The 53,675-nt window shown below is 50.9% G+C and overlaps 2 protein-coding genes and 2 non-coding genes across 4 annotated transcripts; 1 reads left to right on the top strand and 3 right to left on the bottom strand.

Annotated features, from left to right (window-relative positions):
- Positions 1-666: 666 nt before the first annotated feature.
- LOC141978787 (dynein axonemal heavy chain 2-like) lies at positions 667-15,830 on the bottom strand. The gene is made up of 6 exons (XM_074941106.1): positions 15,789-15,830; positions 14,314-14,390; positions 7,422-7,578; positions 6,709-6,948; positions 4,474-4,662; positions 667-815 (listed from the first exon to the last, which is right to left on the bottom strand). The coding sequence occupies exons 1-6, from the start codon at positions 15,828-15,830 to the stop codon at positions 780-782; spliced, it is 741 nt and encodes a 246-aa protein (XP_074797207.1). The 3' UTR covers positions 667-779.
- Positions 12,917-12,987, bottom strand: TRNAG-GCC (transfer RNA glycine (anticodon GCC)). Its single transcript has one exon. It is a non-coding gene; the product is annotated as a tRNA-Gly (tRNA).
- Positions 15,831-16,775: 945 nt separating the features above from the next.
- NUBP1 (NUBP iron-sulfur cluster assembly factor 1, cytosolic) lies at positions 16,776-36,132 on the top strand. Its single transcript, XM_074941180.1, has 10 exons — positions 16,776-16,880; positions 22,348-22,481; positions 25,574-25,642; positions 26,757-26,789; positions 27,588-27,678; positions 29,658-29,812; positions 32,515-32,625; positions 34,214-34,316; positions 35,198-35,281; positions 35,894-36,132. Exons 2-10 carry the CDS (start codon positions 22,371-22,373, stop codon positions 35,956-35,958), a joined length of 822 nt encoding a protein of 273 aa, XP_074797281.1. The 5' UTR covers positions 16,776-16,880; positions 22,348-22,370; the 3' UTR covers positions 35,959-36,132.
- A 12,157-nt stretch (positions 36,133-48,289) lies between these two features.
- On the bottom strand, positions 48,290-48,371 carry TRNAL-AAG (transfer RNA leucine (anticodon AAG)). Its single transcript has one exon. It is a non-coding gene; the product is annotated as a tRNA-Leu (tRNA).
- Positions 48,372-53,675: the final 5,304 nt, after the last annotated feature.

The raw sequence follows: 53,675 nt of genomic DNA, 5'->3' as shown, positions 1-53,675 counted from the left end.
TGGGTGCAGCTGATCTCCGAGGTTAGGGAGGAGCATTCCCTCCTGAGCTGAGACCTGGAACTGGGAAGGCGAGTACAGCCATAGGCGCCGGATTCCTCCAGGCCCAGGGGGTGCGCAGCCCCCCCACTCTGCCTCAGGCCCCGCCCCGACTCCTTCCCCCACGTCCCCACGCCCGCCCTGTTTCTTCCCGCCCAATTCCGCCTCCTACAGCCCTTTCTCGGAGACTCTTCACACTAAAGGAGTTGGGTGGGAAGAAACAGGGTGGGCCCCCTACTGACCCACCCACACTGCTCCCTGGCACCTCACGGGGATCAGTGCTGTCTGTGGGGAGAGCGCCCCCTACCGACCCACCCATCCTGCTCTCTGGCACCTCAAGGGGCCCCCTACAGACCCATCCACCCTGCTCGGCAGGACTCTGATTTTCCTTGGGGTCTCACATTCAATATTAAACAGGCCGGGCCCGACTTAGCTTGTGAACTCTGTCCATTTCAGAAGGGTAAGAGGGCGGACTTCCCTGAATCTGAAGGGTCTTGGCCCTCATCGTTACTGGTACAAGAGACCCGTCTGTTCAATGAAGGGCATTGCAGGATTCGAGCATCCATGGACACAGGTCCTCCCTTACCGAGCAGTGTCCGCATCGAAGAAAGACATGAATGGGTTGAGCTGCTGGTAGCGGTTAATGAAGGAGTCCTTTCTGACCTCCCAGATCTCACGGTACACATCCCAGGTCTTCAGGTATGCCTGGAGGTGCATGGCGTTTGCTTGCATGCCACCACTGATCAGTGCCTGGATTTTCTTGATATCTTCATCACACTCTGAGTGCGGAGGGAGGATAAACAGAACAGTGACCAGTTGTTTCGATTCCCAAACAGCCAGTCCTAGTCAATCAGAACCCCTTGCTTCTCTTCCATGCTGGTTTTGCAAAGCCTCACCAGTCCCCTGGGAAATATTGTCCCTATGTTAGAAGGGGAGGAAACTGAGGCACGGAAAGGGGAAATGACTTCTAGGGGGTTGGGTGTACACAGGCAGGAACTCGTTCCATGACAGATGCAGGCTATATTCAGGCAATGTCTGTCTAGACTCAACATGTGACTCGCAGTAGCTGCTAAGCCAGCTACCAAGTGCCACAGTGTTAGCTAAGGGGGAATGACAGCTGAATACCAGGCTGGGGAATCGTCTCCTCCAGGGATAGGGTGGGAGAAAGGATCCAGCCAAGTTACCACAGCCGGTTTGTTGTGGTCTGAACACAGAGGGTATCACTACACTGGGTTTTCAATCCCACAGCGGTGAGACTCAGAGCCCGGGTCTACCCAGGAAGTGCCTGAACATGGGGCTGCAGGGAACAAGACGTGTGGGTGCACAACTCGGCAAGGCAGCTGCAGACTCCTTTAGACTGAGCTGCAGGGCCCCCACAGGGAGCGTGTGAGTGCAGGAGAGGTCTCCTTACCCACGAGAACCGAGATGGGATCGCCGAGTGTCAAGGTTCCTCCCCACTCTGAACTCTAGGGTACAGATGTGGGGACCTGCATGAAAAACCTCCTAAGCTTATCTTTACCAGCTTAGGTCAAAACTTCCCCAAGGTACAAAATATTCCACCCTTTTGTCCTTGGATTGGCCGCTACCACCACCAAACAAATACTGGTTACTGGGGAAGAGCTGTTTGGACACGTCTTTCCCCCCAAAATACTTCCCAAAACCTTGCACCCCACTTCCTGGACAAGGTTTGGTAAAAAGCCTCACCAATTTGCCTAGGTGACTACAGACCCAGACCCTTGGATCTTAAGAGCAATGAACAATCCTCCCAACACTTGCACCCCCCCTTTTCAGGGAAATGTTGGATAAAAAGCCTCACCAATTTGCATAGGTGACCACAGACCCAAACCCTTGGATCTGAGAACAATGAAAAAGCATTCAGTTTTCTTACAAAAAGACTTTTAATAGAAATAGAAGTAAATAGAAATAATAAAAAAAAATCCCCCCTGTAAAGTCAGGATGGTAGATACCTTACAGGGTAATTAGATTCAAAACATAGAGAACCCCTCTAGGCAAAAACCTTAAGTTACAAAAAAGATACACAGACAGAAATAGTTATTCTATTCAGCACAATTCTTTTCTCAGCCATTTAAAGAAATCATAATCTAACACGTACCTAGCTAGATTACTTACTAAAAGTTCTAAGGCTTCATTCCTGGTCTATCCCCGGCAAAGACAAAATATAGACAGACCCACATACCCTTTGTTTCTCTCCCTCCTCCCAGCTTTTGAAAGTATCTTGTCTCCTCATTGGTCATTTTGGTCAGGTGCCAGCGAGGTTACCTTTAACTTCTTAACCCTTTACAGGTGAGAGGAGATTTCCTCTGGCCAGGAGGGATTTTAAAGGGGTTTACCCTTCCCTTTATATTTATGACACGGAGGAATCTGCGTTTGGTCAGGATCTCCGGCAGGTGGTGGAAGACAGAGATGCTGGTGATGAGGTGGCTGCTGATGTTATTGACCATATTCACGAGCTGGGCCAGACTTGGGGAAAACTCCACTGGAAACACAAAACAGCGGGTCCAGTAGAGAGAGGAACCCAACCCAGAAGAGAGGCAACAACTGCTCAGCGAACCCAAACCGATCCACGGGGTGAGCACTGGAAAATCTATTCCATTCCCACATATGCAAAAGCCCTTGCAGTGGCAGGCTGCAAGATCCTGGACCTGAAAATCCCACCATTCTGATTTCCATCTTGCTACCCCCTTCCTCTCCTCACTCCCACACACAGCAGCTAGAGGTTACAGGCCAACTCCCCCAGTCCAACAGCTCTGCTTGGGGCAAGACCAGGGCAAAGGTGGCTTAAAGCCACTTTTATGGGTCTCTTGTTCCTGGGGATGATCTGCACTGGCTCATGTCAGGATTCCCTCCCCACTCTGAACTCTGGGGTACAGATGTGGGGACCCTCATAAAAGACCCCCTAAGCTTATTTTTACCACCTTAGGTTAAAAACTTTCCCAAGGCAGAAATTTCACCTTGTCCTTGAACAGTATGCTGCCACCACCAAGTGATTTAGACAAAGAACAGGGAAAGGACCACTTGGAGTTCCTATTTCCCCAAAATATCCCCCCAAGCCCTTATACCCCCTATCCTGGGGAGGCTTGAGAATAAACAAGATCAGCACAAACCAGCCTTGGATTTTTAAGACCCAAAAAACCCAGTCAGAGTCTTAAAAAACAGAACTTTATAAGAAGAACAAAAAAAAAAAGATAAGAGAGAACAACTTTGTAAGATCAGAATGGAAGATAATCTTACAGGCAGTCAGATTCAAAACATAGAGAATCCCTCTAGGCACAACCTTAAGTTACAAAAAGGCACAAAAACAGGAATACACATTTCCTCCAGCACAGTGAATTTCACAAGCCAAAACAAAGAAAACCTAATGCATTTTCTAGCTAGATTACTTACTAACTTTACAGGAGTTGGTGGGCTTGCATCCTTGATCTGTTCCCGGCAAAGGTATCACACAGACAGACAAAAGCCTTTCCCCCTCCTCCAGATTTGAAAGTATCTTGTCCCCTCATTGGTCATTTTGGGTCAGGTGCCAGCCAGGTTACCTGAGCTTCTCAACTCTTTACAGGTAAAAGGACTTTGCCTCTGGCCAGGAGGGATTTTATAGCACTGTGTACAGAAAGGTGGTTACCCTTCCCTTTATATTTATGACAACTCGTATTTCCAACACAAGACTCAACAAAGCCACAGTAGTGGTCAAAGGCACCACGGGCCCGTGCTGCCAGCCAGGAAGAGCTAGGACAGGCCACAGGGATGATCGGGCCATGCTCCCTTGTCCCCTGGCCACCCCCCTTGCAGCACAAGCCCTTCTGCAGCTGCTTGGTGCTGCTCTGGCACTAAGGTCAGCTTGCCCGGCTCTGAGGGTCTGTCTACACTGCAGTGGAGAGGTCTGACTGCAGCACGTGTAGACAGACCCGAGCTAGCTTTGATTGCTCCAGCTAGCTCGGGTAACAAGAGCAGGGAAGCTATGACAGCGCAGGCAGCTGTCACCTGTGGATTTACCCAGGGTCCTGGGGGGGTGGGATTAGCCCACGCAGCTGCCCGTTGAGGGAGAAAGAAAAGCAAGAAGGTAATAGGCAGCCGTGATTTTAAGGTCAAATATCTTGTCCTGGACAAGGTTTGAAGTGAATGTGTTATCCTGGCACGACTGAGCAGCTGGGAATCCCAGCCTCCCAGCATTCATTTCTGACCCTGATGGCATGCGTAATATTGGCTCTGAACTCTCTCCCCGGCCCTGGGTCAAGCTGTGCTTTGGCGGGGACACAAATTCAGGACTGAACACAGCAAGCCCCAGACCTAGAACCATTTTCAATTCCTGCCTTAACCCCTCCCCGACATGCTGCTAATTCCTGGCTGGGACCTTGGGGCAGGGCTCAGCTGGGTGTCTGAGGGCTGCAGTGGATTGGAAGCTGTAGTGGAAGGGCTCACCTGTGCAGATGGCGCCGGGTAGTTGTCCTGCAGGATCACCTTGACCCTGAACAGGGGGTTAGGCGTAGTCTTGCCATCTCCATTGATGGCCTTGGAAAGTTCCAGTAGGGACCATTTGACACTGAGCCTGAAGGCCTCTTCCATCATTCTGTTCATCTTGATGGTGTAGGCCATCCAGTACTGCTGCACCTGAGAGGAGAGACAAGCCAGCTGAGAAAGGCAGCGTAGACAAGGAGGAGCCACCAGAGCGAGGGGCAGCCAGGGTAAAAGACAGTGAATGCTGCAGAACTGTGCTCCTGGCTCTGGCCACTGGCCCTTCTGGCTGCAAAGGTGACCTTTGCTACGTGACCCAAGTAGCTCCTCGGTCTGTCCACCTTGGAAAGGTGGGAACTGCTCCCATTCATCTCAGTGGGGGTTAGCACCAAAGGCTAGTGCTAAATTAAATGACACCAGATTTAACTGTTTCACTGCCACTCATTTGGGTAGAAGCAACCAGGGAATGTCCTACTCTGTTGTCGGAAGTAGTGCCAGATGCTGGGGCACTGGGGCAGGGTAAAATAGAGCAGCGGGATGCTGGCACAAGTTGCTGGGCAACTCAACCTCCTCCTCCCTAATCTAATGTCACCTCATGCCATGCCCAGAGGGGCCGTGTCAAGGTTCCTTCCCCACTCTAAACTCTAGGGTACAGATGTGGGGACCTGCATGAAAGACCCCCTAAGCTTACTTTTACCAGCTTAGGTTAAAACTTCCCCAAGGTACAAACTATTTTACCCTTTGCCCTTGGACTTCCACTGCCACCACTAAACGTTTATCTGGGTTTATTTATTAGGAAAGCATTGTTTGGAAACGTCTTTCCCTCCAAAATCCTTCCAACCCTTGCACCCCACTTCCTGGGGAAGGTTTGGTAAAAATCCTCACCAATTTGCATAGGTGACCACAGACCCAAACCTTAGATCTTAAGAACAATGAAAAAGCATTCAGTTTCTGAAAAGAAGGATTTTAATAGAAGTAAAAAGTAAAAAAGAATCACCTCTGTAAAATCAGGATGGTAAATACCTTACAGGGTAATTAGATTCAAAACATAGAGAATCCCTCTCGGCAAAACCTTAAGTTACAAAAAGACACACAGACAGGAATATCCATTCTATTCAGCACAGCTTAATTTCTCAGCCATTTAAAGAAATCATAATCTAACGCATATCTAGCTAGATTACTTACTAAATTCTAAGACTCCATTCCTGTTCTGCCCCGGCAAAAGCATCACACAGACAGACTCTTTGTTTTTTCCTCCCCCCAGCTTTTGAAAGTATCTTGTCTCCTCATTGGTCATTTTGGTCAGGTGCCAGCGAGGTTATCCTAGCTTCTTAACCCTTTACAGGTGAGAGGATTTTTCGTCTAGCCAGGAGGGATTTTAAAGGGGTTTACCCTTCCCTTTATATTTATGACAGGCCGTATGCCCACAACTTGCTGCAGAAAGAAACTGAGGGCCACAGAATTTAAGCCCTAAGGGCCTGCTGTATATCACAGATCATTACATTTCACCTAGTGCCCTTATACAGAGTTAGACTAAAGTACCTCAGTCTTCGTAAGACTAAACTGTTGGGCCCTACAGGGAGAAAACGGGCAAGACCGACGAGCCAGCCAAGTCCAAAGCCCCTGCGACGACCGGGAACTGACTAGGTGAGGCATGCCCAGATGATCTCAGCAGGCAATCCATGCCCCATCCTGCCGAGGATGCTAAAAATGCCAAGGTCCTTGCCAATCTGACCTGGGGGGGAAATTCCTTCCTGACCCCAAATCTGGTGATTGGTGGGGCACTGAGCAGGTGAGTTAAACCCACCAGCCAGGCAGCTAGAGAGAGGATTCTCTGGACCACCAGAAAGCATTGGCCCTGTGTTCCATCTCTGGCTGCGGCCGAGCTCTGACGCTTCAAAGGCAGAAAAAGAACCCAGAATACCTCTATGACCTGGGCCCTGACCCTTCAGTGCTGCTGGGGAGGCGGTGGTGCGGGAGGGAGGCAAGTGATTGGAGTCAGGTAGATAGGTGGGTGGGCAGGGACAGCTGTTGGAGAAGAGGGAGAAGTTGCAGGTGGCAGAAGAAGGTCTCTGAGAACACAGGTCCTTACACACAGGTCTCCTGACAGAATCAAAACCAAGCACTGCATGCTGGGACCTGTGACAGGAGGCAGACAGAGCACGGCCTGCTGGGAGCTGCCTGGCCTGGGCCTGGCCTTACCTCGGCGCTATCGTGTTTGAAGACTTCATAGGTTTGCCGCATGATGCTGGTGACCTCCTCGTGGATATCCATCAGCTTCTGCTGCACCCAGGCACGGTGCTCCTTCTGGTCCTCCTCAAACTCCAAGTCATTGTAGACCCGCTTGCTGGTGATCCGCACCAGCAGTGCCTCGCTGATCTGCTGGGCACTGCGAGCGATGGCCAGGGTGGCTGCCTTGTATTCGTTCACAATGGTCTGCACCTGAGGGCCAGTGGCCGCAAGGCAGGCTCAGGGCAGGGAGCACTCTGATCAGGCACCTTAGGGCCCCACGGTTTGACCGAGGTGAAACTGACCAGCTACGGCTCCACCTGGGCGAGGCAGGCATGAGGCTGAGGGGTGGGAGGCTCTCCCTTTGCTCCCCACCTGGATCCTGGGGGCAGAGAGGGTTCCCTGTCTCTACTTCTTCCTCACTCCCTAACTGGGGGGTGTTGTCTGCCAGGCTGGGTTCTCTGCTCCCTACCTCCAGAGATGCGTATTAAGCAGAGAACACCCATGTTCGGAGTTTCTCCCGCTACACCTAAGCCTAGGCAGACTGAGCAGAGTACAGATCAATGGGATGCCAGCAGCTGGAGACCCCTTAACCATCTGCTAATTGAGATCTCTGTGGAGGAAGGATGGAGCCTTGGGGCTGGCTAGTCGGGCGTGAGGGCCACGGAGGTCAGAGGAAAGCTCACCTTGCTGGCGTGCAGTCGGCACTCACTGATGAAGGCAGCACTGGCCCCTTTCAGTGACCAGTGCAGCTTCTTCAAACCAGGCTGGATCTTCCTGTCCAGGTATTGGATCCGCTCCTTGAACAAGGCCCTCTCCTCTGGGGACAGCATAGCAATGATCCTAAGGGGGCAAGGAGGGCGAGACGAGTAAGGCTTCCAGCCCCATCAGCAATTCAGATCTATGCAGTGCATTCCTCCCACCAACCCACAGAACGGGCCTGTCTCCAGACAGGTCAACGGTGAGTCCCCAAAAAGGATACGAGGCTGGGAAAACAGGTCGACAAAGCAAGGCGCAGAGGCGTGGCTCGGTCTGTAAAAGGGATGGCTGTGGCACATGCTGGTGCGATCAGTCTGGCTCCATGGATCGGGCCCTTGATAGGTACGTGCAGCAGGGTCTCCTCCCCACCCCCTGGCTATTGCAACTCTGGACTACACACACACACACACAGACACAAACACCTACCTCTGCTGATGCCCCTCAGTCCCCACTCACAGCCCCTTGCTGTCCCAGCCCTGCACTCCCCAAACATGGCCATTAGCTGACTGCTTGGAGAACAAGTGAAATCTGAAGATAAAATTCACGCTGGACATTCAGCTCTTTCAGACCAGCGCGATAAAGAAACCAATGCGCGCACACATGGAGCCGCTCATTCATCCAATAAAAAAACGGCGTTAGGGCAACCAAAAGCAATTGACGGGTGAGCGGCAGGGCTGAGTCAGAGCTGTGCTGGAGGTGCCCTCTTTCAGAGGAGATGCAAAATGAGAGTTGTGACCCTGGAGTTCTCCCTACTCAAGCTCCCCGCCCACCCCCTCTCGCCCTGCTTGTTCCCCTCTTCCTCACTGGACTCTCAAGGGGTAACAGAAGAAACTGAGGAAGGTGGAGGCTGCATGACCCCTATATAACTACAGCCCCAATTGGGATGCCCCAAGAAAGTGTTCTTGAGGCCCCAGCCGTCTCTACTCGCTAGGGAGTTCCAACGCTGTGCAGAGCCCAGCACAGAAGCGGGAATATGTAGAGGGCCCTGGATAGAAAAGTGATGTCCTGGCCAAACGCCATCCTGGGTGACTCCTCCTGTAATTTCAGCCGGCCAAGGGCTTCTCCTTTGCGTCCTGTTTTAAACTGCTGTGCAGCAATACTGTTGAACAGCGGGTGTGTCCCACGCCAGGGGCAGCTGCATGTCAATGCTGGGTTAGCTACCCCTGTGCAACACTGGTGTGCGGCTGGCAAACTCCTGCAATGCTCCACCCCAAGGGAACTGCCTCTCCATGGTGTGTTAAGCGATCATTGCAAGTCTATAGCTTGTAAAGTGCTTTGAGATCCTTCAAGATGAGAAATAGGAGCAGGAGGTATTCCTACAATCAGTTCCTGCGTACCCACAAGAGCGATGTGCTGGGGCTGGCGCAGCCCGTGATTGTATGACTAACCCCTAATGCAGGGCAGAGAAACATGAGCCATGAGGTGTTTGCCAGACAGAAGAGAGGTGAGCCCCAGAATGCCAAGCCCTGGGCTGGGCAGGTAGGAAAGGCAGAGGTGATTTTCAGACCTAGATTTGGCAGTTGCAAGCCTGCACATACTGGAAGTTTTGTGATTGATGCTGGAAATGCTGTTTTGTTGTTACCCAACGTAGAATTAAACCTGTCAAAGGAACTCACTGACAGAGAATGTTATTGAGGCAAAGAGTCAAAAACAGATGAGGTAGTTAGATGAACAAAAACAACATCTGCCACGACAATTGCTTGGGCAGAAATTCCAAGTCTTCAAGATACCGGGAGGAAGGGGGTCCCTGGCTGAGCGTCAGGATGGCTTCAAACATACATGTGTCTGCACGCACACACGCACTCCCCCAAGCAACACAGGATAGTGCTGGCCTGAAAGGGGGTGGCATGTTACTCCTGGAAGCAGTAGGTGTTGGCCCCTGTCGGAGGCAGGGATATCCGACGAGATGAACCATTTGTCTGGGTCGGTGCTGTGTGAAGGCAGGGATAGCACACTACACGGACCAGTGATCTGACCCGATGCACCAGGAAGGCAGGGCTACTGGGCGAGATGGGTACATTGGTCTAACTAGTGCCCAGGAGTCGGCTGGGTTGTCAGTCCTGCCCTCTCTCTCTGACAGGCAGACTTTGGGGTGAAGGAGCTTTCTTATGTCTCTCCAAGAGCCACCTCTGCAGCTGACTATGGGGCAGTGCTAACAGGCCCCCAAGGAGAGCTCTGTCCCATTCGACAGAGATAGAAAGGGCCCCTGACATGGCGGCATGAGACAGGGAGAGATGGACGCTGGAACGGGGTCTTGCCATGGATGTGGGATACTCACCTTTAGGGGTCTGTCGATGCGCCGGCGCAGAGCCCGCAGCCAGTGCGCCAGGCCCGCATAATGGCACATGTGTGCCGGCAGGAATGGCAGCTTCTTGCTCAGCTCTCTGTTGACCAGGGCGAGCTCTCTGTTGAACAGCATGTAGACATCCACGGCTTTCTTGTCAAAGGTGCGCTTGATGGCCTAGGGGAGGAAAGAGGCCAGCTGAGCCCATGCAATGCAGCAGCTGCACCAGCAACCCACTGCCCATCCAGGGGCTGGTCTCCCCACTTCATCTGCGGGATGCACTCGTTGGCATAACCTGGGGGCTGTCAACACCCCCGTACTGCCCAGCTAACCAGTCTGGGAGCAGCCCTCCCACAGCTCACAACAACCCACGCAGGGCAGCATGGCATGATGTGACGACGTTGCATGCGTTGCGGGGAAGGAGCATCTGCCAGTTCTCCACACATCGCCGCCAGAATGGGCACTGTAACGAAATCTACCTGGAGCGGCAGGGACGATCAGACACTCTGAAAACTCCAGCTGATGCAGAAGGCTGCGTTCCCACCACCCAGGGCTGTCTACCTCCTTGGTGGGGCTCCCCACTGTCACATAGGGCTGTGTACCGCCCGCGCAGCTCCCCACAGCACATTGGGCTGAACGCTATTGTGCTTTCGGTGTGGGGAGTGTTTGATGCCAGGCACTGAGCTGTTAACGATCACTACAGAGCACCTGCTACTTGTCTCAGGCACGGTACAAAACGCTGAGCGCCAAACTGCTCTGTCACGGAAACAGATGGATTTGTCCTGGTGCACCTGAGAGCAGCCGTTGGCTCGAAGTAAATGGACACCAATAATTGTGAGGCTGAGATGCAGCCTCCTCTCACAACGATGCCAGGGTGCCAATGCTGCAGTGAGAGTATCATCCCGCAGGGCAATGCCAGGCCATGTCCTAGTCCTGTCACTGCGAAGGGGGAATCACGTGCCACTTCCACGTACCTCCAGGAGGTCTTTGCAGTGCTGAACAAAGGCATCCACTTGGGCAAAGATGCTAGTCTGGTCCAGGACCCAGCCTTTCCCGGAGAGCCTGTTAGAAGTGCGGAAGGAGAAAATGTTTGTCGTGCCCAACGGCCGCCTCAGAGGCAGGCACCGAGATGGGGAGTAGACTCTCCTAGGTGGGCATGTTAGCTCCGTTGCTTCGCAGAGTCAGCCGCATGTTTATCGTCCAGGCCTTGCAGAAAAGGCAGAGCACCTCTCTGGGGACAGAAGGCAGTGCCCTGCTGGCACAAGGGGTAAGAACGTCCTTGCTCACAGAGTTTCCTTGCTCACAGACCTCAGATTCTGGGGTCTGGGACATGAATCCCAGGGCAGGATTTCGCAAATGCACGTTATTTGAATTGAGAATCCGCCCCCAAAGGGCACATCAAGCCTGCAGACCCTCTCTCTGCTCCCCCTCCCAAGAGAGCCCCAGGAAAGACTGGAAGAGCTCACAGCCTTTGAGATACCCCAGAATCTCTTCCCACGGACAGGGAGACAGGGCTGTAGGAAGACACGGGGGGATTATCCTATCCAGGAGCTCTGGGGAGATCACAGACCCTGAGAGCAAAGCTCAAGTACATAATCCTCACTCAGCTGTATTTGCCTGGCTTGCGCGTTAATGTCTTTGTCTTACAAAATATTGATCCAGCTCTACAAATCTGAATCTGAAGCAGACAAGTAACATTTAGACTTAATTTTCAAGGACCAGGCACCCACTTAAACCTGACATCCCTAATCATAATGATAGATTATGGTTTTTACAGCTCAGGAGAATCAGGGAAGGGAGGCTGGAGCCAGGCAGAAGGGACTGGCTGGTTTAGGGGACTGGGACACAGGGCCTTTGCCATCCGGCTCACTAGTTCCACTCATTCCCATCTCCCAGCCACTGAGCGTGTTTCAGTTTGTCCCTAGTGGGCTGTATGTCTCTGGCCCACCTTTTGACAGTCTGGGCAAAGGTACCAAGGTGAGCTATATCGCATCCCTGCTCTAACCAAGTAGACCCCACTCTCCGCCCAGAGCTAGGAATAGAACCGGGAGTCCTGGCTCCAGCCCCCCCTTGCTCTGACCCACTAGCCCCCCACCTTTCGGAAGAGGGCTGTGATTCTCTCTCTGGTATTGTAGTATGGGGAGTTGACCCATATGATGCGGACCAGGCTGATGAGGTGGGGAAGCTTGTCAGGGATGTCTTTGGGCTGCAGTGTGGACAGCTCCTGGAACGGCTCTTTCAGGATGGAAAGGAATCGGAGGTTCGATTGCGCTTGCTCAGACCCATCCTGCAAAGCAATCACCAGGGGGAGAGAAGAAACTCAGACCCCAAAGTGAAAATCCAAGGGCTCATCTCATCCGGGTTTCTGGCAGGCAGTCTAATCCTGAGGAACAAGGTGACTCAGAGTCTATTAGGCTCCCAGTGAAAGCAGGACGCTCAGTCTGCGGGGCTCCAAGGCCCAAGTTAGACTCTCAAGGCCTTTTCGGTTCCTGCACCAAAGTAAAACTGCATTCCCTCACCGGGGCCCGAGGGGCATCGGCAGAGCCCCGGACTGGAACAGTAGCAGTGCATGTACATGTAACCCCTTGGGGTTTAGAGAGCATGGCCCCTTTAAATCTTTTTCCTACTGGGGAGGGGGAGCAGTGAGAGGAAGGAGGGAAACTTGGGGGTGTGGCTCTGGGAGGAGGGGGGGAAGAAGGGCTGCAGCAGGGAGGCCCTGACAAAGTGAAGGAGAGAGCACCTGCCTGAAGCCAGGGAAGGACAGGGTGAGCCAGGAGGAGCACTGTGCCGGGGGGAATCGCCTGAGGAGGACAGGCCGGAGCCGGACCCAGTACCGCTGCTGCCCAGAGCGGCACGGGGCCGTGAGTACTGGGGCTCGTGACTCTGCACTGGGAATAAGGAGGAAGGCTGCTAGTGAGTTAAGTGGGGAGGCTGTCGCTCTGTGTAGCTTTGCAGAGAGCGGCGGAAGAGGGCACCGAAGGGTTTGTTGGGGAAAGTTCACGGGCGCGGAAGACGACCAGGAGCACCCAAGACTCAGCACTGGACTGAAACGTTGCTCAGGACTCCTGGTCCTGACCTCTGCGCGCAGACGTTGCTAGTATGCAATCAGTTGCATCACAGAGCCAAAAAATCCATTGTTGCATTGGCCGGGAATCGAACCCGGGCCTCCCGCGTGGCAGGCGAGAATTCTACCACTGAACCACCAACACAGATGAACTATTAGTGCAGATATGCTCTTCCCCTCCCTGTGTAGGTGGCCCCCATCTCTGTTTAGCATCCTTCTTCCTGGAAAAGCATCCTGTGGTCAAAGGAGCCGAAGCCGAAGCCCTTCTCCTGGTAACACCATCCTCGCAGCCAGGCATTCACCTCCAGGGTGCATCTGTCTCTGCCGAGGCCCCTAGCCTTGACTGGAAGGACTGAAGAGACCAGTACCTGTGCTCCCAACTCCCTCACCCTTGGATGAGTAGCCCACATGGATGAGTAGCGTGGGGTAGTAGTCAGACGGCCGGATGATCCTCAACAATCCCTTACATCTCGGATATGGGCCCCTGGCAGGCAGCATATCTCCAGGGATGCCATGTCAGGGCGACAGATGGGTGCCTCCGTCCCCCTCAGAGAGAGTCTCCAACCACCACTACCCTATGTTCCCTCCTGGGAGTGGTGGCTGTGATCCTCCCAGCCATGGCTTCTCCTCTTCAACCTTTGGGGGTGATTCCTCACTCGTTGCCAAGGCAGCATAACTATTCTCCGTCACCATGGTGGGTGGGTAGGGAGTAGGGGGAGAGCACTGCCTGCTGCCAGAAGTAACCAGCAGCCAGTGTCCTCCCTGTGACAGAGCCATGTCCTCCTCCTCTGGTGGTATGACAGCAGTCCTCTCTAGCTGGATAGTGTCCTCAGTCTTGGATGTCTCCACATGAATACTCTCAAGGAATTCCTCGTAGGTACGGATGCTCCTCAGCCTAGCCACCTCCTCCTGTAGCTCTCCCACCTGCTTTCTGAGAGATTTCACCAGCAGGCACCTTTCACACTGGATGGTCCCCCCCAGTCTAGCTTCCTGTGAGTGGGAAATGCAGGCCACAGTCTCTGCAAACCCACACCAGGATCTGGGCAGAGGCATCCATGGTTAGGGTCTCTGTCTGGATACAGCCGCAGGCAGGGCCTGTGCAAGGATGTTTCGTGGCCTAGGCGAAACTTCCACCTCGTGCCCCCTGCCCCGGGAGCCCTGCGGCAGCTCCCCGCCCCCCCTCCACCCTGAGACCTGCCCCCGGCAGCTTCCCGACCCCCCCCGGCCCGGGGAGCCATGCGGCAGCTCCCCACCCCAGCTCATCTCTACTCCACCTCCTCCCCGAGCATGCCGCTGCCACCCCACTTCTCCCGCCTCCCAGGCTTGCGGCGCCAATCAGCTGTTTGGCGCCGCAAGCCTGGGAGGGAGAGAAGCAGAGCAGAGGTGAGCTGGGGAGTGGTTCCCCTGTGCGCTGTCCCCCCCTGCTACTTGCTCCAGGCAGCCCTCTCCGTGCCCCCCTGCCCCAGCTCACCTCCGCTCCACCACGTCCCCGGAGCGCGCTTTTGGCTGCCCCCAACAACTTGGTACCCTAGGCGGCTGCCTAGTTGCCTAGTGGTTGCACTGGCCCTGGGCGCAGGTGGAGGAGACGGAAGCAGTATTGGCACTGGCGATGCAGCCCTTCCTAACCATAATGAGAATGTTATGACTCCCTCCTACAAAAACTCCCTCTCTCAAACTCCCCTGTTTGCTAGCTCCCATGGGTTGCTTAGCTTCTGGCGTTTAAGGCCTTCCCTCCTAGGTCAGCCCTACCCCCTTGCTAATCGCACAGGGGGAGGGTGATCACGAGGCTGATCAAGGGAACAACGGCTCAAACTGTCCCCAAACATACAATGCCAATTAGAAAAGGAATACTTGTGGCACCTTAGAGACTGACAAATTTGACCCTGTAACTGAAATAACCTGAAAGAAAAAGAAAAACACGAACAGCCAAACAAAGGTGTGGGGCGGGTGCAACCAAAAATTATAACTCAAAGGTGGGGGGCTCAGCTCAAAAAGTTTGAAAACAGCTCAGGGGGCAGGGAGGGGGTAGCTAGGGGCTTTGTGTGGGCACGAGGTAGCTCAGGGTGCAGGGAGGGAGTGGGTAGGGGCTGTGTGTGGGCGGGGTAGCTGGGTCTGTGTGCAGGCAGGGGCTGTGTGCCAGGAGGGCTCCTCTGCAGTCCCTGTTTCCTTGAGGGCTCTGCCAGCCACGGAGCTGGGTCCCCCGCCCCGGTAGCTCTAAAGGGGGGGGCTGGGAGCTGTGGAGCAGCTTCAACCCCCTACAGCAGCAGAAGACCAGGGAACCCCCCCTCTGGCTTCCCGCCTCCGACCTGGCCAAGGGGTGGGGAGAGAAGGAGGTGGGGGGGGGGGTGGAGCTGCCCCAAGACTGCCCTGCTCTTGCCCTGTAGATTGGGGGGGAGCAACGCCCCCTGTGCCCCCCAGCTCTGCCCATGGGCTATCAGCTTCTGCCCTGTGGGGAGTACTGGGGCTCGGGGCTCTGGAACTCAGCCTGCTGTTCCTGGCTTTAGCCCCGTGGGGGGTGCTGAGGATAGGGGCTTCAACCCCCCAGCTCCTGGCTTCAGCCCCATGGGAAGTGTTGGGGCTTGGGCTCTGGGTTTTACCGCAGGGCCCCACGGCCCCCCTGTTGAGAACTGCTGCTCTAGGAGCATTCCCTGTGTTTTATTGGAAGCCACCAGAATCAAACCACAGCTGCAGCAAGTATTCAGAGGTAGGCCTTGCATACGAAAGCGGAGTCTGAATGAGTCCTCCCCTGGCATCTTGATGAGCTGTGGAAGAGGATTTCAGGAGCTGATCTCACAGCCACCCTGCCTAGGTGCTCAGCATGATGGGACTGCTTGCCCAAATGATCACTTTTGGCTGGTGTTGGATCCCCAGTTTCCCTCTTATTGGGGCAGGAGTAATAAAGGGTTGTTATCCTTGCTGTGTGAATCGAGGGCAGCAGAACTGTACAGTAACTCCTCCCTCAACGTGGTAGTTACGTTCCTGAAACATGCGACGTTAAGCAAAATGATGTTAAGTGAATCCAATTTCCCCAAAAGAGTTAATGTAAATGGGGGGTGGGGGGAGGCTGTTAGGTTCCAGGGACATTTTTTTCGCCTGGTTGGGGTGGTGGAGGGAGGGGGTGGGCTATTTCCCCGGATGCCTTGCTGCTAAATGATGAACTAGCGCTGGGCTGAGCCCTCGGGGGTTAACACGGCGTTGTTAATGTAGCCCCCCACTCTACAAGGCAGCACCCATGGAGGGAGGAGACGCAGCATGGCAGAGACACACAACAAACCCAACTGTGGCTTGCCTCGGGCACTCTGTGCCGGCAACGTGTGCGTGAGACACACACCGTGTGTGTGACAAAGACACACTGTGTGTGTGTGTGCATGAGTGACACACACTGTGAGAGTGACAAAGACACACTCTGTGTGTGCATGAGTGAGACACACACACCCCCCCCCATGGGTGTCAGAGAGAGAGCCGAGCATTGCCTCTTTAAAAACGAAGGCCCCACTGTAAGGACTTGCCCTTTTAAGTAGACCAGCCAGTTGAGACAGCAGCCGCTGCCCCCGCCCCGGTCCAGGAGTGGGGGAGGGGACACCCTGACGTCAGCCCCCCCGCCAGCGAGCAGGAGGCTCCGGGGAGCAGCACAGGCCAGCAGGGGGCGGCTCCCCGGCCAGCAGCGGCCCAACCACGTGACAGGGGAGCGTCGCGCGACCCTCCAGCCGCACGTGCTCTCGCGGATCAGCGACGTCACAACGGTCCCCGCCCCCGCCCGGAAGCGGCGCTGAGGCGGCGGCTGAGCGATGGCGGAGGCCGAGCCCGGGGCCGCGCCGCTGCCGCACGGTGAGGGGAGCTGGGCGCCGGCCGGCCGGCCGGGGGCGGGGGGCGCGGGGGTGTCTCGGCTCCCCTGACCCGGGCCCCCGCCCGCTCTCTCGCCTTCCCTTGCAGGCTGCCCCGGCACCAGCAGCGCCCAGGCCGGCAAAACCGCCGCCTGCCAGGGCTGCCCCAACCAGCGGCTGTGCGCCGCCGGCGGCCCCGCCGCCTCGGACCCCGGTGAGCCGCGCGGGGGCGGCGCGTGGAGCGTGTCTCTGCGGGGGAGGGGTCGCTATTGGGGGGTCTGGGGAGCGCATTGAGCGTGTCTCTGGGGGGGAGGGGGTGGGGTGAATGGGGGAGGGGTCGCTATTGGGGGGTCTGGGGAGCGCATTGAGCGTGTCTCTGGGGGGGAGGGGGTGGGGTGCATGGGGGAGGGGTAGCTATTGGGGGGTCTGGGGAGCGCATTGAGCGTGTCTCTGGGGAGGAGGGGGGTGGGGTGCATGGGGGAGGGGTTGCTATTGGGGGGGTCTGGGGAGCGCATTGAGCGTGTCTCTGGGGGGGGAGGGGGTGGGGTGAATGGGGGAGGGGTCGCTATTGGGGGGTCTGGGGAGCGCATTGAGCGTGTCTCTGGGGGGGAGGGGTCGCTATTGGGGGGTCTGGGGAGCGCATTGAGCGTGTCTCTGGGGAGGAGGGGGGTGGGGTGAATGGGGGAGGGGTCGCTATTGGGGGGTCTGGGGAGCGCATTGAGCGTGTCTCTGGGGGGGAGGGGGTGGGGTGCATGGGGGAGGGGTCGCTATTGAGGGGTCTGGGGAGCGCATTGAGCGTGTCTCTGGGGAGGAGGGGGGTGGGGTGAATGGGGGAGGGGTCGCTATTGGGGGGTCTGGGGAGCGCATTGAGGTGTCTCTGGGGAGGAGGGGGGTGGGGTGAATGGGGGAGGGGTCGCTATTGGGGGGTCTGGGGAGCGCATTGAGGTGTCTCTGGGGAGGAGGGGGGTGGGGTGCATGGGGGAGGGGTCGCTATTGAGGGGTCTGGGGAGCGCATTGAGCGTGTCTCTGGGGAGGAGGGGGGTGGGGTGAATGGGGGAGGGGTCGCTATTGGGGGGTCTGGGGAGCGCATTGAGGTGTCTCTGGGGGGGAGGGGGTGGGGTGCATGGGGGAGGGGTCGCTATTGGGGGGTCTGGGGAGCGCATTGAGCGTGTCTCTGGGGAGGAGGGGGGTGGGGTGAATGGGGGAGGGGTCGCTATTGGGGGGTCTGGGGAGCGCATTGAGGTGTCTCTGGGGGGGAGGGGGTGGGGTGCATGGGGGAGGGGTCGCTATTGGGGGGTCTGGGGAGCGCATTGAGCGTGTCTCTGGGGGGGAGGGGGTGGGGTGCATGGGGGAGGGGTCGCTATTGGGGGGTCTGGGGAGCGCATTGAGCGTGTCTCTGGGGGGGAGGGGGGTGGGGTGAATGGGGGAGGGGTCGCTATTGGGGGGTCTGGGGAGCGCATTGAGGTGTCTCTGGGGGGAGGGGGTGGGGTGCATGGGGGAGGGGTCGCTATTGGGGGGTCTGGGGAGCGCATTGAGCGTGTCTCTGGGGGGGAGGGGGTGGGGTGCATGGGGGAGGGGTCGCTATTGGGGGGTCTGGGGAGCGCATTGAGCGTGTCTCTGGGGGGGAGGGGGTGGGGTGCATGGGGGAGGGGTCGCTATTGGGGGGTCTGGGGAGCGCATTGAGCGTGTCTCTGGGGGGGAGGGGGGTGGGGTGAATGGGGGAGGGGTCGCTATTGGGGGGTCTGGGGAGCGCATTGAGGTGTCTCTGGGGGGGAGGGGGTGGGGTGCATGGGGGAGGGGTCGCTATTGGGGGGTCTGGGGAGCGCATTGAGCGTGTCTCTGGGGGGGAGGGGGTGGGGTGCATGGGGGAGGGGTCGCTATTGGGGGGTCTGGGGAGCGCATTGAGCGTGTCTCTGGGGGGGAGGGGTCGCTATTGGGGGGTCTGGGGAGCGCATTGAGCGTGTCTCTGGGGGGAGGGGGGTGGGGTGAATGGGGGAGGGGTAGCTATTGGGGGGTCTGGGGAGCGCATTGAGCGTGTCTCTGGGGAGGAGGGGGGTGGGGTGCATGGGGGAGGGGTTGCTATTGGGGGGGTCTGGGGAGCGCATTGAGCGTGTCTCTGGGGGGGGAGGGGGTGGGGTGAATGGGGGAGGGGTCGCTATTGGGGGGTCTGGGGAGCGCATTGAGGTGTCTCTGGGGGGGAGGGGGGTGGGGTGCATGGGGGAGGGGTAGCTATTGGGGGGTCTGGGGAGCGCATTGAGCGTGTCTCTGGGGGGGAGGGGTCGCTATTGGGGGGTCTGGGGAGCGCATTGAGCGTGTCTCTGGGGGGGAGGGGGGTGGGGTGAATGGGGGAGGGGTAGCTATTGGGGGGTCTGGGGAGCGCATTGAGCGTGTCTCTGGGGGGAGGGGGTGGGGTGAATGGGGGAGGGGTAGCTATTGGGGGGGTCTGGGGAGCGCATTGAGCGTGTCTCTTGGGGGAGGGGGGTGGGGTGAATGGGGGAGGGGTCGCTATTGGGGGGTCTGGGGAGCGCATTGAGCGTGTCTCTGGGGGGGAGGGGGTGGGGTGAATGGGGGAGGGGTAGCTATTGGGGGGTCTGGGGAGCGCATTGAGCGTGTCTCTGGGGAGGAGGGGGGTGGGGTGCATGGGGGAGGGGTTGCTATTGGGGGGGTCTGGGGAGCGCATTGAGCGTGTCTCTGGGGGGGGAGGGGGTGGGGTGAATGGGGGAGGGGTCGCTATTGGGGGGGTCTGGGGAGCGCATTGAGCGTGTCTCTGGGGGGGGAGGGGGTGGGGTGAATGGGGGAGGGGTCGCTATTGGGGGGTCTGGGGAGCGCATTGAGGTGTCTCTGGGGGGGAGGGGGGTGGGGTGCATGGGGGAGGGGTAGCTATTGGGGGGTCTGGGGAGCGCATTGAGCGTGTCTCTGGGGGGGAGGGGGTGGGGTGCATGGGGGAGGGGTCGCTATTGGGGGGTCTGGGGAGCGCATTGAGCGTGTCTCTGGGGGGGAGGGGTCGCTATTGGGGGGTCTGGGGAGCGCATTGAGCGTGTCTCTGGGGGGGAGGGGGGTGGGGTGAATGGGGGAGGGGTAGCTATTGGGGGGTCTGGGGAGCGCATTGAGCGTGTCTCTGGGGGGAGGGGGTGGGGTGAATGGGGGAGGGGTAGCTATTGGGGGGGTCTGGGGAGCGCATTGAGCGTGTCTCTTGGGGGAGGGGGGTGGGGTGAATGGGGGAGGGGTCGCTATTGGGGGGTCTGGGGAGCGCATTGAGCGTGTCTCTGGGGGGGAGGGGGTGGGGTGAATGGGGGAGGGGTAGCTATTGGGGGGTCTGGGGAGCGCATTGAGCGTGTCTCTGGGGAGGAGGGGGGTGGGGTGCATGGGGGAGGGGTTGCTATTGGGGGGGTCTGGGGAGCGCATTGAGCGTGTCTCTGGGGGGGGAGGGGGTGGGGTGAATGGGGGAGGGGTCGCTATTGGGGGGGTCTGGGGAGCGCATTGAGCGTGTCTCGGGGGAGGGGGGTGGGGTGAATGGGGGAGGGGTCGCTATTGGGGGGGTCTGGGGAGCGCATTGAGCGTGTCTCTGGGGAGGAGGGGGGTGGGGTGCATGGGGGAGGGGTCGCTATTGGGGGGTCTGGGGAGCGCATTGAGCGTGTCTCTGGGGGGGAGGGGGGTGGGGTGAATGGGGGAGGGGTCGCTATTGGGGGGGTCTGGGGAGCGCATTGAGCGTGTCTCTGGGGGGGGAGGGGGGTGGGGTGCATGGGGGAGGGGTAGTTATTGGGGGGTCTGGGGAGTGCATTGAGCGTGTCTCTGGGGGGGAGGGGGTGGGGTGCATGGGGAGAGGAGGGGAGGGGTCGCTATTGGGGGGGGTCTGGGGAGCGCATTGAGCGTGTCTCTTGGGGGAGGAGGGGGTGGGGTGAATGGGGAGAGGAGGGGAGGGGTCGCTATTGGGGGGTCTGGGGAGCGCATTGAGCGTGTCTCTTGGGGGAGGGGGGTGGGGTGAATGGGGAGGGGTAGTTATTGGGGGGTCTGGGGAGCGCATTGAGCGTGTCTCTTGGGGGAGGGGGGTGGGGTGAATGGGGAGGGGTAGTTATTGGGGGGTCTGGGGAGCGCATTGAGTGTGTCTCTTGGGGGGGGGTGGGGTGCATGGGGAGGGGTCGCTATTGGGGGGTCTGGGGAGCGCATTGAGCGTGTCTCTGGGGGGGAGGGGGTGGGGTGCATGGGGAGAGGAGGGGAGGGGTCGCTATTGGGGGGTCTGGGGAGTGCATTGAGCGTGTCTCTTGGGGAGGAGGGGGGTGGGGTGCATGGGGAGGGGTCGCTATTGGGGGGTCTGGGGAGCGCATTGAGCGTGTCTCTGGGGGGGAGGGGGTGGGGTGCATGAGGAGGGGAGGGGTCGCTATTGGGGGGGTCTGGGGAGCGCATTGAGCGTGTCTCTGGGGGGAGGGGGTGGGGTGCATGGGGAGAGGAGAGGAGGGGTAGCTATTGGGGGGTCTGGGGAGCGCATTGAGCATGTCTCTGGGGAGGAGGGGGGTGGGGTGCATGGGGGAGGGGTCGCTATTGGGGGGGGTCTGGGGAGCGCATTGAGCGTGTCTCTGGGGAGGAGGGGGGTGGGGTGCATGGGGGAGGGGTCGCTATTGGGGGGGTCTGGGGAGCGCATTGAGGTGTCTCTGGGGAGGAGGGGGGTGGGGTGAATGGGGGAGGGGTCGCTATTGGGGGGGTCTGGGGAGCGCATTGAGCGTGTCTCTGGGGAGGAGGGGGGTGGGGTGCATGGGGGAGGGGTAGCTATTGGGGGGTCTGGGGAGCGCATTGAGCGTGTCTCTGGGGGGGAGGGGTCGCTATTGGGGGGTCTGGGGAGTGCATTGAGCGTGTCTCTGGGGAGGAGGGGGTGGGGTGAATGGGGGAGGGGTCGCTATTGGGGGGGTCTGGGGAGCGCATTGAGCGTGTCTCTGGGGAGGAGGGGGGTGGGGTGCATGGGGAGAGGAGGGGAGGGGTCGCTATTGGGGGGGGGTCTGGGGAGCGCATTGAGCGTGTCTCTTGGGGGAGGAGGGGGTGGGGTGCATGGGGAGAGGAGGGGAGGGGTAGCTATTGGGGGGGCTCTGGGGAGCGCATTGAGCGTGTCTCTTGAGGAGGAGGAAGGTGGGGTGCATGGGGGGAGGAGGGGAGGGGTAGTTATTGGGGGGGTCTGGGGAGCGCATTGAGCGTGTCTCTTGGGGGAGGAGGGGGGTGGGGTGAATGCGGAGAGGAGGGGAGGGGTAGTTATTGGGGGGGTCTGGGGAGCGCATTGAGCGTTTCTCTTGGGGGAGGAGGGGGTGGGGTGCATGGGGAGGGGAGGGGTAGCTATTGGGGGGGGTCTGGGGAGCGCATTGAGTGTCTCTCTTGGGGGTGGGGTGCATGGGGGAGGGGTAGCTATTGGGGGGTCTGGGGAGCGCATTGAGCGTGTCTCTTGGGGAGGAGGGGGGTGGGGTGAATGGGGGAGGGGTAGCTATTGGGGGGGGTCTGGGGAGCGCATTGAGCATGTGTCTTAGGGGTGGGGGTGGGGTGCATGGGGAGGCAACAGCGGGTGGTGAATGGGGAGAAGAATTGAAACTGGCCCGCAGCCCTTTCAGGTGGCGGGGGGCCTAGGCTGAGTCTGAGGGTTTCTGGTGTGCTGTCCCTTACGCTCGTGGCGCAAACTCTTGGGAACGCCTTTGCCTTTGCAGCTATAGAAGAAATAAAGGAGAAAATGAAAATTGTGAAGCACAAAATCCTAGTTTTGTCTGGGAAAGGAGGAGTCGGCAAGAGCACTTTCAGCGCCCACTTGGCTCATGGCTTAGCAGAGGACGAGACTAAACAGGTGAGAAACCCCTCTCCTGTAGGTCTTTGTATGGCTATACAGAGACTACAGCTTGGGGTAAAAATATAGACAGGAATATCTGATTGAAACTTCACTTTAACACGTTGAAGGTGGTAAGGGAAAAGACTACATCACTTTTTTTAGAATGCTAAAAATTATATACCAGACTTTTGTTACCTATCAGACAACCTAAAACTAGAGTTACAGATGGTTCTTATGGTATTGTACTTGATTTTCATTACTGTTGTCAAAGTCCAGTAGCTTGGTGGTTAGTAGATGAATAAAAGAAATGCTCTAGATTTATATTGCACTTACCTGGGCACTGTGGGGAGAAGGTAAACGTAGCTCAGGCATGTGGTTGTCTTTCCATGTGCCTGTTAGTTGTTCTCAGGGGTTCTGTGAGTTAGAAGGAGGCTTTATTTTGCTCCTATACCTTCCTTCCCACCCCAGAAAAGTGAAAGCTATTAACATGCATCTTTTAAAAAAAACAAACAAACAAAAAAAAAAAACAACCTGACATACACAGGAGAAAACTTTAAAATTTCATTGGTGGTTTCAAGTGCAGTTAAGATCACAGAAATAACTATAAAAATGGCGTGTGCCATTCTTCCCCAGTAGCTTCCATTATCAAATCTGTTAAGAGTCTTGTGCTGACTTGTAAGCTTGACTGCCAACAGACTCAATGTCAGGTTATGTGGTGTGTAGCTCTTCTTGGCTTCCTACTTCCTCAGTCACCATAAACAATATTTTCTTAAATATGAGCTTAGACATTTGTGTTGTTCATACATGAGGTAGTCTAGAATGTAGCTAACTCTTCTAATGCTGTCTGGATTCTCCAATAGTGATAACAGTAAAAAGTTGTCTTTGTCAGTATGCACAAAGAGAAATTTTCTGCAACACATAGAGCAAATAGGTTCAGTAACATCATCTTGAACATGTGTGCTATGTGCTTAGTACTGATAGAATTTTATTTTTACGAACTTTTTTTTTGTAAAATCTCTCTCAATAGGCTTGCAGTTAATGCTATGAAATCCGCTTCTGTTTTTCAGGAAAGAACTTTCCTTTAATAGCTTTTAAATCCTTTTCCATGCTTGTAAGTTTCCACATGCAGTATTACTTCATTCAGAAAGACAAATCTTTCACAAACACTTCATATTGTAATCAACTCTCATTTCCCTTTTCCTTGATGTGGCACAACTGATATCTATATGGAACAGGTTTCTACAGAATATTGTTTGACATATACAATCAGTGTTTCAGGCATGTTAAAGAAATAAAAAAAAAAACGAGAAATAAGTTACTTTATTTTGTGACACATTAGACAAATCACAATGTGTAACAACTAAGTGAAATATTATCGTATGCTGCTTGCCTGTTGGCAAGTGAAATCTGTGACTATGTGGACAGTTTGGCCTTCATTCTACTAAATAAGTTAGTTCAGTCTGCACTTTCCCAATGTAAATTAAATTACCTGTCTCTGACGTTGCCTCCGTGCAACTAAAACTAGGTTTGCTGAGGCCTGACAAGGTGAGTCTTCATAAGCAACAGTATAAATTCGGAACATTGGTAATTTTCCCCCTAAGAAAATGCACTAAAAGTTATTAGATCTTCTTTTCAACCATACAATGCAGTTGCTTAAAATTTTATTTTGGTTCATATGTTTTCACTATCAGCCATTGACGGATGCATTCTAATTACATCTGATAGCTGCTTTCAACTACCTGAAAGGGGGTTCCAAAGAGGGTGGATCTAGACTGTTCTCAGTAGTAGCAGATGACAGAATGAGGAGTAATGGTCTCAAGTTGCAGTGGGGGAGGTTTAGATTGGATATTAGGAAAAACTTTTTCACTAGGAGGGTGGTGAAACACTGGAATGCGTTACCTAGGGAGGTGGTGGAATCTCCTTCCTTAGAAGTTTTTAAGGTCAGGCTTGACAAAGCCCTAGCTGGGATGATTTAGTTGGGGATTGGTCCTGCTTTGAGCGGAGGGTTGGACTAGATGGCCTCCTGAGGTCCCTTCCAACCCTGATATTCTATGATTATATCAGTTTGAAGGTAGTCTGTGCAGTTTGTAGTATTATCCAATAATTTCTGATACTCAAGATTACATGCGTGGGGAGTGCCATCTAGGTTCTAAATCCTTTTATAAATCCACCACTCTGTTACTGAGACATTAAATACATACACAAATACAGAAACTGTTTCTGTATAATTTATATACCAGTCACTAGAGGGAGCGTGAGTTACGCCCAGGTCCCAGAGCTGTGTTACCATACATAAAGATCAACAGGAATTGTGTGACGATCATGTTACATTTGTGCCTCTTAAGCGAGAGGGGTTGAGGGTGGGGAGGAGCTGGGGGTGGAATTTGTTAGATGTAAATGATTAAAACAGACAAAGACAGGGTTTCAAACTTCTGGGAGGATACTACCAATCATTTTGTTGTTCAGTACCTCTTTTAAGGTGGCTATATAGCCCTTTTGACTAAGCAATATAGTCTTTGTAGGCAAACTAAGAATAAAATTGAAGGATTAATGCTCAGTCTAGAGAGGGGCTCATAGTGAAATTCTCGGATGGTGAAAGTTAAATGTAATTGCATATGCAACCTGTTTTGGCTCACTAGCTGGCCAACCTGTTATAGAACATTTGTTCTTAGCTCTTCTACAGCTCTACATTTGTGTGGGCTATGGAGTTTGTAACTTCCATCACTTGCTTAGAAGGCAGGTGGCATTTGGTGCAAGAACTGAGTGTGCTCAGCAGCTATAAAGCTCTGAGAGCTGGTGGGTGCTAGCTGCGTGCCCAAATGCAACTTCGTGTCCCTTTAAAGAAAGGGGCTTAAAGAATGAAAATACATGTGCTTAGAAGTCTTTCTGGTTGGTTTGTGAGGTTTTTAACTGGATTGCAGGGGGCATGTCTTTTTTGGAGGGAATATTGCAATAGACTAAAAGTGAGAATGGCTAATGTCAGAATGCTTCATTTCCCATTATTAATCTGAGCTAAACACTCTCCAAATTTCAACTCATTTTAGTGTTTGCTTCTAATTTATATCATGTAAACAACTGTGTGCGCTTATTTCCAACTTTTTTTTTCTTAGGTTGCTCTGCTGGACATAGATATTTGTGGACCATCAATCCCTAAAATAATGGGTATAGAGGGAGAACAGGTATGATTGTTTTTGTTTTATAAACAGTAAGAGCAACTTGTCTCAAGTGGCCTAATAGGTTATTTATTGGGTGCTCTGCTTGACTTAATTTGCTTTTTTGTTTTTTTTGTATATTTAGGGCTTGTTTAAGAATAACTTCTTGGGGAATATGTGTAGAAATGCTTACATAATAAAAAGCAAGCAGAGCCCCTCCAAATTCAGTACAGGTTGGCTAGCTTGTACAAGTGAGTTGCACGTTTCAAGTAAACAGTTAATGCCAGGATAACACAACATAAAATAAACTTTATTGCTTTTGAAGACTATAATACTGCAGAATCATCACTTTGTACAAAATTCTGAAGTTTTAGTGATCTGCAGCCTTATTATAGCTGTTTTTCAATTTCTGAGAAGTAGAGGTGCACACCGTGTGTTGGTACTAATCATGTACACCATTGGTGTTAGCAAGGTTCACCTTTGTTAAAGACTAGCTAACTGGCATAGGAGAAGAAAGATACTTAACATTCTGAACAGGGAATTTACTTTTAAACATTGCTTATAGGTTATGGTAGGTACTGTTTGTATTAGAAGGATATTTGAACCGCCTTTGCCATGTGACTAGCAGCCTCTAAGACATTTATATATGATCAGGCTGACACATTAATAGGAAAGTAATGCCATTGACATAAGGAAGTATTATCTTGTGTTTCTCTGGAGTTGGTTGCCAGTCCCCTTTCTGGTTTTGTACTACGTAGCAAACTTTTAGCAGGTATCCCTGTACTTACAGGCAGTGGCTAGCAGCATCTGACGCTCTCTTTCCTTCAAATATTTCTCAGAGTGGTGTCCTTCAAGGTTAACTTTTCTGCAGCAAGGGAATGAGGGCTATATTGCAAATTGTTAGGCAGCATGTTTGCTGCAACAGCCATTTGATCAACATCAACAGAATTCGATGTTTGCTGACTAATTCAGTAACTCTGCCTTTTTGCAGTTTCTTATATGGCCATTTGACTCTTTCAATACAGTTAGCATATTTCTTGGCATCTGGTTTGAAATGTATCATTACAGTGTAGCTTATATTTCACATACATTGTGTATATACTGCATATATGGGTTTTTAAAACATTGCTTTTATCCTCAGGTTCACCAGAGTGGTTCTGGATGGTCTCCGGTGGTAAGTTAGTGAGGTTTTTTCTTTTCTTTTTTAAAAAAGAAAACAGTTTAGGGGGGCCTATTCCAGAGAGAAACTAGAACTATTTTCTCCCTCCTACCCACTCTTTTTTTTTCCCATATACAGAAGTCCTGCTTCTTAAAGATGCACTACAGGTTAAACAGCATAGCTTTAAAAAAAATTCCTTCTGTTATTAACATCACAGTGGGTTATTATAACTGAACATTTTAAAACAAAGTAAAGTTTCGCCTTTTCAGCTGTTTCCCTTTGCACTTATTTTGGTTTGGACAATGAAAATAGACTAGTCAGTTTCAATTATTTTTGGTTCTCGTGCACTTGCACAATACTTCACTTCCAGTTATAACAACACTGCAGATAATTAAATCCCAAGGAATAAGAGGTGATGTTCTTAACAAAATGCATGGAAATATTTCAGATTTTGTTCAAATTTTTGTACATGCCACCACACAAATATTTTTCTGATGCTGAGAGAGAAAGGGAAGTCATTTTCGCCACATGCCTTCTCAGTAGTGATTCTGTGAAGTTATTGCAGTAATTGGCATTATCAGTTTGTAAAAGGCTCTTTAAAATGTGAATATAGTCAGATTACTGACTGTTGTGCAGAAATCATGCAGCCTTTGACTGATGGAGGAAAAGTAAGGACACTTCATTTTTTCAAACATCCATTTTCTTAAACTATGTTTTGATCCATTAAAATCTTTTAAGAACTGGTAAGGATATTATTTTGGTAAAGTAAATTTCTTTCTGGGCTGTTTTAATAGTATGCTTCCTCTTTTCTAGTATGTTGAAGAAAACTTGTGTGTCATGTCTGTGGGGTTCTTGCTCAGTGGTCCTGATGATGCTGTTATCTGGAGAGGACCCAAAAAAAATGGTCTGTATCTCAAGTATTTTCACTGTTGTTGATTATTGAAATTTAGACAGTGCTTCCTTTTTCCGTATAAAACTTCGTTTGTTGGCAAAGCCGTTATTCTTAACCATCCTAGACTGAAAGGAAACGCTATCGTATATTGAACTGAGCTTTCTAACATAATCAGAACAACTTAGTTTAGACTGTCTAGATGGAAACTAAGGAGTCTATATTTGATAAAATATCATTGCATGCATACTACTGATTAACATGTACATTTGATACTTTTTTCACACTTGGGCAGAATTTATATCTATAGTTTATTGCTCTGTGTTAACACGGGTCTGTTGAACTTTCTAAATAGGCATGAATATTGATCATGTTTTAAAAAAGATTCCTAAATTGATTGCATATCTGAAAGAAATCTCAATATTCAACATCATAATTTCCAAGCTACCTGATGTTCAGGGTTTTTTTTGTAAATGAATGTAGGTAGCAAAACTGTCTTATCTGGTTGTTAATTCAACCTTTTAAATGTATACTGTTTGTTTTACTATCCTTTTGTGCATAAAAGAAGACTGGAAGTAGACTATTTGGTTATGGAAATAAACAATAATATTCTTTTGAGCCAGTTTTGCTGATGAATTTATGTAATAAAATGGCTTATTCTTTTTTCAGACCTTAACATGTGATTTCCATGTTACTGTAGATTCTAAATTACTTAGTTTTAGCCCTTTCGGTCCCTCATCCCATTGCTTTTTGCTTAAATTTTCTGAAATAGAATGTACCTAACTTTTTATTGATAACACTCAATTCTAGTTTGACAGTGCATACGTTAAAAATATAAAGAAATTTGAGTAGAATGCTCTGGAAGTAGAACTTAAGGTGCAGATCTTTCTGAAACAGTGATTCTGTATTGGTATTGTAAGGATCCAGGATTGTTTATCCAAAACCTTCTATATTTAAAATGATCAGCTGAAAAGACGGGATCTGAGAGTAAAACTGAATTCTTTACTTTTATAGCGACAGGTTTCAGAGTAGCAGCCGTGTTAGTCTGTATCCACAAAAAGAAAAGGAGGACTTGTGGCACCTTAGAGACTCACAAATTTATTTGAGCATAAGCTTTCATGAGCTGCAGCTCACGTCATCGGATGCATTCAGTGGAAAATACAGTGGGAAGATTTATATACACAGAGAAGATGAAACAATGGGTGTTACCATACACACTGTAACGAGAGTGATCAGGTAAGGTGAGCTATTACCATCAGGAGAGCAGGGGGGAAAAGCTCTCATCACTTTTGTTACACTCTGATCACTCTGGTTACAGTGTGTATGGTAACACCCATTGTTTCATGTTCTCTGTGTATATAAATCTCCCCACTGTATTTTCCACTGAATGCTTCCGATGAAGTGAGCTGCAACTCACGAAAGCTTATGCTCAAATAAATTTGTTAGTCTCTAAGGTGCCACAAGTCCTCCTGTTCTTTTTACTTTATAGCATCGCTATCAGTAATGAAACTTCTGACAGCAAAAATTATGGCTTCAGTGACCTCTTTTATTGCTTGCCATAGATGGAGTTTTACAGATGTAACTGATTGGAACTTGCCAAATAATTCCAATACATGTGAATTAATAGAATCCACCTCACTCATCTGTGTTGGCTCTGCACTGTTCTCTTAACAGGAGTAAAAATATACATTCGCTGAAGTCAGACAGAGCAGATATTTTGAGTGAGAAGGTGCCATTTTACATACTCTCCTTGCAAAATAGACCCATGCTTTGAGTGTGGCTGCAGTCATATTTTGGGTAATCTTTTAGCACAGAATAGATTCTTAAAGTGCCTTTCAGACTTTTTGAACAACAGACCAAATTCTGACTGTCTCACTCAAGCTTTTGGCCCCTTTAAGTTTACGCTGGAGATTGAGGAAACTGCACACTTGCTATTTTCTAGCTTGTATGTTTCTAAATTTCAAATTTGTTGTTCATCTTGCATCTGTTTTTAGGAATGATCAAACAATTTCTTCGTGATGTGGATTGGGGTGAAATTGACTACCTTATTGTGGATACACCTCCAGGTACTTCAGATGAACATTTATCTGTTGTGCAGTATCTAAGTTCCTCACACATAGATGGAGCAGTTATAATCACTACTCCTCAGGTAAGAGACGTACTGCTACAAATGTTAAATCAAATCTTTGCTTTGGAACACTTATTAACTTTACAGAAATGACCTCGTCAATCAACTATAGCATGTAGGCACAAAGGAATGTCTCTCCATGGAAGGAGATGATTTAAGTCTGCCAGTTGGCTTCAGAGTCTTCTTCCTGCCATTTGGGATCCATGCCCAGCATGATCCATTCATCACAACCAAATTATTGGATGCTGATCCGTAGAGATCAGATAATTTTCTCATTTAAATGACACTGTGGAACTTGTTTACAGCTCTGTGGCATGTTGGAGACTTCCTGAAGGCAAAGGACTGTGAACTTGCAATACTGTTGACTTACAGATGGTGCTAGGAGGGAAGTAAGGAATGATAATATTAGACAGCAGGAAGATACTAGTGATGTTGGGGTGGGGGGAATCATGGTGAGCTTTTATTTATGTATTGATTGATTTATGGACAGTAGAACCTCTGGGTTAGTATACTTTTCCTTCTTAGGATGTGTATAGTGGGGGGGTTTTTGGGGCGGGAGAGGGCTTTTTGTTTCGAGTCAGGTACCAGTGCTGAGATTAGTGGCAGAAGTCTAGCTAAATCAGAAGTACGTTCTCAGTGGGCAATTTGAAGGAGGGGCAGAAGAGGCCAATTATGCAGGAAGAGGCACAGTTTTCCAGGAGTAGGATCAACAAGAAAATGTCCAAAGGCACAAGTGGCAGGAAACAAGTGGAACACTAAGTAGGGAGTAGTGAGCAGAATGCAAGGGACGTGTAGGAGGAAGTGGAAGGAAATGAGGTCAAACGTGGTTTTAGTAAAGGGAAATCATGCCACACCAATCTACTATAATTCTTTGAAGGGGTTAACAAGCATGTGGACCAAGGGGATCCAGTGGATATAGTGTTCTTAGATTTTCAGAAAACCCTTGACAAGGTCCCTCACCAAAGGCTCTTATGCAAAGTAAGCAACCACGGGATAAGAGAGAAGGTGCTCTCATGGATTGGTAACTGGTTAAAAGATAGGAAACAAAGGGTAGTAAAAATGGTCAGTTTTCAGAATGGAGAGAGGTAAATAGTGGTGTCCCACAGGGGTCTGTACTGGGACCAGTCCTATTCAACATATTCATAAATTATCTGGAAAAAGGGGTAAACAGTGAGGTGGCAAAATTTGCAGACGATACAAAATTACTCAAGATAAGTCCCAGGCATACTGTGAAGAGCTATAAAGGGATCTCTCAAAACTGGGTGACTGGGCAGCAAAATGGCAGATGAAATTGAATGTTGATAAATACAAAGTAATGCACATAGGGAAGCTTAATCTCAACTATACATCAAAAATGATGGGGTCTGAATGAGCTGTTACCACTCAAGAAAGAGATCTTGGAGTCATTGTGGATCGTTCTCTGAAAACATCCACTCAATGTGCAGCAGCTGTCAAAAAGGCAAACTGAATGCTGGGAATAATTAAGAAGGGGCTAGAAAATAGGACAGAAAATATCATGCTGCTTCTATATAAGTCCATGGGACGCCCACATCTTGAATACTGTATGCAGATGTGGTCGCCCCATCTCAAAAACGATATATGGGAATTGGAAAAAGTTCAGAAAAGGGCAACAAAAATGATTAGGGGAATGGAACAGCTTCCATATGAGGAGAGATTAATAAGACTGGGACTTTTCAGCTTGGAAAAGAGACGGCTAAGAGGAGATGATAGAGCTCTGTAAAATCATGACTGGTGTGGAGAAAGTAGATAAGGAAGTGTTGTTTACTACTACTCATAACACAAGAACTAGGGGTCACCAAATGAAATTAATAGGCAGCAGGTTTAAAACAAATAAAAGGAAGTATTCTTTCACACAACACACAGTCAACCTGTGGAACTCCTTGCCAGAGGATGTTGTGAAGGTGAAGACCATAACAGGGTTCAAAAAAGAACTAGATAAATTCATGGAGGATAGGTCTATCAATGGCTGTTAGCCAGGATGGGCAGGGATGGTGTCCCTAGCCTGTTTGCCAGAAGCTGGGAATGAGTGACAGGGGATGGATCCCTGTTCTGTTGATACCCTCTGGGGCACCTGGCACTGGCCACTGTTGGAAGACAGGATACTGGACTAGATGGACCTTTGATCTGATCCAGTAGAGCCATTCCTATGTTATGTAGGCATGTTTATGAGAAGGGTGAGGGTTAGGGAGTGGTGTTAGAATTGATTTTGGAAAGAGTGAGTAAACCCGTTCCTGCACATCTTCCTCAATACCTTCATCAGATTAGTTTTTTGGTGTCTTTCTGTGAACTAACAGTAGATGCAAAAGTAATATTCGCATAATCCATTCTATTTAAAGAATACTTTTCACTGAAGATATGACATTAATGCAGGCGATATGCATAAAGATGGTTGATCCCATGCCAGAATTGTTGGACAGATTTAAAGGTCTTGGAAGCTAAATTGGTTGAATAAAGATCTAAATAGCTTGATAATCTTTGGTCAGTCTCAAGACAGAAGATACCTTAATTGAGTAAATCAGATAATAGGTTATTTGTTTAATCTGCTGGTGGAAAACATGCTCAGAATGTGAAGAGAAGTCAGCAAGATTGTAACAGTTGCTTGAAAGATTTCTGTGCTAGGCAAGTTTGCTTTGTAGGGAAAACCCATAGATGGAAAAAGTCCAGTGTATGTGGACTGACAAAATAACACTTGCTTTTGATAGGAAATATCACTTCAGGATGTTCGAAAGGAGATCAACTTTTGTCATAAGGTGAAGCTGCCAATCATAGGTGTTGTTGAAAATATGAGTGGCTTTGTATGCCCAAAATGTAAGGTAAGACTATCTAAAACTTATTGCTAATATTTTTACTCGTCTTAATATATGCAGTCCAAATGTATGTATGTTTTGTGGTGACCATGAGGGAAGAGAGAGGATTTACTTATCATGGCACAAACTTGCTTGATCTCCTGAATAAAAAAAAAAAAATCCTGTTTCTGTTGGTGGAAACAGTATCAAGCTCTCTTATACAGGAACTGTTGTCCTTAGATAGTTATGAAAGGTGCATTCCTGAGGCCAAGGATTAGTTTTGTAGGTTCTTTTAGGAGCCAGAACATTGGATAAAAATAGCAATTTTGAAATGGAGGCTTCAGCTACACAGCAGGATGCTACATTGTTAGACATCTATATTTGAATAATAGACCTACTTTAAGACCTGTAAAAAGAAAAGGAGTACTTGTGGCAGTGTTTAACAACTCTGTCTTAAATGCTCCTATTAAGAGGAGCCACCGGCTGGCATCTCTGAATAGCTGATGTGGGATGTTGCAGCTCCTGTGATGTAGGAAACTTCTGAAGTGCTGTGTGTTCAAGCACTACTGCAGCCTCCCTTCTTGTTTACTTTCGCTTCTAAAAGCGTATGCAAACATTGAGATGTTTCTACATTACTAACAATTTCCTTTCGATGTTGAACTCCTGATCCCCCTGTTACATAAGTGAGCTACACATGCTGCTTTTGCTTCAGAACTTTCCGGGCATTTTCAACACATGAAAGTACAAACTGGGAGCATTATGGAATGGGGGGTTGCTACACTGTGTACCGTAATCATTTTCTAGAAACAGTCCCATGCTGGATTGTATGTGCCAGCCATGATAACCATGGAGTCTGAGGATTGGGCTAGGACGGGAACAAGATGACAAATTACATGTTACTAACCCAGTTAGAGAGAGAACTAAAGGATGGTAACGACCATCCAAACATGCAGACTAATGCACGATCAGCTTGTCTTGGGAATGTGGGTCCATGGGTTTCAGGTGAGTTCCTTGGCATCAACCTGTTACCCATTTGAACACATTCTCAAAGCAATATGAGTTCTTGGAAAAGTCAGACATAATTGTCAGTCTCTGCTCACGAGTCCGAGGTCTTGGAAAGAATTAGGTTTCTGCAGGTCAGAATTAAAGAATATTGACAGCTTTTGTCTGGCCACACTGTCTGCTTTCAAATCCCTCGCTCTTGTAAATTTAAATTCTAACCCACAGTTTTAAAATTAGGATTGTGTATATACCACAATAAATGTCTTGGAGGAATAGTAACGTAAACTAGACGAATAGAGGACAAATGTATTAGAAATGGTACTTGTGATTTATATTTGCCCCCTACAATGCTCTTAATGGGCAGAAATGATTTGTGTGAAAGCTTAGGTCAGATGTTTTAACTGTGTAGAACTCTAATGTGCAGTGATAGTATGCCAGGAAACTACCATACATAGCCATCAGAAGCCCACAATGTGTGGTCCTGTTTTAACTGGGATTTCAATTAGTGATGTTTTGAAAATACCGCAACAAAACTGAAGAACTGTAGTTCTCAAAATGATCTTTTGTGGAGATGTCTTGTAATACTAGTCCTTTTTTTTTTTTAACATTACAGATTGAATCTCAAATCTTTCCTCCAACAACTGGAGGAGCAGAGAAGATGTGCCAAAATTTAAATATTTCTCTCCTGGGGAAAGTGCCTCTAGAGCCTCAAATAGGTAAGCTTGGCAAATTACATAATAATAAACAGCAACACTGTGCTTGCCATTACTTCAGGGTCATTTTTGGCATATCAACTAAGGTTTAGACTTATTCACTGCGATAAACACAGTGTCCAATAGCTGACTTTTTTAGAATGAAAATTCCTGTAAATGTAGTTTGTGGAATGGTGATAATATGGTTTGGTCTGAAATGAGTAAAATGATGAGGGAACTTCCTGCTTAGGTTTAAATAGTAATCATGTCAGCCGTTCACCTTTAGTAACATGATTCATCTTGTGTGTGCCATTTTTTTCAAAAACTGCTCACTTACCGTTGCATACTGGCTGTAACCATACCACAAGGAAGTATAAAATCTTGTAACATCAAGTTTTGGTATAGTTAGAGCTTCTATAACAACTGAAAAAATGCTAGTTGTATGAATTTAGTTAGGTTTTTTCCAGTGGATAATTAGATATACTAAAAGAAAAGAGCTAGTATGTAAAATACCACGTTACGAGTAGATCATGTACACCAATCTACACAGTATTGGGTGTAAAGCAAGGCCATCTTGGTGCTACTTTTCCATGGAATTAAGGAACAGCATCCCGTCTAGATGGAAGGATGGTATAGACAGGACATGTACAGAGACATCTAAATCTAGGAAAGCCGAGGACCTCAGTCTGAAAAACGACATTGTTCTGCTACTTAGTTCTAATAGCTGTCTATAAGACAATAGCTACCATGCTTCATTCATGTGTTACCGACACAGGAAGAACATAAGCCCTTGCTTGGTTCACTGGACTGGTACAGCAGTTTTGGGGAGGTAATTTTCAGGCAGGTTTTTTTTGTTTTGTTTTTCTGCATCACAAGGTTTTTAGCTTATTTTTTTTCTTTTTTAGGGAAAAGTTGTGATGAAGGCCAATCTTTTTTCTCTGAAATACCTGAGTCCCCAGCTACTTCATCTTACAGGAATATCATCCAAAGTAAGTATGTCATGTTAAAAAAGGCTGATGTGTGAATTACTTGTCTGAGCAATTAGTTTCTTAAACATGTTATGGAGGTGTAATTTTGGCAGAATGTACAGTATAAGAATCATGAAATCGCACCATTTGTTATCTCTTTACTTGTCTCAAGAATGACTTCATTTTATATATATATTATATTTTAAACAATTAAATTCTGTTAAAAGGATAGCTATTTAACTCCAGGTAACTAAAATAAGTGTGTCTTCTATGGCTTATTTTGACCTTCATTGAGTTCCAGCAAATACATCATGTACTCTTACTAACAAAATAAAATAGTTTTGCTAATTTTCTACGAGCAGGCATTTCTTAAATGGAATTTGGCAGCTTACCAGTGAGTGAAGTTTTGAATATGTCACTCTGACACTTCTGGAAGAGCAAATGTACAAAATGCAGAAAGTATTCAAATAGCAGAAGAAAAATGGGTCTAAAATTCTTTAAACCGTTTCAAATATAAGTGAGGGTAATATGATAGACAAAATTTTGTGACTTATGCCCACAGCAGGCAATAGATCCATGCAGTGATTGACCATACATAAGTTCACTACTACCTTGTTTTTTGCCTCTTTGCAGGGATTCAAGAATATTGTGGCCTACAACACTCACAAGAAAAATTATCTAACCAAGGAATGGAATAAATGTGCAGTTAACTATAGGAAAGCAACGATTGTGTCATGAATTGACAGGCAGAATGTAAAGACTTATACTCCTTTTCTGTATTGCAAATAAATAATTTTAAAGTTAATGTCCTTGCTTTAATTTTCTGTTCTTGTTGTGTGCGATCACCATCATATTTGAACACCAGCTAGTCCACCTGATGTCTCAAAGCTTTATTATAAGTTTATAGAGATAAGTCACTTAGTGCCTCACAGGTGAAATCTAAATGCAGTATTTTGTGATACCTGAAATCTTGTATTTGTCGTTAGTGAAATTAATCTCCAAAGATGGTCACATAGACTTTATTCAGAAACTCTTGTACATTAAATACATATTTTCATTGGAACATTTACCTGAGTCTCATTTTAAAATATTAGTACTTTCAAGCCTCCTTTATTTGGGGATTAATTGTAGTGTGCATTTCCATGCTGTGTTTCATTGGATAAGATCACTTGGGCATCTTTTTCTTTGATTAGTAGAGTTCCATATTTAGAGTACACTCAAATTTAGGATTGTCTCTTCTTTTGTGATCAGTGTCTGGGAAAAGAAAAATAAGTGTCAGCCTAGTGGGAACAAATTACTAACCAATTTTTTTCCTTAGACAAGTTAACGTTAATTTCCTTGTTTGTAATACAAGAAATGAGAGGGCAAGTGTCAAGGGAAAATTAACCGCATTTGCTTTCAAACTAAAATCAGTACAAACTTGACTGTGTGGCTGCAGAACAGAATGAGTTGACTTGAGGGAGCTTGCTGCCTACTTGATTTATAGCAAGGAAATAAGTCAGTGTTCAGGCTTAATTTATTCGTAGGAGTTTAATTCACTAAGTAATAAAGTGTTGTGTTGCCAGAAATCCCTCTCAAATGGGCCTTTCCTCTGCTCTCCTCCACCCAATCTCTGATTCCAGACCCCCCTCCTTCATGCCAGAAATTATCCAGAGGGAGGAAAGAAAAAGGGGATGGGTAACTACTCTACTCTGCACTCACTCAAGAAGGATATTCTCATCTTGAGTGTTAACAAGGCTTCTGACTTGTCCAGTGGTTAAACATCCCAAACTCTGAGAAATGAGGAGCACATTCTGTAGGAGAACTGCAGTTGCCTTTTATATTACACTTCTGAAATTATGCTTCCTGATCTATATAGTATGAATATCACAGAACTGAGTATTAGAAACACCCAGTGATCAGGAATCCTCCAGAGGCCTTTATCTTAATGACTAAAATGACTCTAATCATTAACAAACTCACTCTGTATTGTGACAGGGTTGGGCCAGATGGCTACAGGAGAGTGAACCTATTGGGATCCAGTTTCCACCCACCCACTGACAAAGGACCCCCCCCCTGCCAGCCAAAGGGGAGGATCCATGTGATAGAAGGCAGATATATTAGCCCCAGATTAAGCAGGTACTTTTTTCCTGGGTAAGATAACGGGGGCGGTTCCAGAACAATCAGGAACTTGCTGGAACCAATTAAGACAGGCAGGCTAATCAGGGCACCTGGTTTAAAAAGCACCTCACTTCCATCAGTGAGGGGCGCACAAGGACTGGGAAGAGAGAGGGTGTGCTGCTGGAGGGCTGAGGAGTACAAACTCTATCTGGCATCAGGAGGAAGGTCCTGTGGTGAGGATAAAGAAGGTGTTGGGAGGAGGCCATGGGGAAGTAACCCAGGGAGTTGTAGCTGTCACACAGGTGTTACAAGAGACACTGTAGACAGCTGTGATCCACAGGGCCCTGGGCTGGAACCTGGAGTAGAGGGCAGGCCTGGGTTCCCCCCATTCCCCTTCCCCTCCCCCCATATTGGGTACAAGAGGAGTTGACCTAGAATGTGAGTCCCACCAGAGAGGGAGGTCCCTGGCCTGTCCCCTGACCCACTAGGTGGATCAGCAGAGACTGTGGGTATTGTTCTCCTCCCTTTTCCCCATGCTGGCCAGCGATGAGGTTAGCTGAGTGAATGGCAGGTTTGAGCCACTAGCAAAAGTGGCCAAACTGAGGGCTGCTGTGAATCTCTGAGGCGAGCAAATCTGCCAATAAGCGCAGGACCCACCAAGGCAGAAGAGGAACTTTGTCATAGTATTAACTTCTCAAACAGAAGGAAGAAATGATTTGCATAGTAGGATATAAAGCTAGCCTTTGGCCTGTTTTAAGTAAGAATTGAAATTTTCCTTCCTGCACATGCTGCCTTTTTATCTTAAGGTGTTAGCTTATAACTGCAAGGAACTCGTCGCTAAAAATCTGAGTTTGACGTGTTTTGACCAAGCAATTCTTTACTCTTTCAGACAGGGTTGATGCTCTAGAATAGTGTTACTTAATAAATGTTGTCTTATTGCTTATCCATTTTTCCAATATCAGTCCTCAACTTACACAGTCACCTAGTGGTTATGTATTTCCATATCCTTCAGGATGTCCATACCCTGGATTTCTTCTTCTCTCTCCTGTAGAATGAACACATGAAATCCAAAGACGATGTTCCACCCCGTTGCTCCAGCATTCGTATCTAGAACATTGTCTGCAATCATTTCTCCATCAGTTTTGCTGCTGCCGCTAGTGTACTTTACAAACTCTTAACTATTCCAAGGAGATAATACAAGAGCACAGAATGGGTCTATTATAAAATACATTGTCTAATTCTTTTATACCTCAGGCATACAAACAAGACACTTTAGAAAAGTTACATGGTCACTTTTTCCACGGTGCATGGGAAAAAATGGTGCTTATTTTCTTAAGCGACTCAAGTTGACATCTTTTGGGAAAGCAGAAACTGATTTGCTGGTCTTTGCCATCCACATCCATAAAAGAAAAGAGTGTAGTAGCAGGAGCAGGATATTTTCTTGTACCATACCCCAAACCACGAACAGAACGCCAACAAACACCAGGACAATTGTATAGACCCTTTTTACAGGCTACTTTTCATGGAAATACCTTCATTTATTGCAAAGCAGTCCTTCTCCATGGGTCCTTTTGGCTTCTCTGCTCCGGTCACACTTACTCTTTTACAGTGCAGCAGTTAGTCTGTACAATTCCCAAACTGGGTTTTCAGATTAAACATTAATTTTGCATTTCCAAAAGAGGGACCACAAAGTGTTGACAGACTTGTGCGCTGGTACTATTTTTTTCATAGCTACTAAGGTCAGAAGGGACCATTATGATCGTCCAGTCCAAACTCCTGCACAACGCAGGCCACCGAATCTCACCCACCCACTCCTGCGATAAACCTCTCACCTACGTCTGAGCTATTGAAGTCCTCAAATCGTGATTTAAAGACTTCAAGGAGCAGAGAATCCTCCAGCAAGTGACCCGTGCCCCATGCTACAGAGGAAGGCAAAAAAAAAAACAGGGCCTCTTCCAATCTGCCCTGGAGGAAAATTCCTTCCTGACCCCAAATATGGTGATCAGCTGAACCCTGAGCATGTGGGCAAGATTCACCAGGCAGATACCCAGGAAAGAATTCTCTGTAGTAACTCAGATCCCACCCCATCTAACATCCCATCACAGGCCATTGGGCCTATTTACCATGAATATTTAAAGATCAATTAATTACCAAAATCATGTTATACCATCTCCTCCATAAACTTATCGAGTCTAATCTTAAAGCCAGATAGATCTTTTGCCCCCACTGCTCCCCTTGGAAGGCTGTTCCAGAACTTCACTCCTCTGATGGTTAGAAACCTTCATCTAATTTCAAGTCAAAACTTCCCGATGATCAGTTTATATCCATTTGTTCTTGTGTCCACATTAGTGCACAGGAAATCTGTAGGGCCCCTTAGATGTATATGTGATGAACACAATGTACTACAAAGCACAACCTGGCATTCCTTGTTCATGTCTATCAAAGTGTAAATCAGCCTAATGCCCAATTCCTTAAAAACTGCTGCGGAAAACACACACGTGATGCGATTATTGAGAATAACTAACTTTAATACATGCCCTGTGAAACATCTGCTGTGACAATACCCTGGAAGTCACCTTGCTGATGCTTTTTTCCCCTCCTAATTTACAGTGGATGCAGCCCTGTAAGTTAGCAGCTTGAAGGGAGATCCCAGCTATCACAAGAGCCTGCAGAAGTTGGCCCAGTAAAAGGTCTTACCTCACCCAATTTGTCTCTCTAAGAGGCTGTCGACAATCAACAGCTTAGTATGGACAAAACGATACACTGCTGCTTACTGTAAGTAATGGCAAAAGGAATTTACCTCCAAATAATAAATTAAAACTTGTATTCTAGGATGCTTAAATACCCAGTACTCCTCCCTACCCACTGGCAGATTCGCCTTATTTTGGGAAGTCTCACTTCACATTTCAAGGATGGAAATCATCCCTGCCCCCCAGTTCTGGTCTCACTCCTTCCAGCTTGACCCATCTTGTCAGTGCCTTATTATAACACATCAGTCTGACTCAAAAGAGTAATTTTAAATCTACATCCCGTCATGTTCCCTTCATTTTAAGACATTCATAGCCAAATTCTCACTACCAGCTGCTTACAAGACCTTGAAGTTAATTTAACCTTGAATGGCACTACCCCTTTACCTACAAAGGAGGTTCTATAATAATTTGCAAATTTATGAAAGACTGAGGAGTACCGTTTAGAAGATGTGCCAACCTCTGCAGAAAGCATCATTTTAGTACCACAACGATTTGGTAAACGTTTTCTCACCGGTCCGCTTCAGCAGCTTTCCGAACCCTAGAAATGTTGGGCTGCTGCAGGGAGAGTTTATCAAGTCCAGCCCCCTGCACTGAGACAGAACCAACCAGATCTAGACCATCCCTACCCTGACAGATGCTTGTTCTTAAAAACCTCCAGTGATGGGAATTTCCAGCCTCTGGGAAGCCTTGTCCAGAGCTTAACTATGCCTATAATCAAAGCGTTTTTCCCTAATATCTCCCTTGCTGCAGATTAAGCCTATTATTTCTTGTCCTAACCTTCAGTGGTCATGGAGAACGATTGATCACTGTCCTCTTTATAACAGCCCTTACCAAATCTGAAGACATAACAGGTTCCCCTGCCCCTCTGTCATCTTCTCCCCAGCCTAAATATGCCCAGTTTTTTAACCACTCCTCACAGGTCAGGTTTTCTAAACAATTTAGAAAAGTTACCTGGTTACTTTTTCCACAATGCCTGGAAAAAATGGTGCTTATTGGGTGATGAAATGGTGATAGGTTTTATAAATCTCCCCACTGTATTTTCCACTGGATGCATCCGATGAAATGAGCTGTAGCTCACGAAAGCTTATGCTCAAACAAATTGGTTAGTCTCTAAGGTGCCACAAGTCCTCCTTTCCTTTTTGTGGCTCTCCTCTGGACTCTCTCCAGTTTGTCCAAAGCCTTTCCGAAAGTGTGGCGACCCAGCACTCCAGCTGAGGCCTCACCAGTGCCAAACCGAGTGGGGCAAGAGCCTCCTGTGTCTTATATATGACACTCCTGTTAATGCAGCCCAGAACGTTCACCTTTTTCGCAGCTGCATCGCACTGTCCATTCATAGTCATGTGATCCAGCATACCACCCAGATCCTTCCCACCAGCACTGCCACTAGCCAGTTATGCCCCATTTTGTAGCTGTGAATTTGATTTTTCCTTCCTAATTAGAGTACTTTGCACTTCTCCATCTAGTTGTCAAATGAACTTAAGAAAATTAATATTATTGACAGTACTCTCTTCCAAAGAAAGTATCAGACATTTTCACGACAACAGTATCTTATTTTGAACCAGTAATTGTAAGCCTCATTTCAAACATCTACTATACACCAGGGGTGGGCAACCTGCGGCCCATCAGGGTAATCGGATTGTGGGGTGCGAGACATTTTGCTGACGTTGACCGTCCGCAGGCACGGCCCCCCGCAGCTCCCAGTGGCCGCGGTTCGCCGTTCCCGGCCAACGGGAGCTGCGGGAAGCGGTGGCCATCGCTTATGAGTCCTGCTATATAACTTGTTACACTCCAGCCCTAGAAAGGCCAGTATTTTGGTGGCTTATTGACAATAAGCAGCAACTGCTTGTTTCCGGTAAGGCCTGCCAAACCATTAAACCAACCAGTGGAACAGAGGGGTCTGGTGCAAGTCATGGAGAGCAGGAGGCTGGGTGGTGAAAGGATGTTAGTACAAATATTCTCCAAGTGCCCAGAAGACATGCCAAAGTAAAACCCAACTGCAGAGCGGTTTCTCCTTTTTGTTTCTCTGGAACTCATCGTTTTTGCTTGGGATATTCTATCGGTGGAGTGTTCTGAAGTGAAGCTGCAGTGATGGCTGCCAGCAGAAACATTGGACTCAGGAGAAGAGGGCTGAGTGACCAGGACCTAGTGGGGGTGGAGAGTAAGGAATGATACAGTCTGGGCCAGGCCGAGGGGATTAACTTCAGTTTGGGAACAGAAGCCTGCTCTATACCTTCTTGAAGCTGTCATTGAAACTTAAATTCTCACGTCCTATGGAATCTAACTTAACCCTATGTTTTTGTAACCCTTCTGCCCGTCAGAGTTGGCAGCAACAAGGGCCGGGTTCAATATCTAGGGGATTCATTCCAATAACACAATGCAAACCGGCTCGAGCCCCCACCCAGTGACCTGGGACAAATATATACCACCCCCGCTGGGCGCCTCCAAGAGGCAATACTTCCCCTCTCGCAAGCACATAGTCTGAGTGTAGCAAAAAGCCTTTTAATAACAGAGAGAAACAATGTGGCATTATGTTGGGGAAACACCACCAACAGGATTCGTAACACAACCCATGAGCAAAGAACCCACCCCAAGCAAATTGGGGCATGCCCTTTCCCTTTGGTTCTCAAGTCCAGCAACCCGAAATCACCCAAAGTCCCAAAAGTCCAATGACCCAAAAGTCTCTGTCCCTGGTCAGGGCAGCCCCAGAGTTCGAAAGTTTATCTGCAGAGCTTTACCTCCCAACCTGGGTGGAGATGTGGAGGGGAGAGAGGTAAGGGGCACCTAACATGATCTGAAGCTGACCGCCCCACAGCTCCTTTGCTCCACCAGCTGCCCCACGAACTGCTTCGCTCGGCTCTGCTCCGCGGCCCACAAGCAGCTCCCGCTGTCCCATGAACTGCTCCACCAGCCGGTCCACGAACTGCTCCGCTCCACATCCCACAAGCAGCTCCAGCTGTCCCACGAACTGCTCCACCAGCCTGTCCACAAGGCACTCCAGCCGTCCCACAAACTGCTCCACAATATATCTTCAGGCTCCCCCACTACTTAACACAACGCTCAGTGATTTCAGCTCTTAGTCAGTTCAGCTCTTTGGTGAATTCAGCTGGTACTAGGAGAGCCTCAGTGCTAGTACACCATTAGCCCAAAGTGAGCTCAGCAGCCTGTAACTAGACTCCTCATGAAATCAAAATTAGCTCTGATATTCCACAGTGGAAAAAGAAAGCAGTGCAATTAGCATATAAGACCCTCACCCAGGAACCCATGCCCCCAAGTATTAATACTTATCCCCAGCCTCTCTCAATTCACAGAGTTTTGGAACCCATGACCCTTGCCTAGCGAGTGCTACTTAGTTGATGGTGAGTCCCTCCATCATAACAAAAGGCCAAGTACAGTTCCAAGCACAGTTCCCACAATCAGGGTAATAACAATTTATTCTTCCTGCCCCAATAACAGAGACATTGGGGATTCCACAGCAGCCAAAGTGACCATTTGGGCAGCTATGGCCTCATTCTAGGCGGGGTGGGTGTGCCTATGCAAATGAGATTGGCCCCTGAAGTTCTTTTCCACAACTTGCCACACCTCACCACCAGATGTCAGGGTGGAGCTCATCCTGACACTGCTTACATTTTTAATAGACTTGTCTTTCTGCTCCTGTCCCCTTCACTGCACGTATCACCCCCAGCTCACCCCATGCTTACCAGCCTTGTCAACTTCAAGGAAAACGAAGTGCTAAAAAAGGACACTGTCCAAATAACGGGACAGATAATCAGTCCAAGCCAAAGGATTCAAGCTTCAGCTGAGGCAGCTAGATACCTAGAAACCGTGGGTAAGGACTGAGACTTTCCTCTCTCTATGCATTGTCACGTTCCTGTTTCTGCTGTTTTATATAATATCAGCTGTCGCTACGTGAGATAAATGATTTCCTATTGCCTGGCAGTTTGCTTCCCGAGGCTGCCATTCAGCTAACTGAGATCACTGCAGCATGGGAGAACAATTGACAGCTTCCGAAGACAGTGTTAATGGTTTCACACAGACAAAAATTGGTCATGCCCTGAACGCTTAGGACCATGGTTATGCAGGGTAACTAGTGGAAGCGCCAAGCATTTTAGACCTTTATATTTTGCATGAAACAGCCATTAAAGTCCAAGTTTATCTTCAGCACGATGAAAGGAAACATACGAAGGGGTAGAACTCAGTAGATTTTATTTAAATGCTGCAAAATCACGAAGGACCCGAGGATGAGAACGTCCAGCACGCGGCACTGGCTCCCAGGCGGGAGCAAAGGGGACTAGAACCGCCGCCTATGTTCAAAAACCCAACGTGTCCTTTTGGCTCTGACTTTCCATGACGCTGTGGAAGCTCACCTTGCATTCGGGAAGGCGAGGAGTACCGATCAGTCCACTCCAGCGCGCACCAACCGCTCGATCCGAGAGACTCTGCCAGGCCATGGGGGGCAGTGGGGCTCCCCTCACGCCGCTCCCAGAACTGGCCCGGGGTGGGGCCAGGGATCTCTGCGCGCCGCTCCTGCCTGCAGGCACCGCCCCCGCAGCTCCCATTGGCCACAGTTCCCCATTCCTAGCCAATGGGAGCTGCAGGGGCGGTGCCTGCAGAGAGGGGCAGCGTGTGGAGACACATGGCCCCTGCCCCACAGGGGTGCATTGGTCCCGTCCGGGAGCGGCATGGGGTCAGGGCAGGCAGGGAGCCCGCCCGAGCCTCGCTGCACCGTCGACCTGGAGTCGCCTGAGGGAAGTGCTGCCCGGCCTCCCGGAGCCAGCACCCCATACCCCCTCCTGCAGCCTGAACCCCCCTGCCCCAGCCCCGACCCCCCCTTCTCCCCAAGCCAGCACCCCATACCCCCTCCTGCGCCCCGAACCCCCCACCCCAGCCCCGACTCCCCCTTCTCCCCGAGCCAGCACCCCATACCCCCTCCTGCGCCCCGAACCCCCCTGCCCCAGCCCCGACCCCCCCTTCTCCCCAAGCCAGCACCCCATACCCCCTCCTGCGCCCTGAACCCCCCGCCCCAGCCCCGACCCCCCCTTCTCCCCGAGCCAGCACCCCATACCCCCTCCTGCGCCCTGAACCCCCCGCCCCAGCCCCGAACCCCCCTTCTCCCTGAGCCAGCACCCCATACCCCCTCCTGCGCCCCGAACCCCCCTGCCCCAGCCCCAAACCCCCCTTCTCCCCGAGCCAGCACCCCATACCCCCTCCTGCATCCCGAACCCCCCGCCCCAGCCCCGACCCCCCCTTCTCCCCGAGCCAGCACCCCATACCCCCTCCTGCGCCCCGAACCCCCCTGCCCCAGCCCCGACCCCCCCTTCTCCCCGAGCCAGCACCCCATACCCCCTCCTGCGCCCCGAACCCCCCTTCTCCCCGAGCCAGCACCCCATACCCCCTCCTGCGCCCCGAACCCCACTGCCCCAGCCCCGACCCCCCCTTCTCCCTGAGCCAGCACCCCATACCCCCTCCTGCGCCCCGAACCCCCCGCCCCATCCCCGACCCCCCCTTCTCCCCGAGCCAGCACCCCATACCCCCTCCTGCGCCCCGAACCCCCCTGCCCCAGCCCCGACCCCCCCTTCTCCCCGAGCCAGCACCCCATACCCCCTCCTGCGCCCCGAACCCCCCGCCCCAGCCCCGACCCCCCCTTCTCCCCGAGCCAGCACCCCATACCCCCTCCTGCGCCCCGAACCCCCCTGCCCCAGCCCCGACCCCCCCTTCTCCCCGAGCCAGCACCCCATACCCCCTCCTGCGCCCCGAACCCCCCTGCCCCAGCCCCGACCCCCCCTTCTCCCCGAGTCAGCACCCCATACCCCCTCCTGCGCCCCGAACCCCCCTGCCCCAGCCCCGACCCCCCCTCCCGGAGCCAGCACCCCATACCCCCTCCTGCGCCCCGAACCCCCCTGCCCCGGCCCCGACCACCCCATCCTGGAGCCAGCACCCCGTACCCCCTCCTGCGCCCCGAACCCCCCTGCCCCAGCCCCGACCCCCCCTCCCGGAGCCAGCACCCCATACCCCCTCCTGCGCCCCGAACCCCCCTGCCCCAGCCCCGACCCCCTCCTCCTCCCCGAGCCAGAACCCCATACCCCCTCCTGTGCCCCGAACCCCCCTGCCCTGGCCCCGACCCCCCCTCCCAGAACCAGCACCCCATACCCCCTCCTGCGCCCCGAACCCCCTGCCCCAGCCCCGACCCCCTCTCCCGGAGCCAGCACCCCATACCCCCTCCTGCGCCCCGAACCCCCCTGCCCCAGCTCCGACCCCCCCCCCTCCTGGAGCCAGCACCCCATACTCCCTCTTGTACCCCGAACCCCCCTGCCCCAGCCCCGACCCCCTCCTCCTCCCCGAGCCAGCACCCCATACCCCCTCCTGCGCCCCGAACCCCCCTGCCCCGGCCCCAACCCCTGCCTCCCGGAGCCAGCACTCCATACCCCCTCCTGCGCCCCGAACCCCCCTGCACCGGCCCCAACCCCCCCTCCCCGTGCCAGCACCCCATACCCCCTCCTGCGCCCAAAACCTCCCTGCCCCGGCCCTGAAGCCCTCCTCCTCCTCCCCGAGCCAGCACCCCATACCCCCTCCTGCGCCCCAAACCCCCCTGTCCCAGCCCCGACCCCCCTCTCCCGGAGCCAGCACCCTGTACCCCCTGCTACGCCCCGAGCCCCCCTGCCCCGTCCCTGACCCCCGTCTCCCGGAGCCAGCACCCCATACCCCCTCCCACGCCCCGAACCCCCCTGCACCGGCCCCGACCCCCTCCTCCTCCCCGAGCCAGCACCCCATACCCCCTCCTGCGCCCTGAACCCCCCTGCCCCAGCCCCGACCCCCCCCCTCGGAGCCAGCACCCCGTACCCCCTCCCGCGCCCTGAACCCCCCTGCCCCATCCCTGACCCCCCTCCCAGCCATCACCCCATACCTCGTCTTGCACACTGAATCCCCCTGTCCCAGCCCCTTACCCCCTGCTGCACCCCAAGACTCTGCTGCAGCCTGGAGCCCCCTCCTGCATTCACACTCCCTCCCAGAGCTTGCACCCCCTCACTCCAACCCCCTACCCCAGGCTCAGCCCGGAGTCCCCTCCCACATTGCAAACCCCTCAGCCCCAACCCAGAGCCCGCACCCCCTCTCCAACCCCGACCCCAGCCTAGTGAAAGTGAGTGAGGGTGGGGGAGAGCGAGTGATGGAAGCGGGGGATGGAGTGAGCGGGGTGGGGTTTCAGGGAAGGGGCGGGGGCCTCGGGGAAGGGGCGGGGTAGATCCTGGCTTGCCCTTAAATTCAAAAAGTGATCTTGGGCATAAAAATGTTGGAGACCCCTGGTCTGGATGATACTTAGTCCTGCCATGAGTGTAGGGGCCTGGACTAGGTGACCTCTGGCGATCCCGTCCAGTCCTACGCGTCTGTCACTGATATAAAGCGGAGATCTTATCGAGACAGTGAAATCTAAGGTGTTTGTACCACTGTCAGCCACCAGGTACTGGGACATCTGTTTTCAGACACCCAGGATATCAAGCTCCCCAAGACTGTTTTGGGAAGGGAATTCTATTAATTTTCTTTTCTGATGGTTTATCCCCCAACGATTCCTAGAAAGCCTTCGGTCAAGTGACACTGAAAACGCTCACTAATGCTGCGGGGGGTCTCCAAGGCCAGTTTCAAAGCAGATTCGTGCGAGTGCAAAATCTTGGCAGCAGGGAGTGCCGCTCATGCCTGCGTTTCTTAAACATCTAAATGGCACCGAAGTTTTTAAGGGGCCCTGGGAGAAGAGGAGAGGAGGGTGGAGGGGACACACCCAGGCCTAGACCCTCCAGAGGAGCAGTGAGCAGGGGCTTTTCAGCGAAAATAAATGCCCCATGTGTAGTGACAGGAACTGAAATGAACTTTTCTCCCCATCTTTCACCGTTTCCTTTCTGTTCCTCCCCCCCCAGAAAAATCCCCTATCCCCCAAAAGTCAAACTCCCCTTCAAGCCCAGCTGTCTGTATCCCAATAAAGGTAGAATATCCAGTGCTGGACTTAGCTAGTGACGTGAATGGTGCTGCAGTATTCGGGTGCTGGCTGTCAGTTTTAAAAGAGAGGGATGCCTAAATGAGGAGAGAGAAATAACTGATGAGGAAGGTCTGGGTTTAAAGGATCAAGAAGCCCTGAAAATCGGGACTGAAGCTCCATTCTGTATCCACGGGAAGGTCAGGGTGGCCAAAGAGATGGCAGTGGTGGGATTCGAACCCACGCCTCCAAGGAGACTGGAGCCTTAATCCAGCGCCTTAGACCGCTCGGCCACACTACCTCCTGAAAGCAAAGATGGCTGCCTGCTCCTCTCCCTATGAGGGCTTGTCTTCACTACCAAATTAGGTCAGCACTGTAGACTGGAGGAGGGACCCCCCAGCAGCTCACGGGGGGGTTCTAGTAACAGAGAGAAAAGGAGGACTTGTGGCACCTTAGAGACTAACCAATTTATTTGAGCATAAGCTTTCGTGAGCTACAGCTCACTTCATCGGATGCATGCAGTGGAAAATACAGTGGGGAGATTTATATACACAGAGAACATGAAACAATGGGTGTCACACCGTACACACTGTAACCAGAGTGATCAGGTAAGGTGAGCGGTTACTAGTAGGCGAGAAAAAAAACTTTGTGTAGTGATAATCAAGGTGGGCCATTTCCAGCAGTTGACAAGAACGTGTGAGGAACAGTAGGGGCGGAAATAAACAAGGGAAATAGTTTTACTTTGTGTAATGACACATCCACTCCCAGTCTTTATTCAAGCCTAATTTAATGGTGTCCAGTTTGCAAATTAATTCCAATTCAGCAGTCTCTCGTTGGAGTCTGTTTTTGAAGTTTTTTTGTTGAAGAATTGTGACTTTTAGGTCTGTAATCGCGTGACCAGAGAGATTGAAGTGTTCTCTGACTGGTTTTTGAATGTTATAATTCTTGACGTCTGATTTGTGTCCATTTATTCTTTTACGTAGAGACTGTCCAGTTTGACCAATGTACATGGCAGAGGGGCATTGCTGGCACATGATGGCATATATCACATTGGTAGATGTGCAGGTGAACGAGGCTCTGATAGTGTGGCTGATGTTATTAGACCCTATGATGGTGTCCCCTGAATAGATATGTAGACACAGTTGGCAAGGGGCTTTGTTGCAAGGATAGGTTCCTGGGTTAGTGGTTCTGTTGTGTGGTGTGTGCTTGCTGGTGAGTATTTGCTTCAGGTTGGGGGGCTGTCTGTAGGCAAGGACTGGCCTGTCTCCCAAGATTTGTGAGAGTGATGGGTCATCCTTCAGGATAGGTTGTAGATCCTTGATGATGCGTTGGAGGGGTTTTAGCTGGGGGCTGAAGGTGATGGCTAGTGGCGTTGTGTTATTTTCTTTGTTAGGCCTGTCCTGTAGTAGGTGACTTCTGGGTACTCTCCTGGCTCTGTCAATCTGTTTCTTCACTGCAGCAGGTGGGTACTGTAGTTGTAAGAATGCTTGATAGAGATCTTGTAGGTGTTTGTCTCTGTCTGAGGGGTTGGAGCAAATGCGGTTGTATCGCAGAGCTTGGCTGTAGACAATGGATCGTGTGGTGTGTCCTGGGTGAAAGCTGGAGGCATGTAGGTAGGAATAGCGGTCAGTAGGTTTCCGGTATAGGGTGGTGTTTATGTGACCATCGTTTATTAGCACTGTAGTGTCCAGAAGTGGATCTCTTGTGTGGACTGGTCCAGGCTGAGGTTGATGGTGGGATGGAAATTGTTGAAATCCTGGTGGAATTCCTCAAGGGCTTCTTTTCCATGGGTCCAGATGATGAAGATGTCAACTACAATACCCACCTGCTGAAGTGAAGAAACAGATTGACAGAGCCAGAAGAGTACCCAGAAGTCACCTACTACAGGACAGGCCCAACAAAGAAAATAACAGAACGCCACTAGCCGTCACCTTCATTCCAGGAGCCTGGGGAGATGGACCTGGGGAGAAAGGTCAGGTTGCTAGGAAGATAACAGGATGCTGACCCCCATCAGGAAAGGGATAGATAAGAAGACAGAAAAGATCCGGTTGTCTCTATATCAATCCATGGTACGCTGTAAGGTGTTTGCAACTGTCCCTCCATCCATCTGGGAGGGAGGCCATGCCTCCCTGCTACAAGTCCTCTGGAAGGGCACAGTTCAGGGGGGAATTAGCACTGGGGTCTCTGCCTCTCTGCAGGGTAGCAAAGTACTTAGGATAGGGGGCCCCAGCCTGCTGACGGCGGGGGGGCACCAAACAGAGGGCTCTGGCCTACAATCAGGGTAGGTCAGCAGTGTCCATAAGCCCTGGCCCTCAGGCAGGGCGAGGCAGCAAAGTCAGGAGGCTCTGGCCTGTATTCAGGACAGATCAATACTGCGTCTCTATGCCCAGACCCTCAAACAGGGCTGGGGGGTTCTGGCTCTGGCAGACTGCCAACAAACACAGGTCTCTTTGCCTATGCTGGAGAGGCTGCCAACCCAGGGGTGGGATGGCAGGAGTAGGGGGATGCGGGGCCACCCAACTGCACCACATCCCATCCCAGGGCAGGAGGGAGGCATCCTTCCCCTCCGGCGACTCGTCTCCAACTGAGCTGGAGGTACCGCCTTTTATACTTCCGGTTTCTCTGCCACTCCTCCCAGGACTCCTGGGTTCTATTCCTGGCTGTGTGTGGGGGAGTGGGGCCTAGGCTAGTGGGTTAGAGTCGGGGGGCCTAGGAGTCAAAGAGAAAACACCTCCCTTTTCAGCATCAATGCACATTGAAGAAGCAAATGACTTCTCATTCCTTAGGTTCTGGCGCCATCATGTGGCCGTTTCATTTCACTTCTTATTGTTAAAAGTTTTGGGTACTTTGCACAGAAACGTTATTTCCTGGGGAGAGACGGAGAAGCTGCATTGATTTAATCCTCCAAAAAATAGATAAGGATTAAAATATTCCCCAGACAGCTCAGTCCCCCCTTTCCCCCCTCGCTGCTGCCCGTGCAGCTCAGTTCTGCCCCACAGCCCCTGCTGGGTGCAAGCCCTGGGCCTGGTGTGAAGTGAATTTAGGGATGTTGTTTGTTTTTCTCATTTTAAATGTACTTGATTGTTTCCATGGCAAAAATATTTGTATGAGACCATGAAAAAAGGAAGAAACTGTGAAAATACCCACAGGAGAGAGGGGGGTTTCTGAAAGGCAGGGTAGAGATGGAGATTTTCATGAAGTGGGGAGTGGCCAAGTAGGGCCTTTAGCTGGAGCAAATGGGGAGGTTTCTTGTGCAGTTTCATTTTATCCAGCCCTCCCCATTCCCTCCCCCCACATCCTGTAGTCCCTACTGTCCCCTCCCAACATGTGACCTAGAGCCTCCCCACTGGCAAAGCCACCTGAGACAGCCCCACTGGTCTGGCCTTCCTCCCCACTGTAAATCTGCAGCACCCCCAGCACTCCCTCTCCTGGCCGGATCCCCTGGCAGCCAGAGCTCTCCGCAGAACTGCCGTGGTGGCTCTCCTAGGTGTGTGTGCAAGGATGGCTACTGGCTTCTCCTGCGAATACAGCTGAGAAATGACTCGCCCTTCCCTAGACTGTCTCCTGTGGGCTCTGAGAAGCAGGATGGAGCCTGTACGATAAAGTCCATGCAACATTCCCCTTTCATCCCAGCCCTGGGATGTCGTCGGTTCCCCGCTGTCCCCTAGCTCCCACTGGCCGCGCAAATGAGGCAACTTCAGGCTTCTCCTCTCTCCTCTTCCTGGAATCAAGTTCATGTTTTTACCAAGAGTTAAAGCAGCCCGAACCCCCAGAGTCTGGATTAATGTCACAAGCTCCCAATGTCTCCATGGAAGACAATTTTTAAATCCCAGATTATGATGAAGCGGGACTATTCTTAATGGTTCCTCTGAATAGTGTGGGGGTGCCTCAATTTCCCCTAGGCAGTTCTTAAGTATCTAGGTGGTGGGATAAGGGGGTATGATCATTGCAGAGCCCTACAGGGCAGGTGTGTGCAGGGGTTTGGACACAGAGAATGGCCGACACCCTTTTTCCTGGCAACTGATGGCCTGGCCCTTCCCCCCTGCAAGGTGAGAGCTAAAGGGCTGGAGAACAAAGGAATCAGGTGACGACCTGGCCCGGGAAAGGGACAAGGCCCAGGGGAGGAGGGGCTGGAGGGAGTTTCAGTTTGGGGCTGGCTGGGACATGGAGTGAAGGGCAGAGGTGGTTGTCTGGCTCTCTGCCCCCCAGAATGGACCCAGCTGAGTGGTCCTGTTCTCTGCACCTACAAGCTCTGTGTTAGACCATGTTCCTGTTGTCTAATAAACCTTCTATGTTACTGGCTGGCTGAGAGTCACGTCTGACTGCGGAGTTGGGGGGCAGGACCCTCTGGCTTCCCCAGGACCCCCCCTGAGCGGACTCGCTGTGGGAAGCGCACGGAGGGGCAGAGGAGGCTGAATGCTCCGAGTTCAGACCCAGGAAGGTGGAAGCTGTGTGAGCTGTGTGTCCTGCAGACCGGCTGCTCACAGAAAGGAGACTGCCCCAGAGTCCTGACTGGCTTCATGGGGAGCAGTTCCAGAGCATCGCCCGGGGACTCCGTGACACAGATGTGTAGAGGGGCTATTTCCCGCCTCTCTTTCACACAGAAGCACGATTTCCTTTGCACGGACACAGGAACAGCAAGATCTTTCTCTGTCCCTTGTGCAAAGCAGGGTGTCAAATTCCATCGAAACTTTCTCTTCTGCAACAGAAACAATGGACAAACCAAGAGGGCCTGGGCACCTCCAGCCCTGGCAGCGAGATGGTCACTCCCCGATTGCTTTGTGCCACTGTTGTTGTTTCATGGAATCTCTCGGGGATGGGGGGAAAAGCTGAGTTCACTCCATGTTGAGGGGAAAAAGGACTTTGAACACTGTGCCCAATGTCACAAATTGTCTTCCATGGAGACACTGGGAACTTGTGACATTGATCCAGACTCGGGGGCTTAGGGCTGCTTTAACTCTTGGTATTTCTCCTTCTGCCCCATGGCTGGAGCTCCCACAGGGAAACCATGGTGGGTGGCAGCCTCCCTATCAGCACCACCCCCTCCCTCTGCAACTAGATCCACCTCATGAACCACCGACACAGCGAATCATGCCGCAGACAGAAGAGAAACTGGGAGCGAGTCTTTGCTGTCAGCCATAGAAACAGTGACCCGATTCTACCACAGTGCGTGTGCTGGGGAAAGCTGGGCTTCACAGGCAGGTGGAAATAGGAGGTCCTAGAAACACCCCCCCCATTTCTGCCACCAGGTCAGGTGTTGAGCTGCTCACAGCACCCCCCACCACCATGACCTTCCAGCGGGGGATTGCAGCACCCCCCACCCAATGCAGGGGAGAGGGCTGAGTATATCTCTGCACCCTGAGTCCAGGGCGCACACTCTCTCTGGCCCACACATCAAATCTGGCCCTGCTGCAAAGTGACCCCTATGAACCAGCAACCTCCAGGACAGCAGGACTGGCCCTCAGAGCAGGGAATGTGTCCCCCATGCTGCTGTTGGGCCTTTACAACATCCTCTGGCAAGGAGTTCCACAGGTTGTGTGAAGATATACTTCCTTTGGTTTGTTTTAAACCTGCTGCCCATTCATTTCATTGGGTGACCCCTAGT

Source organism: Natator depressus, chromosome 28 (assembly GCF_965152275.1).
Source record: "Natator depressus isolate rNatDep1 chromosome 28, rNatDep2.hap1, whole genome shotgun sequence".
NCBI classification, from domain to species: domain Eukaryota; kingdom Metazoa; phylum Chordata; order Testudines; family Cheloniidae; genus Natator; species Natator depressus.
Note: the sequence above shows the minus strand (reverse complement) of the source record. Positions and strands in the feature narration are given on the sequence as shown.

Excerpts from the sequence above, each read along its gene's own strand:
- LOC141978787 (XM_074941106.1), bottom strand. The coding sequence starts at position 15,830 with ATGTTTCAGGAACGTAACTACCACGTTGAGGGAGGAGTTACT. Across the intron at positions 14,391-15,788 it reads ACGTTGAGGGAGGAGTTACT|GCAACTAGGCAGCCGCCTAG; the intron begins GTACAGTTCTGC and ends TGCAACCACTAG. Across the intron at positions 7,579-14,313 it reads GGGGACGTGGTGGAGCGGAG|GATCATTGCTATGCTGTCCC; the intron begins GTGAGCTGGGGC and ends TTGCCCCCTTAG.
- NUBP1 (XM_074941180.1), top strand. The coding sequence starts at position 22,371 with ATGAAAATTGTGAAGCACAAAATCCTAGTTTTGTCTGGGAAAGGAGGA. Across the intron at positions 26,790-27,587 it reads GTTCTGGATGGTCTCCGGTG|TATGTTGAAGAAAACTTGTG; the intron begins GTAAGTTAGTGA and ends CCTCTTTTCTAG. Across the intron at positions 35,282-35,893 it reads TTACAGGAATATCATCCAAA|GGATTCAAGAATATTGTGGC; the intron begins GTAAGTATGTCA and ends GCCTCTTTGCAG.